At 66.7% G+C, this 66,857-nt stretch overlaps 6 protein-coding genes across 8 annotated transcripts in view; 2 read left to right on the top strand and 4 right to left on the bottom strand.

Moving 5' to 3' along the window:
* The window catches only part of TOP2A (DNA topoisomerase II alpha), a 19,525-nt gene extending 15,638 nt beyond the window's left edge, over window positions 1-3,887 (top strand). The window contains exons 29-35 of the mRNA XM_075722695.1: window positions 407-506; window positions 807-947; window positions 1,389-1,539; window positions 1,681-1,742; window positions 2,059-2,178; window positions 3,227-3,450; window positions 3,738-3,887. Of these exons, the coding sequence (XP_075578810.1) occupies window positions 407-506; window positions 807-947; window positions 1,389-1,539; window positions 1,681-1,742; window positions 2,059-2,178; window positions 3,227-3,450; window positions 3,738-3,887 (948 nt within the window). The remainder of the gene's footprint in view (window positions 1-406; window positions 507-806; window positions 948-1,388; window positions 1,540-1,680; window positions 1,743-2,058; window positions 2,179-3,226; window positions 3,451-3,737) is intronic.
* A 3,709-nt stretch (window positions 3,888-7,596) lies between these two features.
* Window positions 7,597-8,316, top strand: GJD3 (gap junction protein delta 3). The gene has a single exon (XM_075722963.1). It carries the CDS (start codon window positions 7,597-7,599, stop codon window positions 8,314-8,316), a length of 720 nt encoding a protein of 239 aa, XP_075579078.1.
* Window positions 8,317-9,746: 1,430 nt separating this feature from the next.
* Window positions 9,747-24,579, bottom strand: RARA (retinoic acid receptor alpha). 3 transcript variants are annotated; one of them, XM_075722633.1, is made up of 8 exons: window positions 24,402-24,579; window positions 12,669-12,817; window positions 12,432-12,573; window positions 11,242-11,402; window positions 10,982-11,158; window positions 10,693-10,897; window positions 10,269-10,427; window positions 9,747-9,958 (listed from the first exon to the last, which is right to left on the bottom strand). In XM_075722633.1, the coding sequence occupies exons 1-8, from the start codon at window positions 24,577-24,579 to the stop codon at window positions 9,747-9,749; spliced, it is 1,383 nt and encodes a 460-aa protein (XP_075578748.1). The 3 variants fall into 3 exon arrangements, with proteins under 3 accessions (XP_075578748.1, XP_075578749.1, XP_075578750.1); XM_075722634.1 differs by lacking the exon at window positions 24,402-24,579 and adding an exon at window positions 17,974-18,130; XM_075722635.1 differs by lacking the exons at window positions 12,432-12,573; window positions 12,669-12,817.
* Window positions 24,580-36,479: 11,900 nt separating this feature from the next.
* Window positions 36,480-39,597, bottom strand: CDC6 (cell division cycle 6). Its single transcript, XM_075722850.1, is given in 12 exon segments — window positions 36,480-36,569; window positions 36,649-36,789; window positions 36,899-37,098; window positions 37,266-37,330; window positions 37,475-37,575; window positions 37,679-37,818; window positions 37,946-38,052; window positions 38,220-38,383; window positions 38,578-38,777; window positions 38,855-39,073; window positions 39,352-39,454; window positions 39,457-39,597. Coding segments are annotated over 12 exon segments (1,671 nt in total).
* Window positions 39,598-41,487: 1,890 nt separating this feature from the next.
* Window positions 41,488-46,997, bottom strand: WIPF2 (WAS/WASL interacting protein family member 2). The gene is made up of 8 exons (XM_075722759.1): window positions 46,935-46,997; window positions 46,255-46,387; window positions 45,986-46,105; window positions 45,777-45,779; window positions 44,836-45,495; window positions 43,195-43,404; window positions 42,951-43,052; window positions 41,488-42,030 (listed from the first exon to the last, which is right to left on the bottom strand). Exons 1-8 carry the CDS (start codon window positions 46,995-46,997, stop codon window positions 41,990-41,992), a joined length of 1,332 nt encoding a protein of 443 aa, XP_075578874.1. The 3' UTR covers window positions 41,488-41,989.
* A 12,808-nt stretch (window positions 46,998-59,805) lies between these two features.
* Window positions 59,806-66,561, bottom strand: RAPGEFL1 (Rap guanine nucleotide exchange factor like 1). Its single transcript, XM_075722925.1, is given in 16 exon segments — window positions 59,806-59,930; window positions 60,216-60,270; window positions 60,591-60,655; window positions 60,757-60,844; window positions 61,121-61,171; window positions 61,270-61,360; window positions 61,427-61,527; window positions 61,530-61,607; window positions 61,711-61,833; window positions 61,969-62,066; window positions 62,152-62,319; window positions 62,463-62,575; window positions 62,874-62,971; window positions 63,045-63,198; window positions 63,716-63,794; window positions 66,147-66,561. Coding segments are annotated over 16 exon segments (1,902 nt in total).
* Between the last annotated feature and the right edge of the window lie 296 nt (window positions 66,562-66,857).

Raw genomic sequence — 66,857 nt, 5'->3', positions numbered from 1 at the left:
CAGGACATATTGCTCCTTTCCTACAGATGGTTCCAACTAACAGTTTTTCCAAATAACTTGCACTGTTGTTTTTAACCCACCCTGTTCAATTCTGCATCCTCAACACTCCCTAGAGCAGTACCATCAGCACACAAAGGCGGTACCAATGCGCTCTCAGGAATGGGGACAAAGTTCCTGTTTTTGTTAATGTTGGATTTTGCATTTTAAGTCACCTGATCTGGGGACAGATCATGTCTGATTTACTTGGCTGTAATCAATTTTACACGCAGTCTGTTTCACAAACTCAGATTTCTTGTATCACTAACTTTCATACATCTAAAATAAGCAGCCCCTTTCTACATTACTCTGTGTGCCTCTTCTAATGGTGAGAGCTGACTCACTATTTGATATCTGCTTGTATCTTCAGAGTGAAAAAAATGATGAGAGTCAAGAAGAAAACACATCAGGAGACAAAGAGTCTTCAGGTCTTAAGCAGAGATTAGCGCAGAAGTTTAATACTGAGCGAGGTAAACACTTTTACGTGTTTTTCCATCAATGGAAAGTGAGGGGAAGGGTTGTAAATTTGGTTATCTGACCTTTTCCTGAAGGTGGTGAGTAACATCTAGGATCAGTATTTTTGGAAAAACTAGGCAAGATGAGAAAGTGATCCTGGATAACAGTCAAGCGGGATAGATTACTATTTCTCTTTTCTGTTTAAGCCAGAATCCTCTGAATTTAGTGATGTGTTTCTAAGTTGAGCTTGAACTGCTGAACCTGAAGTACACATGGAAGTTTGCTGGTTCATCCTGCCTCCCAATATTTTTCAGGTGCTAAGAGACAGGCCACTCTACCATTTAAGCCATTAAAGAAAACGAAGAAACGGAACCCTTGGTCTGACACAGGGTCTGATTCAGAGTCTGATTTTGAAGCACCTCCTCAAAGAGAGAGAGTGGTTCGCCGAGCAGCAGGTGAGTGACGACACAAATGCAGAAGAGGGGCAGTCTGTGGAGGAGAAAATTGAACAGACTGTTTAGAGAGCTCCCACAGTCTGAGATCTCAGTCAGAAATAATTTTTAAGAGGCTTATTTATTTTACTGTATATAACAACTAAATATTTCTGCCATTTGAGCAGATTTTCACAATGCTTTTCAAGGAAAAGCAGAAATGGGCAACTAGAGAAATAAGGTTATTGGTCTTAATTCCACAACTGTCTTGGCAAATCAAATGTGTCATTCGTAAGCGAGCCCAGAATATACTTGTGATTTGGAGTCTTCTCACTGGCAGTCTCAGTATCTGCTTGTTTTTATTCAGATCTTTAATTTTTAATACCTGCAGCTAAAATATTGAAAAAGAAACTGAGCTGCATATTGCCAAATGTGTAAAATAATACATCTGTGTCGTTTCATCAGCCAAAGTCAAGACCGTAATCAGTTCGGACTCAGATGCAAATCTCTCCAGCTCAGATGAGGATTCTGAATTTCGGGGCAACAGTGAAGGCAACACTGAATCAGATACAAACTCAAAAGAAAAACCTGCTCCCAAGCCCAGAGCTGCTCCAAAGTGAGTATTTCTCCACCTAGTCACTGGAAATTAGTTGTGCTTCTAGTGTTAACGCTATAGAGAAATTAATAGCTCTTTTTCATCAATGCACCTGTTTAGTGCATTGTAAGTTGGAAAAAATCTTGGGGTTTTGTATTCTAGGGAAACCACTGAAAAAGCAGCTAAAGCTCCCAAGCAAAAGCCGGTGCAAAGCGCTGTCCCTGGTGAGTACAAGACCTTCTAAACCTTGATTTTCCTAAAACCCCACGAGAGTGCACCGGGCATTCTGACCAGTGCTTAACGCTGACAAAGGCAGACATTAGTCACAAGGTCTTGCAAAGAAACTTTGATGCTAGGGTACAAGCTGGTTTCAGTGCACCAGACTTTTTGTCCATTTCTAACTTGAATTTGTGATTAATCCAGTTTTAATAGTTGTTCTTTTTATAAAGTGGATGAAAATTATTTCCTTCTGCTCTAATCTTTATAGCCAGAGTAGATAATTTGACTATTTTAGACTTCCTTTCTGCTTTCTTTATTCAGTTCAAGTCCAAGATGTTGCTAATGAAAATGTGAGTCAAGCTCCTGCAGTTCCTTCTGTCTCTGCACCTCGCAGTAAGGCCGTATCTAAAAAAACAGCTAAGACGACCAGTGCCACTAAGGGTAAGGCAAAGTTTAGTAAGATCATTTTTAGATAACAATTATTATTCCCATGGGAAACAAGTCTGAGTGATTTTGCTAGACATTTAGAGGCCTGAATAACTTAGGTTTTAATTTCAGAAAAGATCTGAGGTTTGTGGCAAAGGTTGCCTCATTGTTGTCATTTTTGAAGAAGTTTGCTTCCAAACGTATCATGTTCTAGTTCATCTCAGACATGCTTGAAGGGAGTGAATTTTAGTTTGGGAACAGGAAAAGTGAATGTTTCCTACAGTGCTATGTAATACTTGGCAGAAATAATCCGAGTGGAATTTGTGTCTTGCAGTCAATGTTCTACTTCATGTCTTTTTGGGAAGAAAGCTACTTGGTAGCTTGCTTCCCAGGAAGAAGAAAAGCTTCTTTGGGGTAGCTTGATCTATTTAGCGCTAGCTTGACCTCGTAAATCTACGGCATTTGACTCGGGTTTTTTAACCGTAACTGCCCAGAGTCTTTTGCATATTCCATCACTAGCTGGTTTTGATCCCAGCAGTAAAGTAGTATGTCACTTCCCAGCAAAATAGCTGTTTCTTCCACTTCTAAATTGAGAAAGCCTCTATCGTTCAAGAACGTCCTGCTCATTTCAGCTTAACTTGGAGACATGCTTCAAGACACTGTTAAAAAATGTCAAAATATAGGTAAGAAAGAACTCCACAAGTAACTGTTGGGTATCGATGCTAAATTCATTCCTTCCCTGTGCAAAAGTTTTGAAGGTATAAGATTGGTTACACAGCCTTCAGAGTTCAGGACTTTTCAATCTAAAATAGTCTGTAAATTGCTTTGGGTACATTTTAATTTGATCCTCTAAATGTAGTGGAACTAAGCAGATAAACAACTTCATTTCTCATAATCTTAGTAAAGAGCAATCTTTCTAGAAAACCACGCTTCAAAATGAGACGACCTGTGTGCTGACCTCGCAGTATAGTGCAGAGCCGTATTTGTGTTGGAAGTAATTCACAAGCTCCGAATGAGAAGACAGACAGCAAAACAAGGGTTTAAACGCGGAGTTCTGTTTCAGATAACCAGCCGTCCATCATGGATGTTCTAGCCAAGAAAAAGGCTGCACCCAAATCCGGCAAGACAGCAGTGAAGGAGGGATCCCTGGATTCTGAGGCTGCAGCAGCGGGTGACAAGAAGTCTGAGCAGACCAAGGGCTGGAAAGTTACCAAAAGGCAGCCAAGCTCTTTGGATTCCGATTCAGATGATTTTGGCTCCAAGCCTTCCAAATCAGTTGCAGCAAAGGTTTGTACTCTGCCACCCGTTAGAGCCGAGGGGGTACCACAAGTGTGGTGTGGGTTATTCTGGCAGGAAAAGCGTGGCAGAGGTAGAAGCTCCTCCTTATTGCTGGGTGTGGGGAAGGTGGGGGAGAAGCGGGGCCCGGGCACACGTCCTTAGCCCAGATTGTTGGTTTGGTCTCATCAGTCCCAACAACCACCTTACCCGTGGCACAGTGGTGCGTTTTATGCTAATTGTGTTCCGTGTTTATGCTCAGATTCATGATTCACTTCTTGACTATGCTTTCCCTCCAGAAATCCAAGCTGGAAGACGATGATAGCTTCACTCTTGATTCAACTGCTCGTGCGCACAGCCCCGTAGCAGCCGTGCCCCGTACCAGGCCTGGACGTCTCAAAAAGCCTGTCCAGTACTTGGAGGAGTCCGATGAGGATGATCTGTTTTGAATTTTTATGAAGATTTTAAACTGCTGATCCAAATTGATCTACAAACTAGCCTTCAGCAGAGCTCTTGACGAGCTGTCACCAAAGAACTTAATCTCCGACTAGGACATCTTTTTCACTGAATTTAAGCTAGTCCAAAAATGTTTGTTACAAGTGAATACAGTTCTATTTTTTTCTTGGTTTTAAATAAGTTAGGTTTGTTTAAACAGGAACGTTCCCCCCTTTCTTGTGAACACTGGAGCCATGTGCCACGTTGTTGCACTCCCTCTTACCTATTAGCTAGCTGGAATCTTTTGACACTTTGTGGTCATTTTAATGTTCAGGTAGACTTTAGAACATATGAAATCCTTTAAAATACCCTCTCACGTAGGTACCTTCCTCTTTAGATATCTTAAAAAATAATAAAATATATAAGCTTTTAACTCCACAACCATAGAGACGTTAACAAGTGAGGTGTAGGCATTTAGAACTCCATGGTGGTGTTTTTCTTTCTGTTTTGCAGTCCTTTATGCCTGTGCAGGCCCCTGTTGCTCAACCTCTGCCGTGTTGAGTTTTAGCCTTTGGGTTTTTTTAAATTCAGATTTAGTAATGGGGGTTTGTGCAGACTTGTCTCCCCACTGTGCTCAGCGCTGGCAGTTTTATCTTCTGTCTGGCTGCCAAGAAACCCCGTGTTCAGCTAGTTCAGCCCAGAGGTCATCTTCAGGTAAGAGATGCTTGTGCCTGCCAGTGCCTTGTGCTGTGAAAGAGCTCAGCGGGCGTCTCTGCGGTGCCAGCTGAGCGAGATGGACGGAGAGGAGGACAGAGGCAGGACAGACGTTCGCCATCCAAGCATCTTTGATCCGTGCGAACTTGCAGGAAAGCCGGTCGGTTATTCCAATGCACGTGTTGGAAAGCGGCAGGTTCCCCCCGTGCTGAGCCACTCTGCCGCCATACTTGGCGCTAGAAAAGGCTTGTGCAGAGCGGCAGCTCGACGGCGTGAAACTTCTCCCGCCGGTTTGTTCCCAGGGACGAAGAACTTCCCCTCAGCTTCTACGTGCCCGACTGCACGAAGAGTGCAGCGCACTGCGAGGTGAGGCTGGTTTGTCACCTCAATGCCACTTCCAGCGCTCGGGTTCCTCAGCAGAAGCGGGGAAGCGTCATCTTCCCCTTCCCCTTCGAAGTACTTCACCGGAGTATTTATCTCGTTGCGTTTTGCTCTTCGTAGAGCCGTTTCTATAGCATTGAGGGATATTTCTTGACTGTCTGTGTAAATGTTTTCTGTGTTTTTCTTCTCGTCCTGACTTTCTGTCCTTTTTAATATTTATGTAATAAAAGTGTTTTTACTTAAGCTTTCTTCAATAAAAAGGAGCTGTCCTCATCTGCCTGTTCCCTCAGGTTTCCCTTGCGCTGACTCTCTGGAGCCACGGGGTTCTCTTTGTTCGTAGTGAGTACTTCAAGCTCAGACTTTCTCAGGAGCAAGAGGCCATCAGCTCCCACCCTCTGCTGCCAAGACTGCTCTAAATGGGTCATCTCCATTGTCTAAGCACGCTCGTTAGTTCGAGGTAATTTCCAGTGCTCATTTAGCCAATTTTGGCATTGTTATGGAAATGGCCGTCGCAGAGCTTGCGGCAAGCTCTGGTCTTGGGTGTAGGGCTGGTGGAGATGGTCACCGTGGCCTTGGAGCCATGTAAAGAAGGTCCCGGGGAAGAGCTGCACCCTATAGAAGGAGCTATAGGAGCCTCAGGCGTTGCAGAGACGGTCCTCCCAAAATGGCGGGAGGGAGCAGGGTCACGAATGAAGCCTGTCCCACGTCCCTGCGCTTGGGTGCTCAGCACCCCGGGGACCCCCAAGAACATTGCGGGCACGTGGCTGAAAGGCGCAGAGCAGGATTGGTGCAGGGCAGCTGTCGTGGCGGCAGGCGCAGGGAGCCGGCGGTGCCTTTTGGGCCGGCGCTGGGGGGACGAGCAGGACCCAGCTGCCTCCTCCCATGTCCCAGGCTGGTGCTTCACCGCACACGGGGAGCTGCATGGCTGCGGGACCGGCTGGCAAACCCCGCGCCCGTCCCCCGCCGTGGCAGTTGGGTGCAGGCACTATCAGTACCACCGAGGTGCTTTGCTGGAACCCAGTCAAGTGTGGAAAGCGCTGTCAGATTTTCCACTGCCGGGCTCTGGAGAGCGTCTCTGGCGCGTCCCCGCTGAGGGGCCGTGCTATTTACGGCTCTCCTTGCTGCAAGCGTGCCCGGAGAATCAGTTGTCACGACTCGCACAGCAAATGGCGAGGCCACAGCTGAGCCGCGCGGGCTGCTCCGGGCTGGCTGTGTAGCTGCTCCCATAACCCCATCACCCCAAATGTATATATAGAGCTGCGTGTGCGTGAACATACACAGACACACGCACACAGAGCGCGCTGCTGTCTATACCAGGATTTTCTCCATCGCAAAATCTCCCTGACCAGGGCGCTGGGGATGCTGAGCGCTGCTGGAGGGGCGGCTGAGCTGTGGGGCATCGGGCACCAACCCACCATGGGCACCGCACGTCCCATGGGGGGCGAGGAGGGTCCGAGGGTGACCTGTGTCGTCCAGGGCTCTGCTCCCGTGACCAGAAAGGGAATCTGAGGCACAGGCAAAGGCCATCGGGAGGCCATCGGGCCTTGCCCTGGCCAGGCAGAGGCTGGCGGGAGCCCTGGCCATGCCACGGAGGATTTCTTGCAGAGCATCCCAGCACTTGGAAAAGCAGCTGCCTGGCAGCACGGCCTCCCACCGGCCGGCACAGCTCTGTCTGCCAGAGCTGGAGACAGCCCGGAATGGTCCACGGGACCCTCCATGGTCCCGACAGCCCAGGCACGGCATCACGGAACAGGGAGGGTTGGTGCCAGTCCCGAGCATCCCCCAGGCACAGCACCCCAGGCACAGCACCCCAGCCCCGTGGGGAGAGCCTGGCCCCAGGCAAGACCGCGGGGCAGGAGCTGTCACGGCATGGTCAAACGTCCCCAACGCACCCGGGCTCTGTCAGGGAAGTGATGCCAGTGCCGGGGAGGCCTTTTGGGGGGGCTGAGTGCTGTGGCTTGGTACCCTGAGGCCCTGGGGGTTTGGGGAGGCCGAGGCACAGGGGCATTTCTGCATGGGGTGGGCTGCTGCTCCCTGCACCAACCTGCGCCCCGGGCAGCTGCTGGCCCCAGGGCAGGGGCAGTGTTTGTCCTTGAGGCCCCCCCGGCAGAGCCGAGCCCTTCCCTCCCCTCCGGGCGCCCCTGCGGCTGCTCTGTCTCTTTAAAAGGACTCCAGGCGTGGCTGTGGGACTGTCATCCCATCCCAGCTGGACAAGGGACCGGACAGTCCCGCACAGCCCTGGACAGCCTGCGCCAGCCGCGCTGGCACACCGTGGACCGCAGCCTCCGCAGGTACTGGGGCCAACGCTGCTGGGCTGGGGCTGTGGGGGGCTCGGGGGATTTGGGGGGGACAAAGGATGGGGAACCTGCTAGTCCTGCCCCAGCTGGTGTCCTTGGACCCATCTCTGGGGGAGCAAGACCTGGGGCACAGCAGACACCTGGGGACACTCGTCACGGGTGAGCTGGGCTGGCACTGCCTGGGCACCCTCCTGTGAGCGGGCATGCTGCGATGCATTTGGGATTGGCATGGAGGGTGGTGAGCTGGAGGGGCCGTGCTGCCCGCTGGGGTCCATCCCCACGGGCACGGCGTGTTTCCCCCCAGCGCCGCTCTCGCTCCTGCAGCACAGCCATGGGCGAGTGGGGCTTCCTGAGCTCGCTGCTGGACGCGGTGCAGGAGCACTCACCCATGGTGGGGCGGTTCTGGCTGGTGGTGATGCTCCTCTTCCGCATCCTGGTCCTGGCCACTGTGGGCAGCGACGTCTTCGAGGACGAGCAGGAGGAGTTTGTCTGCAACACGCAGCAGCCGGGCTGCAAACCGGTCTGCTACGACGACGCCTTCCCCATCTCCCACTACCGCTTCCTCGTCTTCCATGTCGTCGTGCTCTCGGCCCCCGCCGCCCTCTTCGTCATCTTCGCTGTGCACCAGGCGGCCAAGCCAGGGCGCGGGGGGGGCCCCAGCCAGCGCGCCCATCGCCTCCAGCCCTTCTACGTGGGCAGCGTGGTGGTACGCATCGCGGCCGAGCTGGGCTTCCTGCTGGGGCAGGCGCTGCTCTACGGCTTCAGGGTGCAGCCGCTCTTCGTCTGCCGCCGGAGGCCTTGCCCGCACCACGTCGACTGCTTCGTCTCCCGCCCCACCGAGAAAACCGTCTTCATCCACTTCTACTTCGTGGTGGGGCTGGTCTCAGCGCTGCTCAGCCTGGCCGAGCTCGCCCACCTCCTGCGCAAGGGCCCCCCGCCCCGGGCTGGGTGCTGCCACCGGCCGCAGGAGCGGGGCCCAGCCCCCGGGCAGCCGGCGGGGGCCGCGGAGGAGCCGTGCTGCCCCACGCCGCGGGGCGACCTGACCGTGTAGCTGGCCCTGGGCTGCCATTGCTGGCACGAGCTGTGGCCGTTCTCAGCCCGGCTGGTGTCCAGCGGGCGGCTGCGGCTCTGCCTGCCCCAGCTCTCGCCGTGCTGGGGGAGCAGGGCCGGGCCCCGATGCCCCTGGTTCCTGTTGTGGGCGGCGGATGGGCCTCACCCGGCAGCTGCTGGAAAAAAATATGGACAAAAGGAAACCAAACAGGTCCCATCCCTGCACAGCAGCAGGGAGGCCCCTGACCCCCACTGCCCCCCAGGACAGGGAGGGGGCCAGGGCTGCCCCCACCCCCTGTGTTGGGGTGTCACAACTGCATCGGGGCTCTGTGGGCCAGGGCAGGCCCCTGGCACAGGGGGACACGACCGCGGCGGCGGGGTTGGGAAGGGCAGAGCTTTGGGGTGCTGGAGGGGGAACCCCCCAAAGGGTTCTGTGCCAGCCCAGCCTTTGGGGATGGCCAGAGCCAGGGAGGGCAGATGGGGGGGGGGGGGGGGTCCTGGGGTGCCCCCCTGCAGCAAAGACCCCTCCAGGGACCCCACCATGCCCCCTTCAGCCCTCCCCAGGACCCCCCACCCCCACCCTGGTGCCCCCCACAGCAAGAACGAGCCGGGCACTAGAATAAATAAACTTTATTCTGGACCCAGCCCCCCCCCCACCCTGTCCCCCCCGATCCCCCCCCGTCCTCCCCGTGCCGGCAGGGCCAGGCCCCGCTCCCCGCGAGGCCGGGGCTGGCACCGCCGCGTGCCCCCCGCAGCCCCCAACCCGCCTGGGGGGGCCGGGGCAGGGCCCGCCCGGTGACCCCCCCCCCCCCCCCCGACTCTAAAACCACTAAAATCTCAACAACAACAAAAAAAAAAAATTTAATAATAATAAATTGTGTGCCCCACCCACCCACCCTCCCCCAGCAGCGCCCGCTGTGCCCCCCTCCACCTGCACAGGCCTAAAAACCCCTCCAAACTTTTACAAAGGTTTTAAAACGTATTTATAGATATTTATAGATATTTATATATATATACTTTGCTTTCTTTTCTCTTTTAAATGACTCTGCTTCCTCGGCGTTGCAGGGGCTGGCCGGGTCCTCCCCGCCGGACGGCCGGGACGGGGCCGGGGGGTGGCTCGGTGGTCACGATCCCGTGTGTGCTGGTGCTGGTGGGGCCGGGGCGTCCCCGGGGACGCGGCCGAGGGCCCCCGCGCCCCTGAAATGTGACTCAACCAACGCGCTTCGCCCGGGGCTGGGGGGAGCCGGGGGCTGCGGGGCTCCCCGCGGCGTCCGCTCCGGTGCGGGGAGGGGTCCCGGGGCTGCGCCGGCGGCGGGGGGGGTGCTGCTGAGGAGTCCACCCCAAGGGGCTGCAGCCAGGGCCGAGGCGCAGGGTTCCCCCCCACTGCGTGCCGGCGTGCCGGGCTCTGTCCTGGTGCGCGCCGGGCGCGGGTCACGGTGAGTGCGTGGCCGGGCTGCTGCGGTTGGAGCTGGGCGAAAGGCTGGGGCTGCAGCTGCCCGGGGGGGGCCCCAGGCTGCCTGCGCGGGGACCGCCCGGCTGCCCCCCCAGCGTGTCCATGCCCTCCGAGTTCTCCAGCATCTCCTGAATGAGGGGCGGCATCGACCCCGGGATCTCCATCTTCAGCGTGATCACCCGCTCGGCACCTGCAGGAAGGGTTGGGATCAGCGGGGCAGGGCACTGCCAGCACCCCCAAACCGGCACCCCCAAACCACCACCCCTGGCTCTGCTCCTCCCTGGGTGCCAAGGACAAGGGACACGGCCACATCCCCAGCACCCAGGAGGATGCGGTGCTGTGGGATCCCCTCCCTCGTCCCCTCCAGAAGATGCTGGGCCCTGGGGAAGGATGAGTGACCCAGACCCGCCGCCGATGCCGAGCCCAAGGGATGTTCCCCCGGGACGCTCCCCTAGGACACAGAGCCGCAGGTGGGCAGCCGCCCCCTCCCCAGTGCTCACCCTTGGCGCTGATGCTACGGAGATCCGTGATCTTCATGAGCATCTTGGGGAACATGTGGGGCTTGTTGGGCCTCCTCTTCCTCACGTAGATCTTCAGCGCCTCCAGCAGCGGTTCCTGCAGCTTGTCCACTTTGTCGGGCTGCTCCAGGTCCTGGCGGTCTGGGAGGAGGGGATGGGACAGTGGTTACGGGGGGGTCAGCACACATCCCGTTGTTCCCCGTTGCCTGCCATGGGCGCAGATACGGCCCAGCTCCCTGTACCATGCCTTGAGGGGCTCACTGGGGTGGCTGTGCCGCGGCAAAGGGCACCATTTTGGGGTTGTCTCGGTCAGCCATTTGGGGAGGACAGCCAGGCAGGCGCCGGGGGTCTGCCGGGGCGCTGGGCAGGGTGTCCATCCCTGCACCCCACCCCAGCCGGCACCCACCTCCGCAGATGAGGCAGATGGCACTGAGCAGCCCCGTCTCGGCATCGTCCATCTCCAGCGGCAGCAGCTGGTTGGCGAAGGCGAAGACCAGGTCGGTGAGGGGCCCGAAGCCAGCATTGTGCATCTGCGTGCGGTTCAGCGTCAGCCCGTCCGAGAAGGTCATGGTGTCCTGCTCCGGCGTGTAGCGTGTGCAGATCCGCAGGATCTGGGGAGGGCGAGGGTGAGGGGGGGGGGCTCAGCCTGGTGCCCCCCTCCCCGTCTCCGTCCCCATCCCAGTCCCAGCTCTCACCAGAATGTCGAGGCAGGCGGCTTTGAGGAGGGTGATCTGGTCGGCGATGGTGAGCGTGGTGAAGCCGGGGAGCTGCTTGGCAAACTCCACCGTCTTGATGATGCACTTGGTGGATAACTCGCTGAACTTGTCCCACAGGTCGATGTCCAGGGAGACCCGCTGCTCCGAGCTGTTGTTCTGCGGCAGGAGGCGGAGGGTGAGGGCACAGCGGCGGGGGGCTGCCATGCTCCCCAGTCCCCCCAGGACCCCCCGACACTCACCGTAGTGTATTTGCCGAGCTGGCAGAGGGCGGGGAAGGTCTCCTGATGGGCTTTGCGCACCTTCTCGATGAGCTCCTCCACCTCGGGTGTGATGATGTAGCTCTCCGAGCACTCCGGCTTGGGCACATCCTTCTTCTTCTTGTTCCGGTCATTGCGGACAGCTGCGGGGACAGCAGGGTCAGCGTCACCCACCCCCCGCTGACACCCAGCCCCTTCCTGGGGCGGGGGGCTCAGCCCCACGGCGCTCTGTCTCCCCAAGGCAGGATGAGGACCCCACCATGGGATCAGCCAAATGGCCAGCGGAGCCGCCAGCCCTGCACAGCTTGCCTTTAAATAAGCCCCTAAGTCATTAGGAGGCAATTCGGGGTGACACCGCACCCGTCGCGGGGTGGGGGGACGGGACACACCGCACCCCTGGCCAGGGGGACAGCGCTCAACTCTGCTCTGCAAAGCCGATACAGCGGCGAAAAACACCGGGGAGAGAAAATGGCAGCTGAGCCACCGCGCTCATCACGGGGGCGAGCGGATGCCCTGAGGCGGCAGCGGTGGGGGGAGCAGCTGGGCGCAGCCCCGCAGGGCTCAGCCTCTGTGGGGCGGGGCGGGGGGGCCAGGACCCCCCTTAGGTGCAGGGTGAGCTGCAGCCCCTGGGGTGCTGAACACCCCCCGGCAGCGCCCAGCCACTCCCCCCAGCCCCTCCCGGGGATGAGGGGCCCCACGGGGGCAGGGCGAGGGGGGCAGGCCGGCCGGGGAGGCAGCTGCGCCCCAGCAGCCATCGCCCCCGGTCACCCACCGCCGGTGATGCCGTGCCGCATGGGGGGGTACAGCCGGGCACCATGACAACTGGCACACAGACGCCAGGAGGCCTCATCAGCGTCATTTATCTCTGACATCATCAATCACGCGTTGCCCAGGCAACGGCTGGGCTGTGACACAAACCCGGGGGGGGGCCCCCCCCATCCCCCTTAGGGCCTTGCCAGGCACATGGTGGGGGCTGCCGGCATGGCCCACTGCGCCCGGACCCCCCGGAGACAGCCGGGCAGGGTGTCCCCATCCCCATCCCATCCCCGTCCCCATCCCTATCCCATCCCCATCCCCCATCCCCATCCCATCCCCATCCCTGTCCCCATCCCGTCCCCGTCCCCGTCCCCATCACCTTTCCCATCCCCATCCCCATCCCCATCTGCACTCACACTCCTTGGACATGCCGACTTCGAAGCACTTCTGGAGGCGGCAGTACTGGCACCGGTTGCGCGTCACCTTGTTGATGATGCAGTTCTTGTCCCGGTGGCACGTGTACACCATGTTCTTCTGGATGCTGCGGCGGAAGAAGCCCTGGGGACATCGCACGCCCCAGTCAGCGCCCGGCCTGGGGACCCCGGGGACCGGCGGGGACGGTGACCCCGGCGCGGGGCGCTGGCAGCTCTCACCTTGCAGCCCTCGCAGGCGCTCACCCCGTAGTGGTACCCCGAGGACTTGTCCTGGCAGACGAAGCAGGGCTTGTAGATGCGGGGCAGGGGCGGGGGCGAGGGCGGGCTGGGCACGATCTCCTCCGAGCTGGTGCTCTGCGTCTCGACGGCTGCAGGGAAGGTGGAGGCGCTCAGGGCACGGAGACCCCCGCCCTGGGCAGGGCTGGCTTCATGGGGACCCCCCGCCCCGCACCCCGCGCCAAGGCCAGGGCCAGGCCCCGGGTCCGGTGGTCCCACCGGTCCATCCTGCAGTGGCCACCCCAGCCCTCCCTGGCCACAGGGCTGGGTCGCACGGGGCCGGCGGGGAGAGGACGCGAGCTGGGAAGATGCAACTTGACATTTCCAGGCCACGGAGAGGATGTGGAATTCAGGCAGACACAAAAAAAAAAAAAAAGAAAAGAAAAAAAAAAAAAAAAAGAAAAAAGCCGGGATCCCAGGAGCCCCCGACGCTGATGGCATCGGCACGGTGCGGTCCCGGCCTGGCGCGGGGGGAGGACAGTGCCGCACACTCGCTCGCACGTGCAGGCGCACACGCGTGCACGGCCGGGGGGGCCACCCGCTGCGCCCACCACCCCAGAGCTGAAGGCACAGACCCCCCCCCCCGGGAGGGGACGGGGACAGTGGCACCCAGCCGGCACCCAGTGGGACCCCGGCGAGGGACGTCCCCGAGGGCGGCGCTGCCCTCGTCCCGAGACAGGCGGCCCCCCCCCGCCACCACGTGCTGCCACGGGGGACGCAGCCAGTGCCCCCTGCACCCCAAAACCTCGTGGGATGTGCCTGCCCCCCCTCCTGCACCCCAAAATCCCGTGGGACATGCCCGCTCCCTCCTGCACCCCAAAATCCCGTGGGACGTGCCCGCTCCCTCCTGCCCCCCAGGACCACCCCCGTCCCCCAGGACCACCCAGGAGGTGCCCAAACCCCGGTGCCCGCCCCAGCACCGCCCCAGCCGTGGGGCGGGGGGGGTTTGCAGTGCAGCCGGGGTGCCAGCCCCCGGCGTGGGGCGCAGCCAGGCAGGGGTTAAGCGCTCCCCGGCTCCTCCGGGATGTTTGCGAATGTTTTTCTGCAGCGGAGCCAAGCGAACCAGTCAAACAGGATATTAAAGGCCGGGCCCGGCCCCCCCCCTCCCCGCCCCGCTGGCCCCCGCGCCCCAAAAAGGGCCCCCGCCGCCCGCTTCGGCCCCAGGGCCGGGGCAGGAAGAGACCCCATGAGGGGCACCCACCCTGCGCCCACCCCCCCGGGGCCGAGGTCCACCCTGGGTCCCACCGGGGCGGTGGGTTTGGGGGTGGGGGGGTGATGGCCGAGGGGTGGGGGTCCCCATCCCGGCTGTGCTCGCCAAAGGTCACGGGGCCAGGGACGGGGTGGGGGACAACAGCACCCGCGATGCCGTCCCCCAGCACAACGGGGACAGGCGAGCGCGCGCCGGCAAGGAGGCGAGCGTGCAGGGCACGGAGGCGAGCATGAAGGGCGCCGAGGCCAGCGCGCCAGGCGTCGCCAGGCGAGCGCGCAGGGCAGAGAACGCGAGCGTGCGGGGTGGGAAGGGGCGCGGAGGCGAGCGCGCGGGGTTGGGGGCGAACCGCGCGGGGCGAACCGTGCGGGGCGCGGAGGCGAGCGAGCCGGGCAGCGCTTCCCGGGCGGCACTGAATAAATCACCGCTGCCACTCGAGGGAGCGGAGCCATTAAAGTGACTGAGCGAACGTCGTCTATAATTTATCGCCTCTTTTATATAATTTAAGAACTTCCTCGTGGAGAGCTGCACTCACAAAATGCAGATTTGACAAGATTTTGATGTGCTGGGTGCGGAGCAGGCGGGGGGGGGGGGGAGGGGACCCGGCTGTCCCCGCGCCGGCGCACGCCGGTGTCCCCGGGCAGGCACGGCTGCGCCAGCGCCGCAGGAATCCCCTGCCACCGCAGCCACCGGCCAAGGGACCACCGTGTCACCGAGGAGGGGACGGGGCTGCGGGCACAGCCGCCTGCTTGCTCAGCTCCCCGGGAGCCCCTCACGGTGGCATCAGGCCGGGGCGTCCCTCGTGCCCCTGCGGGACAAGGGGAGGGCACAGAGCAGCACCCAAAGGTGCTGAGCGGGTAGGATGGCTGCAAACCTCTGCTCCCGCGGGGCTGGGTGCAGGATGGGGACACAGGGGACCCAGGCACCCGGGCTCCCTCCCTTCCCCCAGCCCCATCTCCTCCTGGAACAGGAGGGACCCAGGAGTCCTGCCCCCGCCGCTCGGAGGAAGCGGGGCCCAGCTGCAGACCAGATGCTGCGGCTTCGCCAGCATCCCCGGCCGAAACGCGCCGCCCCCGCCCGCGGCCCCGCCGGCCGCTTCCTGCCCGCGCCAAGGGACCCCGGGGCGCCCCGACACCCGGCAACCCGCCCTGGCGTGGGAAAGCGCCCGCAGGGCCACACCGAGTGCCAGGGCCCGAGGCGGGGGACAGCCAGGAGTTCAGGCTGCCGCCACCCCCGCCAACAACCTGCCATCGCTCCCGGGCCAGAGCCAGGCACGGGACCCGGGCCTCCGGAGCAGGGGGACGAGGAGCAAAGCCTGGCCGGGGACGGCTGCGGAGCTCCGCCAGTGCTCGCCGCAGGGCCCGATGCGGCAGCAGCGCCGTGCCAGGCGGGACAGCCCCACGCCCGCGCCGCGGGGCCCGGCGCGCCTGGCAGGAGGGTGGGCGCCCGCCCAGGGCTTTCCTGCGGATGAAGATCCCACGTGCCCCAAATTCCTGCGCCTCTGCGGGAGCGAGGGCAGGGATGGGGGGGAAGGAGGGTGCCGGGGCCGCAATGGGGCCAGGAGCCCCAAACCACGGGATGCCCTCAGCCATGGGGTGCCCGGTGAGGCCCACGTGGCACCAGACCATGGTGCTCAGCTCGCCGGCACCGCCGCCCCACCCGGTCCCCACCGGGCACCCTGCCCAGCAGACCCAGAGGGGTCCCGTTCCCTGCCAGTGCCAGGGCCTGGGGTCCCCACCACCCCGACTCACCCATCTGCCGCACCACGCCGCAGCGCTGCGCTGGCTGCGCGCTACCGGCCGGCCCGGGGTGACGGAGCACGGCTAACGCGAGGCGACGGCAGGGCCACCCCGTGCCCGGCGGGGCTGTGCTCGTGCACAACCCAACCCCACGTAGCCCCTGAGACCCTCACAGCACCCAACAAAACCCCCGGCAGGATGCGGACCACGGCCTCAGCGGGCTCCTGCAAGCACCGCCGCCACCGTCAGGAACCGCCTCGTGCCTCAGTTTCCCCAGCCACGGCGTGGCAGCGTCCCCAGGCCCCGCTGCAGCGGCGGGCTGGCTCCCCGCACCCCGAGGAGCAGCTCTTCCCCCCCCGCGCCAGTGAGACGGCGTCCCGCCGGGCAGGGCAGCGCCAGCGCCGGGCCAGCAGCCAGCACCTTGAGGCCATCCCTGCCGGGCACAGCCCAGCCACAGCCGTCTCTGGGGAAACTGAGGCACGGCATCTCCGACACCGGCACACCACCGAGCCGTACCGTGGGCTGGCAGCCCAGGGCCGGGGAGACACGGCAACTCGGCATGACGCTGGGAGCGGGGCACTCTGCCAGGCAGTCCCGCCAGCACTCGCCGCCCACGTACCCGACGGGTCACGGTCACCGTGACCAGAGCCCGGAGGTGCCCTGGCATGGGCAGGGGCCCCGCGCAGCACCGCGGCCACCCAGAGCTGCAGCCCATGGGGAGGGGGCTCTGGCCCCTCTCCGGCAGGATTGGGGGTACAGGGTGCGACGATGGCCCCCAGCCACCCCGCTCAGGACAGGACGGCCCCAGGGGGACCTGGGGGGCCCTGTGCTAAGGGGATGGCACCGGAACCTGAGACACACGGCCCCTGCCAGGCCCTGCCTGCGCCCTGCCTGCTCCGGGGCTCCGAAGGCAGCACCCCCCGCGCAGAGGCGGCGGGAGCCCCCGCGGCAGCCCCGCGCCGTCCCCAGCTGCAGACAAAGGCCCCTCGCGCCACGCTCGCGCCCGATGCCGGCGGAAAGGTTGAGCGGCCCCGAGACAATGGGGGGAGCGAGACCGGGGCGGGGGGCCATGGCTGCACACACACCCCCCCACCCCGTGCAGTGACGGCCACGGGCGCTGCGCTGGGCATTGCCGTGGCAAGGGCAATCCGGTGGCAGGGAGAGGGGCTCACCGGCCACCTGGGGACGAGGTCACCCCCCCCCCCCCTAGGCCCGCTGCACCCCACGGAAGGGCCCCACAGCCTTTATCGGGGTGAAAGTCCTACGGAGCCCGGCAGGACTTTCCCCGGGCCGTTATCGCCGCCTGCGGCCCCCAGGCACTGGGCCAGGCCGGCCGGCCACCCGCTGCGGGGGGGTGTGGGACCCCCGCCAACCCACCCGGGCCCCACTCGCCCCCCTGCGTCTCCTTCACCCCTGCACGGTGGGCGCAAAGCACAGCGGGGCCCCGCGTCCCTCGTGGGGCGGCAGCCCCCGAGCCGGCTGGCAGCTCAGGGTGCGCTGCCTGCGCCCACCGCCTGTGCCCACCGCCTGCGCCCACCCCGGCACGGGGGAGCCCGCACGCCCTCCGCGTCTGCACAGAGCACGGGGCTGCCCGGTCCCAAGGACGGCGGGGGACCCGCGGGGGACCCACGGGGGACACCGGGCCATGACACCCCCCCCCCCCCCAAGGATGCAGGGCTGGAGCCCACCAGCGGGACCGGCCGGGCCCCACATCAGCACCCAGGACACCCCGGCCAAGGGGGACGCCCCGATCCCCGGCGGGGCCGTGGCGGGGGGCCCACGCTGGTGCTCCCCCTCCGCCCACGCAGCAGCAGGCGCAGCGGCTCTGTACTTAATTGGATTTTGTCGGAGCCCTTATGAGGAGGGAGCGAAATTCCCGGCGGAGCTGGCGCTGCCGGGGTCCCCGCTTGCGGGAAGGGGGTGCAAGAGGTGCAAGGGGGTGCCCCGCCGGGCCCCGGCCCCCGCCTCACCGGGCTCGGCCCCGGTGCCGGCCCCGTCCCAGCTCTCACCGAAATAGGACAAGGGTTGTTTATGGCCGAGCCGGCGGCATCTGCGCAGAGCTCGGCCCGGCGATGGAGCCGGCAGGGAGGGCGCTGGGCCAGGGACCGAGCCCGGTACCCCCCCAACCCAGCACCCAGCACCCTGCTCAGCACCCCCCCCAGCACCCATGCCCACCCCGCACCCCCCGCCCCAGCCCGGGTCAGAGCCGGGTTTGAGGCCGCTCCTCCCGCCCGGGCGGGCTCCAGCCCCGGCCCGAGGCGGCGGTGAGGGGCCCGGCCGCCCCCGGGGCGCAGGTACCTACAGCGGCCGGAGCTGCTCCAGGGCGGGGGGCGGCGGGGGGCCCCGCGGGGCGCGGGGGGGCCGCGCTCCGGTAGCAGGCAGCCCCGGCCCGGCCCGTAGAAATCCATCCGGAGGAAGGGGCCGGGGGGCAGCCCCGCCACCGCCGCGCCCTCGTACATGGCCCGGGGCCGCGGGGGCGGCTCCCCCCGGTCCGGCGGCGGGGGCGGCCCCGGGGCGGTCAGTGCCCCCCCCCCCGGCAGCCGGGCCCCCGGGGCGCCCCGGGCCGCGCTGCCATGGCCCCGCCGCCGCTCAGCCGGGGAGCGGGGCCCCGCCGCTCCGCTCCGCGCCCGGGCAGGCGGCGGCGGGAGGAGGGGGAGGAGGAGGAGGAGGCGGCGGGGGAGGGGAGGAAGGCGCAGCCCCGCCGGCTCTGCGGCTCCGGCAGCCCCGGTCCCTCCCGGCAGCAGCCGCCTCCCCACAGCCTTAACCCGCTCCGCGCCGCGGGGCCGCCCCCGGCCTCGGCCTCCCCCGCCGCCGCCGCTTCCCCTCCCCGGGGCGGCCGGCACCGGCCACGGGCGGGGGGGGCGGGCACACGGACGCGCAGGGCCGGGGGGGGGGCCCGGGGGCTGCCCGGGGCCGGGGGCTGCCCGCGGCCGCGGCTCATTTGCCTAATGGCTGCGGGTGAACTGCGGCTGAACCCGCGGGGAGGGCTCACCTCGCCCTGACCCCCGGCCGCCCCCCGGGGTGCGGGTGCCTCGGCACGGGGGGTGCGTGTGTGTGCGTGCCCATGTGTGTTCATGTGCGTGTGTGTTCATATGTGTGTGTGCGGGCGTATGTGCGAGTGTGTGTGCGCGTGCGTGTATGCAAGTCTGCATATGCGTGTGTGTGCATCTGCGTCTGTGTACTTGCGTGTGCGCGTGTGTGTGTTCGTGTGCACATGTGTGTGCTCGTGTGCACATGTGTGTGCGTGGTCTATGTGCGTGTGTGTGTGCATGCATGCGTATGTGTGCATTCATCTGCGCATGTGTGCGCATGCATGTGTGCGCACGCATGTGTGCGCTCATGTATGCATGTGCACGTGTGTGCGTGCATATGTGCATGCATATTGTGTGCATGCATGTATGTGTGCACGTGCACCGGTGTGCATGCATATATGCATGCGTGTGTGTATGTGGATGCATGTGTGCATTCGTGTGTATGCATGTATGTGCGTGCATGCATGTGCATACATATATGTGTGCATGCCCGCATGCGTGTGCACACATGCGAGTCCATCTGTGTTCCCACTGCATGATGGGGTATATGCATGTCTGTGTTCCCACTGCAGAGGGGTCCACGTGTGCTCCTGGTGCACCACTGCGTGGAGGGGTGTGTGCGCACACGTTCCCCATTCCCGCAGCGCACGAGGCAGCCTGTGTGCACGCACACGTCCGTGCATTCCTTCTGCACACGCATACATGTGTGTGACACCATGTCCCCACCACAGGAGCAGCTGCGTGCACACACATCCATGCGCGTGTGTGCGTGCATGTCGCCACTGTATGTGCACGTGCGCACGCCCGCACTGCACACACGTGTGTTTGCATGTAGCCCATGCGGGACAGAGTACCACACGCTCACAGGTCCCCATGGGAGGTGACACCCCAAACCCAGGGCTCCTCCTGGGGCTGCCCACGCGGTGACGGCACCGCCCGCACGCCCCGGCATCACCGCACACGGCACGGCCGGCTCAGCCCCGCCGCCTGCACCCAGAGACAGCCCCACGCCAAGGACGGCAGCCACAGCCTGGGCTGGCAGGATGGGCCCTGGCGGTGCCACTTCCCCGCGGCGCCGGTAACCTCCCCGCCACACAGTTTCACCCACCCTCACTTCCCGCAGCGCAGCACCGGGCCCCGGCGCGCTCCACGGCGGGCACGCGGCCTCTGCCACGCCAGGGGAGTCCTTACAGTGAGAGCCCCAGGATGCTGCGGGGCGCAGCCGAATCTCCGGCCAGGTCCTGCCGCGGGCAAGGGGCAGGAGGAGCACACACGTGTGCATGGCCGGACACTGACGGGAGGATGCGGGAGCCGCCGCACATGCCAGCCCTGCACGGGCAGACGCAGCAAGCGGGGAGCATGCACGAGCAGCTGTGCGCATGCACGCGTGTGCGCGCACAGGGCAGTGTGTACACACACGCAGCAGCGCACACATGTCAGTATGTGCACACATGCGGTAGTGTGCACACACACACACACACCCCCCCAATGCCTAGGGCACCCTCCCACCGGCACGGCCGCACTCTGCACACCCACGCGCCCCGACCCCAAAGTGAGCAGCCAGGGCCGCCCTGCTTTTATTGCAAGGGTTGGGGGGGCGCAAAAGGGCGAAAAACCAAAAAAAGAATAAGAAAAAGGCCGGGAGGCGTGTGTGCATGTGTGTGTGCGCATATGTGTGTGTGCGTGTGTGTCTGCGCCGAGCAGATCAGCAGCGCCTGTTTAAATAATAATAGAAAGTCAAAGGCTTTGCTTAGCCAGCAGGTTTCTGAACAAAAGCCCAGCGCTCCTCCAACTTCCTGCAGCGAACATGACAAATGTCTGCTTTGACTCATTTACCAGGGCTGGAAAGAATGTGGCTGCGACGGAGGGGACGCGGGCCGGTGGCACCGCAACGGCTCAGCCACGGCACAGCCGTGCCATGCACGCACGCTGGCGGCCGCCCTGGCAGGCAGCGCTTCCCGTCCCGCGCCGGCGGCAACAGGAAGAAACAGAGATTAAAAAAAAAAAAAAGAAAAAAAGAAAAGAAAAACCCGAAGTCTTCGTGCAGAAGCCAAAGAGGAACTGGGCGAGGGGAGCGCCCCGCACGCAGCCCCGTGGCGTGAGGGGGACAGGGACGCCCCGCCACGCGCCGTAGCCCACCGCCACGGCCCACCGCCCCGCCAGCAGCCTGGGGACACCGGAATGGGCCCCCCCCTCCTCAGCAGCACCCCCCAGGCCCGCTCACGGGGGCGGCCGATGCTCCGGGGAACGCAAGATGCCCCCACGAGCCCGATGGAAACCCGGCCACAAAGCCCGTGGGGACGCCACGGGGGACGCTGCTTGTGCCCACGGTGGGCAGCTTCGGGAGCGCGGGGTCAGAGCCCCAGCAGACAACGGGACGTGGGCAAGGGAAAGCCGGGACCCCCACGCAAACCCACCCACCCCAGCCCGGGATACGGGGTGCCTGGCCCCGGCCCCTTCCCCCCATCCCCACGCCAGCACCTCGGGGCCCCGCAGCCCCCCTCCCGCCCGCCCACTTCAAAAGACCCCATTTATCCCCTTCAGCAGCTTTTGAGCGCGGCGAATTCCCGGCCGGCGCAGGCGGCTCCCCCCGGCCCCCCGTGACAGTGATAGAAAACCTCCGCCGTAATGGGCTTTCCCAGGCGTGGGGGCCCAGCGCCCAGCCCGGCCTCATCAATCTTCCCCAGGCGGGGATCGGGGGGGGGGGCCAAGGGGGTCCCCAGCCCCTGCCGTGAGCGAGCTCCCCCCCCCGCCCCAAAGCCCCGCCGCCCCCCGCCCCCGGCCTGCAGGGAGCACGTTTTGCTCATTAATTTTTAAAAATTAATTAATTACGGGGCGCTGCGGGGGAGAGGCTGCGGCGTGGAGGAAACTGGAGCCAGCGGGTAGGGTGACAGGCCGGGCCCGGCCGCGGGGCCCCCCGTCCCGGCAGCCGAGAGTGGGGCCAGGGGGGCCCGGCTGCAGGCGGAGGGGGCCGTGCCGGGGTCCCGTTTTCCCGCAGCCTGGGAACCAGGGCGGAGGAAGGGTCTGGGGGGGGGGGCAGCAGCCCAGGGACCCCCTCGGGGTGGCGGGCAGGAATCCCTCGTGGTCCCCCGAGACCCTCCACGGGCCAGCGCTGGGCGAGGGGATCCCCGGGGACAGCCTGGCCCTGCGGCGGGAGGCCCTGGGGACGGGGACGAGGGCACAAGCGCGGCCCTGGCACCCCGACACGCACCGACACGCGTGCACACGCCCAGCACGGGGACCCGGGCGGCTCCGCACCGCATGCGGCGTGCACGCGTGGTGGCGCGGGCGCTGGCACATGCACGGTGGGCTGGGCACCGAGCGCGCGCGCACACCCGCTCCCCGCGCGGTCGCTCAGCTTCGCGCGTGCAGGCGTGCACGCACACGCGCAGCCGGCAGCGCACGCGCACGGCGCCACGGACGCGCAAACAGCTCCACGCTCGCACACGGGTGTGCGCACGCCCTTGCACGGGGGGCCGCGCATGCGTGCACACACACCCCTGCAGCGGGCACACACGTGCACGCGCGTGCACACCCACCGTGCGAGTGCCCACGCGCAGCTCTGAGCGTGGACAGGCCCCACGCCCACCCCAGCTGCCCCCGGCCGCCGTCCCCTGCCTGCACCGGGGCCCAGCATGGGGCAGGGGCTCCGGTGCCCACGCCGCAGGGGAAGCCGCAGCACTGGTACCGGGGGGGCCGTGCCGGGGGTCCCCGGGGCCACATCTGCCACCTCCGCTCACTTCCCCTTTGCCCAGCGCTCTCGACTCACGGCACGAAGGGCCCTGGCACGCGGGTCTGGCCCCAGCCGGGACGGTGGCTTACAGGGCACCCACGGACACCCGCCTCGAGCTGGGGGGTGCAACGGGCCCCCCCTCTGCACCCACGCCTGGGGCAAGCGGGACAGCCCGCAGCATAGGATACAGCCGATCCCATCTCCCCACGCCGGGGGCAAAGCACGCAGCACCCCGGGGGGGCCGGATCCGGCACCGGCAGCTCCCCCGCAGCCCCAGCGCCACCGGATCCCCATCCCAACACCCATGGCCCTGGCGAGGCGCCTGGCCGAACCCCGGGGAGGGGGGCATCTGCACCCCCAGGAGGGCCCAGCCGGATCGGCCCCAAGGCCGCGCAGCTGCAGCACATCTGGCGAGGGCGGGCCGGCGGCGGGGCCAGCGGCAGGGCCGGACACGCGTGAGGAGGGGGTGGCTGCACCGAGCCCCTCCACGCCCTCCCCCCCCCCAGCCCTGGGTGCCCCCCAGCCGGGATACGGACCCCAGCATTTCCCTGCCGGCCCCACCACCAGGACGGAGAGCGGGGGCATCCCACCCGGGCACACACCAAATACTGCAGGACCTACACAAACAGGGCACCCACCAGGCTGTACGGGTGCTGGGGGGGGGGGGGGCAGACACAGTACCCCCACCCCCTGCGTCCCCCCAGGACCCCTGGGCACCCCAAGAGGGAAAGCCAAGGGGAAACTGAGGCACGCTCCACCCGGCCGCCATCAGTCCCTGCCCGACCCCCTGCCCGTGGCCCCCATCCCCAGTGTCAGGGAAGGGGGGGGACACAACAGGCACCCCCCCCCCAGCCCGTTCCCACAACACCGTGCGGGAACAGCCCCAGAGCCAGCGCGGAGGAGGGGCCCCACCCGCCGCCACCCAGTCGCTGAACTGGTCCCACTGGGTCCCACCGCCGCCGGGGCGGCTCCGGCGGGGGACAGCGCCTGGGGCCGGCCCTGCCCGGGCCTGCACCGTCCCCCGGGGCCAGGGATGGGCTGGGGGGGCACCACCACACCCCAACCCACGGGGGCCTCCCCGACGGCGGGCGCCGCGGGGCACCCATGCCAGCACGGCACGGGAACGGGCAAGGGCGCCCGTCCGCAGCGATGCTGGGGATACGAAGGGGCCCGGCAGCTGCCGCATGGCACCCAGCGAAGGTCTGGGGAAACTGAGGCACGCCGTGAGCCCGGGGCTGAGGTGACGGCGCGGGGAGGACCCCGGCCGAGAGCCCACCTCCCGCGGCTCCCAGCTGCCGGCGCAGCGGGGCGGTGATTACCGGGGCCGTGATGGACGACCCTGTCAGGGGGAAATTGAATCAGGAGCAGACGCGATGATTGCCTTCATCGCCTCCCCCACGGGCGGCCCCCGCGCCGCCGGCAAACAAAGAGCCGCCGCGGGGACGCAGCGCGGGCACCGGCCTCCCCGGCTCCCCACCACCGCCAAGCCCCCCGTCTCCCAGCCCGGCCATGGTGGGTGCCGGGGTCGGTGACAGCCAACAGCCCCTAACCAGGGCCAGCTGGGCCGTTAACAGCCGGGGTATAAACACAGCCATTAACGAAGGCGGCCGTGCAGCACCAATTAGCTCACGCACACCCCGCTGGGTGCCACTGCCCGCTCCGTGCCTCAGTTTCCCCAACGGCAGAGCTAAGAGGGGGAGCGCCCGGCGCTTGCCTCCCACCAGGCAAGGAGCCAGTGCCCCCCCCCAACGCAGCACCCCACAGGCGGGCAATGCGGTGGCGGGGAGCAGGGACACCCGCTCCCTGCTGCGGGTTACGGACCGGTGCCGGAGCAGCTGCCTGGGGTCAGCACTTGCGTGCCACGCTGGGGACAGACCCCGGCACAGAGAGGGGTCCCTGCACACCCCCACCAACCCCAGCACCGGGGGTCCCACCCCCCCCGCCCCGCGGGGCCGCGGTACTCACTGGCAGGCGACGGGGTGCTGTATCCGCTGACGGGCAGCTGGTGCTGGATGCCGGCCAGGGTGCTGGGCGGCGAGAGCCCCCCCAGCATGTGGGGGAAGAAGAAGGCATAGGGGGGCACGGGGTAGCTGTTGAGGTGCCCCCCTCCGGGCGTGGGGCAGGAGCTGCTGTTGCTGGCCATGGTGGGGGTCTTCGGCACGGGGGGGGGCTCTCAGGTGTGGGGCGCGGGGGCCGAGCAGATCATGGGGCCCACGGGCGACCCGCTCCCCGGCGGCTGTCCTCGCTGGCGGCGCTGGCTCCTGCGACACTGTGGGGGGGAGCAGAGAGGGGGGGTTAGCGGAGGGGGTGGGCCACCCACCAGCCGTGCCTCAGTTTCCCCAGACACCCCCCCACCCCCCAAAAGGAGCCGCATCCCCTCCCGGCCCCAGGAGGGCGCAGCCGGCCGGGCCCGGCGCTCCCCGCGAGATTAACGACAATCCCCCCGATTAACAACACCGCGACCGGCGGGGCCCGGCAGGCGCAGGTCGCTAATCCCGGCTTAACGGGCAACAGGGGAAGGGGACAGGGGGGACGGTGTGGGGACACTGCGGCCCCACAGGGCACCCCCTCGGGCCGGGGGCCACGCGACGGCCCCAAACCTGCTCCCCCAGGCCTGGCCCGGGAGCAGGGGTGCAGCGGGGGTCCCGGGGGGGCAGCACCCCTTGGCCCCAGCCTGGGGGGCTGCGAGGCAGCGGCGGGGGGGATGGGCACACCGGGGTCCCCTGAGGACAGCGGCTCCGCTCCAGCCCGGCTCTGCCGTCACGGCCACGCGTCCCCACCGGCTCCGCTCCCCCCGAACACGCGTGCACCGAGCGTGAGCGGGCTCAGCCACCCAGCCCCGGGGCCGGACGGGGCTCAAACCCCTGGGACCGGCACCCAGGGGCTCAGCCTGGGCGCCCGCCGCAGGGCTGGGCTCTGCCCGTCGGGACGCAGCCCCCGCCCGATGCCATGTGCCGGGCCGTGCCGTGTGCCGGGCCGTGCTGGCAGCTCCCACGCCAGCCTGGCGGGGCACAGACCCCAAGGCCCAGGCCAGGCCGGGGGGCGGCAGTGGGAAGGGGGGCACGGGGCTTTCACAATCCCGGGCTGGCTGTTTATTTAAGCGCTGGCGTGGGGCCCGGCGGGGGCTGTTTATTTGCCGAGAGTGCTGGCTCCGGGCCCCGCGGAGGCGGAAAAGGATCCAGAGGAACAAGGCTGGGCCGCCCGGCGAGGCACTGGGGAGGGGCTGGGACGGGCACGGCCCTGCCCGCCCCCCCCCCAGCACCAGCACCCAGCTGGGTGCACCCACCGGAGGCAGGATCCCCCGTCCTGCACCAGCACCCACCGCCCCGGTGCTGCCCCCCACCCGTGGGGACCCACTGGAGCACCCAGGGGGAGACCCACGGTCCAGCTGCCCCCGGGGTGGGCACCCAGGGGCAGCTGGGGTGGGGGTCACACACACACACACCCCCCACCCTGGCACAGGGCACCCCGCCGGGCGCTGCCACGCATGCCGAATTCCCACGGGCACCGCCGGGGCACGGTGCCAGACGCCGGGTCAGCATCCACCACCCCGGCACTGGGGCCACGGCTCAGCCCCGGGGCGGGGACGGCCCTCGCGTGGGGTCCCCGCATGGCACCGCAGGGACCCCGGTGTGGGGGGCTGCCCGTGGGTGTCCCCCCTGCCCCCCAGCCAGGCCGTGGCCCCCAAGCCGTGCCGGCCACGGGGAGCAGGGGGGAGGGAAGGCGCGGGAAGAACTGTTTATGTTTGCCAGTGCCAAGTGCTCGCCGGGCACCACGCCAGCCACGCCGGGGCCCAATTACTCAACCCGCTCCTGTCCCCCCCCTACACCCCCCCTGCACACTGCCGGCCTGGGACCGAGCGAGGCCAGCATCGTCGGCCGGGCCACCGCACGCCCCAAACCCAGTGGGCAGCTGCCAGCCCCCCCCCGGCCCCTTCCCAATGCCCCCACGGGACCAGCAGCGGCCAGGAGGGTCCGGGTGGGGAGCCCGGCCAGCCCCACTCCCGTGGGTGCCCGTGGGCAGAAGGAACTGCAGCCCGGAGGAGCCCCCACGGGCCCCTGCGCCGGCAGAGACCCCGGCACGCAGCTGCTCCCCGACCGGGAGGGTCCTGGGCATCCCAAATGGGGGTCCTGGGCACCCTGGCCAGGCCCCGCTCCCGGCACGCCCCAGGCCAGCAGCATGGGGCTGGGGACCGTGCAGCCCCTCGGCGGGGGCCCGCGTTCACCCTCCCCGGCGCCTTTTCCTCCAGTCCCCGGCAGGAGCTGGACGGGGCCCGGAGCTTCCTGGAATCCAGCGCCTCGTTCCAGCCCCGCGGAAAACACAGCCGTGGGGCCCAGGCCAAATCCCAGCCACGAGGAACCTCCTGCCCAGGGCCGGGGGCGGCCCCCGGGAGCGGACGGACGCACAGACGCGCAGTCCAGAGCCGTTCCCAGGGCCGGCAGCGGTGTGGCTGTGGGGACCGTGACTGCCCAAGCCACCCATGACCCCAAACCGGGGCACCAAACCCCCCACACACACCCAGAGAGGCCGGGCAGCGCCGGCACAAGCCCCCCCCCAAGAAACCCTTTCTGAAAATGCAGCCCCCAGCTGTGACCCCAGGATGGATTCACCGCCCACACCCAGGCAGGGCCGCATCCTGCACCCCTGCGCCTGCCACGGCCAACACTAAACGTAGAGCAACAGGGGTGGCACCGGGACGGCAGCACCACGACACCCACCTCCCCAGCAGCCACCCCCAGCCCTGCCTGCCGAGGGGGCCAGGCAGCATCCCCCGTCCCACCCCATGGGCACCCTGAACCACCCCCCCGCCCCCCGGTGCAGGCAGCACCCCCAGCCCTGGTGCCCACGTCGCACCACCAAACCCAGCCGCGCTTCCTGCCAGGGCACACGGCGATGGCAACGCCAGCACCCGGATGTGACACGCCGGTGAGCGGGGGCACCGCCCTGTCCCCCCCCGCCCCCCCCCAAACACTGTGGGGACAAGCGGGGCCGGGGCTGCTCTGGGTGCCTGGCAGGGTGGCGGGCAGCGACCGAGCCCTTCCTGTCATGCCTGCGGGCACCGCGCTCCCGGCCGCAGCTTCCCCTCGCTTCTCTCGATTCCCCGGCCGCCCAGGTTTCAGTTCAACCCTGGCTCCGCTGCCGCAGCCCCCCTGCCACCCCAGAGCCCGTCACCTTGCTCCCCTGCCACCCCGGTCCCCTGCCCTGCCCCTCTGCCACCCCAGAGCCCACCGCCCCCGGCCCCTGCCAGCCTGCTCAGCTCCCCAAATCTGGCAGGGGGGACCGCTGCCCTCGTCCCCCATCCTGCGGGTGGGCCAGGACAGGTCACAGGGACACCCCGGTGCCCGGCCGCGGCGCAGGCAGAGGGAGGGGGTGCCATGCCCTCCCATCGCGGGGGGAGCCGGGTGGCCCCGCTCTGCTGGCAGCCTCCCGGGCAGGGCAGGAAGCACCCGCGGAGCCGCTGTGCGGTCGCAGCCTGCGGTTTCCTCGCTGCTGTCAGCTCCCAGCCCGGGGCAGCCTCACACGCGAGGCCGAGAGCCCAGCCGTCCCCCGCCGCCACCGGCTCCCCTGGCTCCCCCCGGGCCGGCCAGAGCCGTGCGGGGTGTGTGAGGTGCCCCCCGACAAGGCTGCCGAGCGAGACCTCCTCCCCGAATCCCCGAAGCATCGCAGCCGTGAGTCACCGTCACGTTTCTCACGTCCCCGGGCAGGCGTGAATCATGCCCCAGCCCGGCGGCAGGGCCGGAGCCGGCAGCACACGCTCGGCAAAGGCGGCGTGCACCGGAGCCAGGGCTGCCTGCAGCCCCCCGTTCAAGGGGATCTGGGAGTGCTGGGGCTGGTGCGGACCCCAGGACTCGGACGCTGCTCCCAAGGAGTAGCGGCGCACCCAGGGGCTCGCTCAGCCCCACCGTGGGTCCCTGGGCAGCGCCGGTGCCCCCGTGCCCTGGCACCGTGCAGGCCAGCAGCAACTCATGCCCGGCCGCCCCGGCTTGCACCAGCACGGACACGGGGCCAGGGACCCCACCCTGGCCAGGGGGGACGGCGTCCGTACCGGCCTCCCCACCCCGTGGGGGCAGGCAGGCACCCCAGGGAGCGGCCGCCAGCCCCGTGGCGTGGGTCCTTGCCCCGACACCCCCACATCCCGCTGCCGGGTGGGAGCCACAAACTGAAATTCCACCTGTCACGGCCAGGCCGGCTCCGGTTACGTGGGGAACGCGCCGCTCCGGTTACACCTCCCGCACCCGCCGCCAGACGTGCCATTCTTCTGCGGGAACAGGTGCCCCGGCCCCCGTCACGGCCCCCTGGACGGGCACGGCTGTGCCACGCCACCACCGGCACCAGCACTGCCCCGGCCCAGCCGCTCCATGGGTGCCAGCCAGCTCGACGGATCCTGGAAGGAGCGAGCCAGCCTGGCTCAGCCCCAAAGGCCCAGCGGTGCCCGGGCCAGCCCCTCGCACCGCAGGATGACCCCACGGCACCCCGGGGACCCCCACCCACACCCCAGCGCTGCCTGCCCACAGCGGGGGCACCCCAGTCCCAGCCCGGCCCCCATCCCGCGGCGCAGCCCCGACCCTCGGGACGAGCCCAGGGAACCGCAGGTCCCGCAGCCCTGCCCGCTGCCGGGGAGGGATCGCGGTCCTGGGGTGCCCCATCCCGGGTCCCCGCGGGCTCCCGGGAAGCAGCGGGATTGCGCCACGGCAGCTGCTTGCAGCAGCCCCCGGTTGTTTTTAGCCCTAGATGCGGCACGCAGCCGGCGCCCTGGGAACGGCGTGCCGGGAACAGCGCGGCCCCAGACAGCCCTTTCTGGCTCGGCGACAGCCGGCAGACAAGTGCAGCTGGCTGCGCCGCCGGCCCGCGGCACGGGGCCGCTCGGGACACGGCGCCCGGGGCTGGCGTGGGTGGACCCACTGGGGAAGTGGCTGCGCGACACCCCCGGATACTGGGATTTGGTGGCACCGTGCCCCCAGCCCCGGGCAGGCTCGCCAGGATCAGGCCAGGTCGGGCTGGGAGCTGGCAGACCCGGGGGGGTCAAACCGCCCTGGGCTGCAGTCACCGCAACCCACCACGCCACGAGCGGGCCAGCTGCGGGAGGGCGTGCAGGTGTGCGGCAGCGCCGTGTCCCCTGTCATGGCCTGGCAGCCGTGGCTCAGCCGGGGATGGCAGAGGCCAGGGCGGGCGCACGCGGCCCCTCGCCGGGCCCTGCCACGAGCTACCCCCCGCTAAGCCGCTTCCAGCCGCAGGGAGATTAACCCATTTTCCGTAATCAGCACATGTGTCACCGCAGATATGATCGCAGCCCCCCCTCGCGCCTGCCGGCACCGGGGCCCTTCCCCCCCTGGCACCGGGGCTGGCACTGCCATGGGGGGCCCTGCGGCACAGCGGTGCCCCACGGCGGGGGGTGCCTGTGGGTGCCGGGGGTCCCTGGGCAGGCGCTGCGAGAGCCCCACAGCTCCGCCGGCCGAGGCTCCCCCCCACCCCCGCCCCGAAGCGGCACAGCAGCACCCCAAAAAGGGCCCAGAGACCTCAGAGCCCAGCCACCCCCCAGGCTGGCAGCGCTGGCATCGGCACAGGCCCTTGCCGGGGCGGGTGTCCCAGGGCACGCTCTGCCCGCAGCCGACGCAGCCGAGTGTGGCACGTCGACACGCCAGAGCCTCCCGGTTATAAATAGAGCCGGAGCCGCGGAGCTGGTGAATCCCAGCGCCGCAGGGCAGGCGGCAGCACGGGCCCTCCCCGGGCTCAGCAGCCGCGACGCCGCTCCCGGCACGGGGACCGAGCGCCGGGAACGCGGCGGGTGTGCAAGGCCGGCCGGGCGAAGCCGGGCATCCCGGCTGGGACACGGCACCCACGGGCAGCGGGCAGTGCGGGATGGGGCACGGGGCCCTGCCCTCCTCCCCGCCGTCCCGGTGCCCGCTGGTGGCGGCCGTGTCACCCGGGGGGGCCGCCAGCGGAGCGGTGGATGAAGGCGCCGGGCACCCACCGGCACCCCTGGTGCGAGCACCCGTGACCCCGTGCCGCAACAAGGTCACCCCCAAGGGCAGGGCGCGGGGCCCACGGGTGACATACGGCCCCGGGAGCGGCGGCCGCGGGGCCGCTAAGCCACCGAGCCGTCACCCGCTAATCCCGGCACGGAGGCCGGCGGTCGGGACACCGCACCCAGAGCCGCCGGCCGGCGTTTGCCGGGCACCCCTGAGCGGGACGGGCGTCCCTGCGGCGGGGGACCGGGGGAGCACCCGTGTGTGTGTCCCCCCCAGCACCCACCGTGCTGCGGGACGCCCCTGCCGGCCAACGAGGTCAAAGGTCAGAGGCACAGATTTGGGGGACACCCCAGCTGCGGCGAGCAGGGGGGCTCTGCCCCGGTGCCGTGTGCCCCCCCCCCCCGACCTGGGGTGCTGCTGCCCGGTCCCGGGGGGCTCCCCCCCCCCCGCCCCGCGGGTGCTGCACCCATGGGGGCAGCCCCCACCACCACCACCCCCCCCCGGGGCCGACGCTGCCAGGAGCCCCCGGGGGCTTCACCGCCGCCGGGCATCGGGGGGAGGCGGCGGCCGGCGCCCCCCGCCCGGCCCCCCCCGGGCCCCGCCGCCGCGCCAGCGCCCTGTCAGCCGCGGAGAGCGATGGCTTCCTCCGCCCGCCGGCCAGGAAACGGCGCAGACGCCGCTCCCGCCCCCCCGGACCCCGGCCCCGGCCCCCGCCGCCCCCCGCGCTCCCGGCCCCGCTCACCCGCCGGGCCTCCCCCCCCCCGCCCGCCTGCGCCCCGGCCTCCCCCCCCCCCCCCCGCGCACCCCGAAAAGGGGAAGCGGTCCCGGCCCCCCCCCGCCCGCCCGGGGTGTTGTGGGGGGGGGGGACGTGTCTGCGCGCACCGGCGGCCCCGGGGGGACCCCGGTTCTCCCGGGGGGGCACCCCCAGCCCCGCGCTCCGTGGCCGTGCCCCGGTCCTCCCCCCCCCCCCCCCTTCCCCGGGGCGGTGGGGAACGGCAGCCCCCCGCGCCCGGGGTACCCCGAGCCCTCAGCGGGGGCAGCGCTGCCGCTCGGGAGCGTCCAGGCAGCCGGTACCGGGAGGCGGGGGGCGGACCCCAGCGCCGGTAACCGGGGGGGGGTGCACCGCCAAAGCCACAGAATGGGGGCGGGGGGCAACGCTGCCCGTGAGGGGCTCACGGCAGCCTCAACCGGGCGGGGGCCCTCGCCTCCCCGCGGGGACCCCGCCACCGAGACGGAGCGGGGGGGATCCCCAGGATCCCCCCCACCCCACCCCGGTTACCGGAGGGGGATCCCCAGCGCCGCCTCCCGGGGGGACCCCCCCCCACGCCTTGGGACCCCCCCCCCCCCCCGAGACACCACTCCCGGGGCAGGACCTCCGGCAGCCCCTCCCGGGGAGGGGACACCCCAGCACCCCCCGACCCACCGGGGGGGGTTGTGGGGTGGGGGTGTCCCCGGTGGGACGGCACCCACCACCCTCCCCCGGTCCTTGCACCCCCGCGAAGGCGGCGACCCCTCCCCACCGGCACGACGCGCTGTGGGGTCCCACCGCAGCAGATTTCCCACCCCTAATCCCGGTTTACCGGGACGGACTCTCCCTCCCCACCACGGAGGGCCCACTCGTTACCTGATCACGGAGACTTCACCCGATCCTTAAAACCGGGAAGCTCCCGGTGGTGGCTGCATGGCGGCGGAGGGGGGGGCGGGGGGGAGACCCGGCCTGAGGGGGGAAAAAAGAGGGGGGGGGGGGGGAAGGAACCGGGGATGGGGGGGGCTTAAACGAGCGGCGGCCGCGGCCATTGCGAGTCATGTGCTCGCGGGGAAACTTTACCCGGGGCTGGGCCGGGCGGGGCGGCGGCGGCGGCGGCGGCGGCGGCGGCGGAGGGCGGGGGGGAGCGAGGGAGGACGCCCCGCCCCTCTCCGCCGGCCACGCCCACGCCCCGCCCCGGCAGCCAATGGGGCGCCGCCTCCGGCGGCGCCCCATTGGCTGCCGGGGCGGGGCGTGGGCGTGGCCGGCGCTACATTGGGACTCTTTGAAGTCTCCAGAAGGCGGAAGGGGAGAAAGTGGGTGCGCGCGCCGCGCGCAGGGCGGCGGGAGGGAGGGGGACCTCTTAAAGGGGCCGCGCCACCGCAGCTTCGTTGCCCCTCTTTCCTCTCCCACGCCCGCCGAGGAGCTGCCCTGCAGAGCTGGGGACCGCCCCCCAGGGCGGGGAGTGTGTGTGGGGGGGTGTCTCTGACTGCTCCCACTGACCCCCACGGACACGGGCATCTGCAGCCCCCCCCCCCCCCAGCCTGCTCCCCCCCACCCTGGGTGCCGGTGAGGGCCCCAGCACCCCCATATCCCCCCCCACTACACCAGGCCGCCCACCCAGAGCCCGCTGAGGGCGTGTGAGGGGTTAAAGCAACTTTGCTATGAAAAAGGGAAGAAAAAGGAGAAACTCCAGCGCTGGGGCAACACTGGCACAGCCCAACGCAAGGACAGGGCCCTGCAGGAGCCCCAGGCTGGGTCAGGGAGGGGGAGCGGCCCCCCCAGGACCACCCAGAGCCGGGGGGGGGCACGGGGCCGAGCAGACACCCAGCTCTGCTGCTCCTCGCCTGCACCCAGGGGAAACTGAGGCAGGAGGGGAGCCAGGCCCTGCCATCCCCTGCGGGGGGGGAAGCCAAAAGCAGCACCCAGGAGCCCCGCACCCACCGGCACAGCCCTGTCCCACGGCACGAGGGCTGGGGGGGCAGCGGGGCTGGAGCTGCCATGGGAAGACACATGTGTGAGGAGCCTGGGCAGCCTCAGCACGTGCCCCATCCCCATGGGGGTCCCGCTGCTCCCCCGCGCTGCCCAGGCCCCTGGGCACCCACGCCAAGAGGGCTGGGTGCCCACCAGGCCGCTCTGAGCAGCGCTCCCGTGCCTCAGTTTCCCCTGTGTGCTCAGCAGAGCGAGATGGGACACCGCGGGCCAGGCATGGGCAGCAAGGCCTGGGCACCCACAGCCTGGCACGGCCTGTGGCCCCCTCCCCAGCACGCCGGGGCTGCCGGCCGCGGCGAGGCCCAGCCGCCGGCATGTGCTCAGCCCAGAGGAATGTGCCAAATCACTCCCAGATGTGCGCGGCGGCCAGCCCACCACCCCCCCCGCGGCCCACCGGGGCAGCCGCCGGGCACCGGGGACCCCGCGCTGCCCCACCGTGGGGCTGCCCGTGGGGCCAAACCCGCTGCTGGCCGGATCCTGCCCGGCTGCAGGGCCCGGCTTGTCCCGCGGCATCGGGGTGCCGAGGTCTGGCAGGGCACGGGCAGCGGAGCGGGCAGGAGAGCGGGGTGCCAGGGCGTGGATGGGAGGTGCGGGCAGGGCAGGGCTGCGTCCCCAGTGTCCCCATCCCACCGAGGCCCCCGGCCCTCACCCCGCATGGGGCCCAGCGCTGGCACGGAGGGGTCGTGCGGGGTCCTGCCCTGCACCCCTGGCCCCGGTGCCCGGCAGGAGCGCAGCCGAGCGGAAAGGGGCTGTCAGATGGAATCTGGGTGCTGGCGGTGACGGCGCGGCAGGAGGGGGCCATGCCCGCCACGTGGCCACTTATGTAAGGAGAGTGCAAGGGAGGACAGGGAGGCAGCCGGGGCACTGGGGACACCGCCGAGGGGACACCGGGCCCCTGCCGCGCACATGCGGATGGGTGCGCAGCCGGGCACGCACGCCGGGAGCTGCCCGCGGCACAGCCGGGCGCTGCCCAGCCCCATGGGCACGGCACGTGTGTGCGGGAGCAAGGGGACGTGGGCACGCGTGTGCCAGAGCAGGGGACGGGCCCTTCGGCCTCTCTGTGCTGGTGCTGTCCCGGCTGTCGGCCACGGCGCACGGTCTGGGTGTCCTGGGGTGTCCCGGAGCCAGCGGAGATGTCCCCGAGCCACTGTGCTCCCGCCGCGGCGCTGCCGGCCCCTCGCTGAGTGGTGATGAACGGCTCCGGCGGGAGCTCCGGCACCCGCGCGGCTGAATCTGTCTGCGCTATCGATTTTTCATCCACTGCGGCAGAGAGCGGAGCCAAGGCCAGCATGGCCGCGGGCACCCCTGCAGGCTGGCACGGCGAGGGGACCCACGTCCCCCACACCGCGGGGCCACGTCCCCCATGCCACCCCCGCTGTCCCCATCCCCACCCGCACAACCGGGCCACCATGGGGACAAGTGCCAGGGCCGGGGACCCTCCAGCCTCGCCGTGGGATGCCCAGCACGGCCGGTCTGGTGCAGGGGTAGGGGTGCCCCCCGTGCCCTGCCCGCGCAGCCGCCATCTCACCCAGCACCACGGTGGGCACAGGGGTGGTGGCCGGGGATGGAGCAGCCATGGGGGGGGGACGATGTGGGGAACAGGGGCACCGTGGTGCCCACCTGCATCACCGCTGGCGTCACTGCGGTCACACACGCTGCCAGCCACTTCCTTCCGGCCACCGTCACCGTGTGCCGTGGTTCCGTGCCGTGGGGCTGCGTCACGACCACGGGGCTGGCACAGGGCGGGATGCAGCCGCCATGGCCCGTGGGGAGCAGGGAGGCCCCAGCCAGCCCGTGCCCGGCCCGGCTCTGCCCACGGGCACGGGGATGCCGGTACCCGCTCAGCCCTGCGGCCTGGTGATGGGTGGCAGGGCCACGGTCCCAGCTCAGCCCCGGGGTGTGGCGAGGGGACAGGGGTTCCCCTCAGCCCCCCGGCACAGCGAGGGGACAGGGACGTGGAGCAGAGCGGGCACAGCCTGGCCTGAACCCGCCGCCCCCCCCCCCCCCGTGCTGCCACACACGTCCGACACATGGCAGCCCCAGCTATAAATAGCCCCGCGGCAGCAATCGTTTGAGCTGCACTCGGGGCCCGGCTGGGGCTGCCGGCTGCCCCCGGCCCTGCCGCGCTGCCCCTGCCTCAGTTTCCCCACTGCAAACCGCGGCTGGGGCCTGCCCTGTCCCCAGGCACAGCAGGGATGGGCAGTGCCACAGCGTGCCAAAATGGGGGCTGCACCAGGACGCCCGGTTCAACGGTGGCAGCCAGGGGCCTCGCCAGGCTCCGCTTTGGCACTTGGGTGCCCAGGGCAAGGCCGCAGCCGACGTCCCCCCATCCTGCACCCTGTGGGGACCCTGCAAGCCACGGGGCCAGGACAGGGCTGGCGCACACCGGGGCCACACCATGGGGTCAGGAGAAACCGAGGCATGGCGGTGAGCCGGGCACCCCGTCCTGGCCCCGCACCCAGCACCCCAGTCCTGGCCAGGAGCTGCCGAGGGGCCTGGGGGTCAGGGTGGGATGGCCAGAGGGGGGGTACTGACAGCCACAGCCCCTCCCCGCTCCCCCGGGCCCCCACACCCCCCCCCAGCCAGGGAAGCTGCAAAATGAGGTCAAAGCGTCCATTATTTAACACAAGCGGAGGAGCTGAGGCCGGGAGCTGGGGGGAAGCACCGGGGGAGCGCCAGGGGGCTGCAGCCCAGGAGGAGAGGGGCTGGAGGGGGGACAGAGCCAGGCCCCCACAGCCATGGGGCAGGGAGGGAACGGGGGGGGGGGTGGGTGGGCAGAGGCAGGAGCCAGCGCTGAACCAGAACGACTTTATTAATGCCAGGAGAAAGAGGGGGCCCCGATATCCCCCCACCCTCCAGCCGGGCGCAGCCTGGAGCCGAGCACGCCGTGTACCCCCCTCTGCCGCTACCGGGACTGGCACCAGGACCAACAGCGGGACCATCCTTCCTGCAGCCGGGGCCTTGGGGTGGCCCTGGAAGGTTCCAAATGTGCCGGGAGCAAACGTGGCCGTGGCTCAGAGCAACACCGGGCCCTGGGATGGCACACGCTGGGGTGGGAGCCGGGCCAGGAGCACCCACCATCCACGGCCGTTGCTGCAAAGGGGCTGGGGCGGGTGCCAGCCTCCCGCCTTGGCTCCAGCCACACAAAAATAATAATAATAATATTAATAATATTAAGAAACCCCACCCCAGAGCGAGGGCCCCCAAGGCACGACTCAACAAACAAGAGGTAAGGCCTGCAGGAGCCATTTCCCTGCTCCTGCCACCGCCCAGCCAAACCACGCATGCACCAAAATCCCACCCGCGCCGAGGGGCCACGGGCTGCTGGGGAGGGGGCTAACGCAGCCCCTGGGCCAGGATGCTGCCCACCAGCGCCGTGTCCTGCAGCGCGTGCTCCACCGCCGCCTCCTCCATCTTCAAGGAGACCTGGGGGAGAGACGAGAGCCGCTCAGCGCCGCGCTGCCGGACCCCACCGCGCCCCGCCAGACCCCTGCCATGCCGGTACCTTGGCCAGCCGGGCCTCCTTGGCCCTCTTCAGCTCCAGGACACCGCGGGACTCCAGGAGGGTGACGAGGGACAGACACTCTGCCTGGTCAACGGCAGGGAGCTGCTGCCGCCGGCAGACCTGGCTGTAGGCATCGTGGAGCTGGGGAAGGCAGGGCAGGTGTTACGCCGCGACACTGCACCCAAGGGAGATCCTGGGGACACCCGCCCGCTCCCCAAATCCAGCCCCCAAGGGTCCCACCATCACTCACCTTCCCCAGCGTCACCTCCCGGGCGCGCAGGTGCCGGGCGAGCAGGAGCAGGGAGCAGAGCAGCACCTTCTGCTGCAGCGGGAAGGCGTCCCAGGACCCCCGGCCGCCCGCCGCCAGCCGGTCCCCAAACACCTCCGAGATCACACGGGAGACGTGCAGGAGCCCCACGCGCTTGGGGACGGGGGACGTTGGGGAGTCGCCTGTGGGACAGACAGGGCCGCAGGGGACCTCAGGGGGATGCGAATGGGGGGGGCAGCGCAGAGCAGGTGCCCCAGAAAAGGGCCCTGGACCCTGCATTGAGGCCGGCCCAGAGGTGCCCACCCGCAGGGTTTTGGCTCTGGTGCGGCGGCCGGCAGCAGCTACTCACCGCCAGGCAGTGGCTTGAGCAGGGTCTGGCTCTGCACCTCCAGCTCCACCACCTCCACGGCGCGCCTGGGGAGAGACAGCCCTAAGCGCCGGGCAGAGCGGCCGCCCTGGCACGGGCACCCCCGGCACGGGCACCCCCAGCGTAGGGGAGCCGTGCGGGGCTTGCAGGGGCCACGCTGGCCCTGGCATCACCGGACTTTTGGCGCTGACCTGCAGACATCCAAGGCCTTGCGAGCATCACCAGAGACCGCGGAGACCTTGCGGGCGCAAAACTGGAGCGCGGTGGCGTCCAGGACGGGGTCACCAGCCACCTGCCGAGGCACCGCGCGCCGTCAGCGCTGCCGCCTGCGTGGGCGGAAAGCCCCCACCGCGTCCCGTCCTGTGTTCTCCCCCCACATCCCCCCGCGTCCCCACCTGCCGCAGCCGCTCCTGCAGGATGGCGGCGAGCTGCTCCCTGGTGTAGGGTGGGAAGTGCAGCAGCCGGGGGCTGCCGGCCGGCCGGGCAGCAAGCCTGGCCAGGCTGCGGTCCATCAGGTCCAGCGCGTTGGCCAACCCTGCGGGCACAGCGAGGTGAGGAAGAAGGCTGTGCCCCGAGGAAGGAGCAAAAGCAAACCCCCACCAGCCCTCCCCAAAATAGGGAGGGTCCCTGGGGCGGGCAGTGCCACGTTGCGGTGCACTCACCTACGAGGACGAGCCTGGAGCCGGGCAGCCGGGGCCACTCGAAGAGGGTGTAGAGCACGTCCTGCCCCTTGCTCTCCAGCTGGTCCAGCTCATCCAGCACCAGCAAGCTGCAGGGGGGGAGCCGGGGTCAGCTCCTGCTCTGCCCACCGCCCCCACAGCCCGTTCACAGCACCCTGAGCTGGGAGAGCCGCTACCGGGGCCTCCTCTCCCGTCTGACCACGCTCGGGGCGTCAAAGGGGGGAACCCCCCGCCACCCCCTGCGCAGGGAACTCACACCATGGGGCCCTGGGCCATCAGCTGCTTCTCCAGCCTCCGCACACCCTCCCGGCCGGCAGCCGCGGGCAGGCCCAGCTGCTGCGCCACGGCGGGGAAGACGCCCTGTGGGCTGCTCAGCGACATGCAGTTCAGGATGATGGTTTTGCTCCCGGCGAGCTCGTCCTGCCAGGAACAGGAGCGTTACGCCAGCCACAACCCGCTGCCCTTTCCCCTGCACTGGCGCTGCAGCGGGGCTGCACTCCCCCCGTCTCCCCACCAATCTGTTCCACCAGCACCCCCAAAACAGGCACCCCCGCCCCCCCAGAGGGGCCAGTCCCACTCCTCAGCTGCTGCTGGGACCCCCGGCCATGGCACACCTTGCAGTCGAGCAGGATGCGGCTCAGACAAGCCGTTTTCCCTGTTCCGGGGGCTCCGGAGATGTAGAGGCTGCCGGGTTGGCGCCCGCAGACGTGCTCCCGCAGGAACTGCCGGATGACGCCCGTCTCCCTCTCCCTGGCGTGGAGGCGGTCGGGCACGGCCGCGTGCAGCACCCGCTTCGCCTGCTGGTAGCAGGTGCCTGCCCCAGGGAGGGAGAGGGCTCAGGGGGGGCCGCGGTGCCACCGGGACCCCGTCCCCCTCCCCGACTGCGCTCACCTTCCTGCCTGAAGAGCCGCGTGCAGGCACGCTGCCCGCCGAGCCCCGAGTTCCTGGGGGTCTCCTGCCCCCCGCGCCGTGGGGACGGCCCTGGGCTGCTGGGCTTCTCGGGGGAGGCTGAGGGGTCCCCAAAGAGCAAGCGGCGGCCCTGGTTCTCTTTACTGCGCTTGGCCGGGGAGCAGGGCACGGCGCGGGGGACGTTGCAGAGGTTGTCGTCACCTGTGGGGACACGGGTCAGCAGAGCAGGCAAGCTGTTCGTAACACGGTGTCGCTCTCCCCGGGGGGAGGCTTCGTGTTTTCAGCCCCGCGGGAGGAGCAGCTTTTCCTCCCGAAACCAGGGGAAGCCGCAAACGCAGCTGTGTGAGGGACGGGACGGAGCTGGGTCCCTCTGCCTGCCCCAGCCTCACAGCAGCTTTTGGGAAAGGGGTGACCCCCCCCACTTTTCCCGGGGGGTCCCAGGGGAGGGAGCAGCGCGGGGGGGCGGGGGGGGGGCTCACCCAGGCGTTTGCGGGGGCTCAGGGGCAGCGCTTTGGTCCGGGCTGAGCATGTGCCGGGGGCCGCCCGGCCGGGCTCCGCAGCCCCGGGGCAGGGCGAGAGGCGGAGGGCGGCGGGGGTCGAGGGCGGCGCGGTCGGGGGCGGCGGGGTCGGGGCCGCCCTTGGCCGGGGGGGGCGGCGAGGCGGCGGGCGCTCCTCCGGCGGGGGAAGCCGATAGTGGGCTGGCGCTGCGGGCTGCTGCTGGCCATGGCGGGGGGCGTCTGGTCTGCGAACAGAGCGAGGACACCGGTCAGGCGGGGAGACCCCCGGCCCCGCGGCTCCCGGCCACCCCCTGCCCCTCCCCCCCGCCCCCACCCCAACCCCCAAAACCCGCGTTCCCCCACTCCACATCGACCTGCCCCCGCAGCCCCATCCCACGTCTCAGCTCCCGGTACCCCCCAGCAGAGCCCTAGTCCCTCCATGTCCCCGTCCCCCCGCCCCGGAGCCCCCCCGCCGCCGCCGCCGCTGCCGACCTTCTCCCGCCAACTCAGCCCCAGCTCCGCACTTCCCGCCACCAGGCCGAGCCGGCTCCGCCCCCTCCGCCCCATTGGCTGCGCCGCCCGCCGCCGCCGCCAATCGTTAAGCCCCGCGCCAAGCGCGGCGGCCGGAGGAGGGGGCCGCCGCCGAGCAGCCAATGGGCGACGGCGCGCGGGGCCTGCCGGGAGGTGTAGTGCTGCGCGCGCGAGGCATGCTGGGAATTGTAGTCTGCTCCCAGGGACCCCTCCTGCCTCCCCGGTGTTTCCAGTAACCCCAATCCCGCCTCCCAGTGCTCCCATCCTGCCTCCCAATGCCCCCAATCCTGCCTTCCCAGTGCTCCCAGTAACCTCACCCCCCCAATCCTGCCTCCCCACTGCTCCCAGTAACAGGCCCCACACCCCCACCCCGCCTCCCCAGTGCTCCCAGTAACCCCATCCCCCCCGATCCTGCCCCCCCCAGTGCTCCCACTGCCACCAGCCCTGCCCCCTAGCACCCCCCATCCTGCCTCCCAGTGCTGGCCTTGCTGCAGGCCGAGGGGCAGGGCCTGACCCCATCCCTGGGGCTGTAACGCACCCCCAAAAGAGGGGAGGGGGCCCTGGGGACACCCCCCCTTCCCCAGCCACCCCCCCAGCCAGCACCCTTGAAGAGTCACGTATCTTTATTACTTTTATTTAAATGCAATTTCAAGCTCCTTGGTTTTTACTCTGTTCCCTCTTAAAACAGCCCCTCACTGCCTGGGGAGGGGCTGCCAGCGCTCGGGGGGAACCTTTTTTTTTTTTTTTTTGCCTTTATTTAAACCAAAGAGCAGCGCTGCGGGGTGGGGGTGGGGGGGGTCATCCTCCAGAGAAACCCACCCCAAGCGTCCCTCACGCCGAGCGCTGCCTCGCTCCAGCCTGAACAGGGCAAGTTTCCATCTTCGTAGAAAAAAAAAAAAAAACCAAAACGAAACAAAAAAAACCCCAAACAAACCCCAAAACAGTTAGAGGGGAGGGTTTAGTACACCCGCAGCGAGCCCGCCTTCCTCCTATAGTACAAGCTTTTTACAACGTACAAAAGAGATCAGTAACTACGGTTAATGTCCAGCCCACCCCGGTACTGCGAGTAAATACAGAGAAACCAGCCCGGTACCAACAGTCGGACAGGGTAGTGTGTAAGGCAAAATGTCAGCCAGAGCCGCCCCGGCACAGGGGCTGTGGCCGCAGGTCCCTCCCCACGCTCCCACCCCCCCGCCACGGAAACAGAACGACCCCCCCTCCACGATAACGGCAACCCCGGCTTCCTCCACGGATAACTAGTGTCCTCCGGTTAAAATGCTCTCGTTTGGTAATTTAGCGTTAAAACCCGGGCTGCCACCACCGGGCGCTTCCTCGCCCCGGGTCAAAACGCAGCGGTTGCGAAAAGCCACAGGCTGTGGGGATTTTTGGGGTGCGACGCTGCCGAGTGGCAGCAGGGACGGCCCCCCCGTGGGAGCGGAGGGGGGGGCTCTCTCCCCAGCCACCCCGCAGTCCCCAGCCCCGCGCCATCGGGGTCTCCCTAAATGGTCCCTGCTCGCCCCCCTCGCTCCTCCGCTGGCTCCTGTGCAAAAAAGCAATCAGCTGCACCGGGGTAACGAGGCTCTGCCGGCCCATCCCGGCTCCCCCTCGCTCCGTGGCCGGCACAGCCGGCGATCACGCGGCGTGTCCATCTCCTGATCTACCCCAGCTCCTCTCCAAGCCCTTGCTCTGCCCCGGCCCCAAGGAATTGGGCACCGAGCCATCTCTGGTCCAACAGCCGGCCGCAGACGGCTCGGCATCCGCCCCAAGTCCCCGTGCCCGGCTCCCGGGCTGCGGCTGGATGTGTGGTCCCGGCCCGGCCTGGGATCTGCGATGAGCAAGGAGGAAAGGACCCATCCGGGCTTGCCAGCAAGGTCACCGAGTCCCAGGGGAGATGCATAGATGAGGGTGGGCTGGCAGAGAGAGCTGGGCTGGGGGTATCTGCTCGTCCTGGCGCAGGTGGGAAAACCAAAGACGCTGGGAGTTTCTCATGCAGGATCCTGGGGGGCAGGGAGGTGGGGAGGGTCCGTCTGAGGAAGGGGAAGGAGGTCCGCCTCTCTGCTCAGGAACACTCTGCCCGTGCAGCCCGCTTTCACCTGGGGATGGGGGGCAGAGGGGGAGCCCCACGTGTAGCTGCAAGACAAGAAAGCCTGTTCAAACCAGAACTCGCACAGAGATGGCCGGCATGGCGTGCCCCGCGCTGCTGGCCGGGCTGGACCGGCTACTCCCTGGCCGCCTGCACCAGTTCAGCGGATTGCTGCTCCGGAGAGCGGGATCCGACACGTCTGCTTTCCCTCCTCCACACCCCTGCGCCAGCTGCACCCCCCCCCCGTGCTCCCCACAGAGATCTGGAGCCTGGGATTTGCGACTCGAAGCAGCCGCTGCAGCACGCATGGAAAGCTCAGGGCTTTTCAAATCCACATTAAACATTCATCACTCTAAAAATAAACGAGCATCCCATTCTCCCCGGAGTCTCCTCCGGGATCCGCAGGGCTGACGCGCAGCAGCGGCGCAGCAAGGGCACTTTGTGCTGTGCCAGGTCCGAGCACCGCTGCTTAGAGCCCCGCGGTCGGGCTCGTCCTGGGATGCGCAGGGGCTCCTTACCCCCCTCAGCCCCTGCCCAACAACGTGGCTTCAGCCATGGAGCCGGCTCCTGGGGTCCTTTCGTAACCACTCCAGTGCCAAAAGGCCCTTAGCACAGGCAGGAACAAGCCCTGCGGTGTTTCTCTGCACAGGCTCACAGGCAAAAGAAGGGGCAGGCGGGATGGGACCTCCGCACAGCCCAAATCCTCGGGGTCTCCCCCCAAGTACAGAAGGCTGCCTTCGGGGCTCAGCACCCTGGGGAGCGTGTGCAGGCCCCCAGACACCGCTGCTGCACAGAAGGACGTGGATCAGGAGCCCAGGGTGGCTCACGCCAGCCCCTGCACAATCCCCTCTGAGCGGGGACAAACAGGACAGCAGGCAGCCATGGTGCTGTCACCTCCTGCCACCCTTGAGAGCGCAGGAGGGCAGCCAGGCCACGCAGGACAGCGGGACACCTCCTCCTCCCTTACCTCTGTTTGTTTTGCTAGGGTAGATTCTCTGGAAGTATTTATATTCTTCCGGAGCTGGGAAGTCTTCGACAGGATGAAAGGAGTATTTGGATTCAAAGTCATCTGCAGAGAAAGGGGAAAACGGGCAGGTCAGGGAGGGCGGCTCTGGATGAGCACAGCAAAAACCGAAGGGGCTCCAGCTCCAGTCCCCCAGGGAGAGCAGCGGCTGCTGCGAGCACAGACCCACACCCGGGGCCCCACTCACCCAGGAACGCTCTGACAGTGGAGATGGAGTCCCGGTGCCCGTTCCGCACTGGTGGGGGTGGCGGTGGCGGCCCAGCCGGTGTCCTCGTGGGCGGCGGTGGCGGCTTCCCTCGGCTTGGGTGCTCGGCAGAGCCATGCAGTCTGTAGGGGGGCGGAGGCGGGGGGGCGTCGCGGCCCCCGTTTCGCAGCATCGGTGGAGGGGGCGGTGGGGCTGCAAGGAGAGCTGGGTCAGCACCGGCACAGCCCACCGCAGCCTGCCAAGGCACGGCATCCCCAGGGCAAACCCTCCCTCCAGCAGCAGGGCCAAGGACATCCTCCGAGGTAGCTTTCCAGGACAGCTGCTGAGCCAGACTGCACCAGCGGCCAGCTACTGAGCCAGACCACGCCAGCGGCCAGCGTGGCCGGCCCAGGGACGCTCCTACGTGCACCCAGCAGAGATTTCCTGCTCGTTCCTGACATCTGCACTCCTCCTTGTCAGCTGCAGTGGAGGGGACCAGCCTGCCCGCTCCCCACCCCGGCTCACCGCCCACCCCCAGCGGGGCTGCTCTGGCCCCTGTACTCTCCCAGTGCACGGCCGGACCCAGGTCACCCTCTGCATGAGAGGGGATCCGAGGAGCAGCTACGAGCCCGCCCGTGCGAGGGTTTGAGGGCAGCGGCTCCATGTGGAGGCAAGATGCTGCCTGCCAGGGCTGGGAAACCACATCCACACTGCCACCGAGGCAGCAACAGGACCCACAGCCCCTCCGACCCACCTCTCGCCCCTACCCAGCCTCCCCACGGCTGCACAGTGGCAGTTCATGCTCCTCATTAGGCTAATTACACACAGACTAACAGAGCAGATCCCCAGCCGTAACTCAAAGGAGGGATTCTGGCAAGGCCGGAAGGACAGAGCGGCTTGGCAAGGGACCAGGCGGGAGCTGCGGTCTGGACGCGGAGCCCAGGAGCGCACAGGGCGGCGGGGGGGCACCAGGGCAAAGCCATCGCTGCTCCCGGCAGCTGGGACACGCTGATGCCCGGCTCTGGGTGCATGGGGGGAATGGCGAGCGGTTTTCACCGAGCCACCCCTTCGAAGCGTGCCTGATGCCAAAACCCCTGTGCCAGCAGCGACAGAGCCTTCATTGCCAGCTGCACTCTGAACCATGCAGCGCCAGAATCAGCCCAGAGAAGGGCAGGACGGTTCCCGAGGGCCGAGCAAGGGTGCCCGGCTGCACCGCTGAAGGAAAGACCTCTCCCTGCTCTGCTGCAGCTTTTTGTCACCGTCCTGGTGACATTTAAGGAAGCTCAGGGGAGCAGCCGCAGTGTACAGGGCTCTGGCTCCACCACGTCCTCACCTCCCATCCCAGGAGGACACACCAACCTCACGGGCAAGAGCTGCCCAGCCGCAACCCACCACCAACATCAGGCATGAAAGGAGCTGGATAAACGGAGAACAGGATGAGGGACATGTACCGAAGGCGACGGTCCAGCTACTGCCCCTGGCTCAACCCCTACAGCGACTGCCACATGCAGGAGAAGCCTTGCTGCGCTCCAGTGCCGACTCTTCCCCTAGCATCTCCTACCAGCCACCAAACACCCCACGGGCGGCCGGCCGCAGCCTGACCCACCACGGCTGCTCCCGGGTGCGAAGGAGCCGGGTTCTTACCTGCTCCCCGGCTGGGGGGGTCTCTGGCTGGCGGAGGGGGACGACTGCTCTGGAGAGACGGGGAGGCTGAAGCAGGCGGTGGCGGTGCAAGACCCCGCAAAGGGCCCGGCGTCTTCCTGTGCAAGGAGTTGTGTCTCTGCGGCAGCTCCGGGGCGGACTCGTTGATGGGGCTGGAAGGGCCATTGGGGACACCGGGGGGTTGCCGATAAGGGGGCGGCGGCGGGGCGAGAGACTGGCCCTGAGTCCCCGACCCTGTTCGGATACTGACTGGGGAGGGAGGGGGCTTGATGGGTGGCGGGGCGGGGGGTCCGTCCCTGCTCACGGGCAGTCGCTGTCCCGGGGTGGGCGGCAGGGGCTTCTCCCGGTTGTAGGAAGAGACCTTGGCGCCGTGCGCTGGAGGTGGGGCGGGAGGTGCGGTGGCACGGCGTCCCGGTGGGGGAGGCGGCGGGGCGGACGAGCTGTGCTTCATGCCGGTGCTGCTGGCGGTGTTGGGCCGGGAGAGGTCCGGCAGGGAGGGCCTCTGCGTGCGCGGCAGCTCGGGGGGAGAGGCCCGGCTGTTGTCAGCGTCATCCTGAGGTCGGCTGTTGCTGGCCAGCACTGGGGGCCTGGGAGCAGCTGCTCTGGAGCCGGGGACTTGCAGGGTTTGCTTACTGGAGCTGTCTGCGGTGAAGGAAAGCAGAGTGACCGGCAAGGCACGGCATGGGCCGGGAGTCAGCGAGAGCGACGTGCGGCGCTTTGTCCCCGAGCCTGCGCGGGGCAGCCTGCCCGCTCGGCCAAGGAGGGCCAGACCGCGGGGAACACTGTCTGGCACAGGCAGGGAGCTGGCACTGCGCTCAGCCACACACGGCTCCTCTCTCACCACTGCTATTCGCTCTCTGGCTTGCTGGAAGGCAGGTTGCCACAGAAAATAGCAGAGAGAAACATTCAGCAACACACACGACTCTCTGGCCCCCCAAGGTTTGTGTTGTGTGACACGGTGGCATGGAGAGAAGGCAGCTTGCCTGCGGCCACACATGGGGTGTTGATTTGGGGTCCCTGCCTCTAACCAGCTGAAATCCCCAGGCAAAACACGGCAAGATCCTCGACCCCCTCCAGCTCAGGGACCTCCCCAGGGAACCCCCACGCTAAACCACCGTCAGACGGCCATTACCTGAGCTGTCCTTTCCTCCCACGGGTCTGAGCTTGGGCACACCGCCTTGGAAGAGGCCGCCCTTCGGCTGGATCGCAGCTGAGCTAGAGCCGTAGCTGCCGCCGCCACTGCCCTTGGGCTCTGAAAGGAGGCAGAGGTTAAGCCTGGTATTATCAGCTCCTCCAACGAGGAAACAAGAAAGGTGAGAGCCCAGAAGCCGTTCTGAAGGGCACAGCAGGACCCAGCATGGGGCTGAGCACCTCCTGGGGACAGGCCAGGCAGGTACTCACTCTCTAGGATCGGTGCACTCCGGTCATTGATTTGTGTCACTTTCTTTAGCTTGGTCCCTTTACAGATGTCCTGCAGCAGGGCCCCACGGCCCCGCTGCTCCTCTCGGCTCAGTTTCGGTGGCTCTGTGTTCGCCTGGAGACAAGAAGCAGCTCAGCAGGAGCTCACCTGTGCAGACGGATACCCCGACACACAGAGCAGGCGCAGCCCGACTCCACCTTCCTGATTCTCCTCCGCTGAGCCCAGAGGCACCCCCACCCCCTGCCAGCAAAGAGCTTTCTCCAGAGGCTTTCTTCCAGATGGAGTGACGGGGCTGCCCCAGGTTATCCTGCCATCCCACAGGGTAAGGCTGAGACCCCGTCCTACCCAGACCCAAGGCGCAGCTCAGTTACAGCCACGTGCAAGATCCCCTGCTCTCCCCCCGAGCCATGGTGGAGCAGAAGACACTAATGCAAAAACAAACAAACAAACAAACAAACCCCACATGCAGCCCCTTCCATGAGCAGACTCTGCTGCAAGGGAAACTGAGGCACGGCCCATGGGTCACCCGAAGCTCTCGTAGGCTGCACTCAAGGAGGTCCAGAGACAACAGGGGGGTCCCTGGCAAGTAGCAGCACATAGATACAGGCCACATCCCCGCCCTACAACCAGCCTGGCCACCGGGCAGCGAGAAGACCCCTACCTGACTGAAGGTGGGAGGCGGCGGGGGGCCCGGCGGCGGCGGCGGGGGAGGAGGGATCGGCATCCTGGCCCGGCTCCCGGTGGCTCCAGCTGCTCAGTGCTGGGGGCAAGCCTGGTCACTCATGCCTGCGGGAAGGGAGGAAGCGGTCAGGGACTGGAGGGGAAAGCTGGCGAGCCAGCCACAGAGAAACATGGCCCCGGGGTTAGTGTGCTAGGGCCCTGTGCCTGGAGCTCCCCACGCGGCGCAGAGGCTGGAGCTGCCCTCTCCCGGCTGGCTCAAAAGGGCCGCCACGTTCTCCCAACGCGCTGGAGCAGCAGGTCCCAGTGGTGGGAGCCAGCGTGACCCCCCACCCCGCCCCAAATCGCCACAGCCCCCATGCCAGCGCAGAGCCCGCAGCTGAAACCCAGGACATATTTCACGCGACTGCCTCACTCAGCAGAGAAAACCCGGCCAAGCTAATCCTGTGCCATCAATCCAGCTCCTTTATCTGCAGCCGGAGGCTGCTCACGTGGAAGTGCGACAGGAGCCCAAAGCCTTCAGCTTGTCAGCAGGCACCGCGGCCAGCCCTGGCACATGTCCCCAGCAGGCCCCTCCAGCCACGAACGCCGTTAAATCTGCCAGACAGATCACCGAGCAGAAGGCAGACGAAGCGGCACGGTGCTGTCCTGTAGCTCGCACAAGGAGAGACGCTCCCGTCCCCAAACAGCCCTGACAGATAAGGCAAATTTTCCAAACCACTCGGATCCTACTTCGATAACCTCCCAACACTCTGAAGGCTGTCTGCGCCGCGCTCTGTTTCCACAACTCCAAAGCCCCCCCCCGGAAGCTGTCCAAGCAGGCAGCGGAACAAACTTTCCCAACATCGATCCGATTACATTTCAATCCATCCCATCACAAGCCCAAAATGAATTCATCCCGCACTGTGGCTTACCCAGAACAGCTCCCAGCCTGCGCAGCGCTTTGCCGGTGGGGCTCCGCAGAGCCCGGCAGCTCTGGTTGCCACCAGAGAATGAGCACGGAGGAAGCGAGGACAGGAAAAGGAGCCTGAATCACTGGGAGATCACAGGACGAGCCCCTGGCAAGCTCGTGCCTCTGACAGCAGCACGCAGGTAGGGCCGTCCCAGCAGCACCGGCTCAGGGAATAGGAATGTGATGACTGGAGGCCTCACTCACCACCCCAGGAGTTTCGGGCGCTCAAGGCAGACCGAGAGTCAGGGGATAAATGCCCCTCTGTGGACTGCAGATGTCTTTCCCCCAGGAAAACCTGTTCCTTAACCATCAAAGGGGACCACAATGCCAATGGCAGGTAAGAACAGGACAGTTTCACACCTGAAGCTTCCGACTTCTGATCCCTGACCTCCAGGGCAAGCAACTAGAGAGGTCAGATATATCCACGACAGTGAAAGTTTCTTTATGACCCAGGCACTGAAACCCAGGTGCCCACAACCCTTGAAACGGTTTGTATCAGGTATTAAAATCCAGATCCCTTCTGAGACTCACCTTCAACCAGATAAACTACAACTTACTGATGCCACAGTACACGGAGGCCAGGATAAGGACCAGGTCCATCCTCACGTGTCAGACATTACCACTCCCTGCCACAGCAGAGGTCTGAGAACAGGAAAAACAGACCAGCAGCATCGCTGCGATGCCAGAGGCTCCCCTGCCCTCAAGCAAACCACCAGCTCTCTGCGGTTCAGGAAAAGAAATAAATAAATCACCTTGTAATTAAAAGCAGCTCTTCTACCGAGTGAGAAACTTCCCAACTACAGACGCCCTCATTGGGAAGATGTTCCTCCCTCTATCTTCTGGTGTTTTCTAAGTCACTCGAGAGCTCAAGTTCTCCGGTGGCACCTGCCACACCTCTGTGGAGCCGGGGAACAGCGCAGGCTCAAACCCATCGTGACTCAGTGGGTCCTCATCCACCTCACCCCTGCCTCTCGGAAATGCACCTTCCCGACACGCACGGTGCTGCTTTGCTCCGGACCGAGCTGGAAGCCTTGCAGAGAAGAGCCAACATTCGGCGATTTCTCCTTCAGCCCTTTGTGTCACCAACTCCACCATGCCGGCATGCTCCGCAGACTGGAACGAAGCCTGGCAAGCCCATTCAGCCTGTACCTTTCCCACCGAAGCAAGATCAGAGACGGCTCATAACGTGCTCGTCTGGGATCTGCCGGCGCTGCCAGGACGTGTTGCAACAGGAGCACTTTTCCCCATGCTCCTTCCCACCTTGCAGGGCCGGGACGGCACAAGCTGCTGCCAGGGCAGAGTGTGACGTCGGGGGGATGGCGTGACGGCGTTGTGGCACGAGCAGCGGGAGGGGACAGGCAGGAGAGCCCCGGCCTTGTTTGAACACCAGCAGCTGGAGGTAATTAGCAGAGATACAGCTGAGAAACGTGCCAGGTAATGAGACTCCTGACTCGGTCTCATGTGTCACAGGCCTGAGCCAGCACAGGAGCGGTGCCAGCGCTGCGGGCTGTCACCTCCGCTCCCAACCCACGGGAACAGAAACACCCACATCACCCCCCTGTTACGCTCCTGTTCCAGCCGGTTACTCACGGGGTGACATTTCCCACCCAGCTCTGCACCCTCAGAGGCAACTAGGGTCACAGAAGCCCCTTCAGATACTCCTGCGATAGGGACGCACCGCCTCGCCATACACGGATGAACGGACAGGGGGTTCTCAGCTGTCAGAAAACAAGTCAGTGTGACATCTGCAAGGGAAGCACGCTGCTCGGGTCCCCCCATTTGCCCTGCCACCCCCCACGTAAGCCCTACGTCAGGCGGAGCAGTTAGGGACAATCCCACAGCAATATTACCTCCTATAAGCACAGCCAGGAAGGAGAGGGGTATTTCTACAAAGAAAACCATGAGTCATTATCTCCCCATATCTAACATGCCCTTAAAACTAGTGCTGCACCGAAACCTGCATTCAGATAAAAGCTCTGACCTAGAAGAGCGAGAGAGGAGGGGAGAGAAGAGTTTAAGCTAAAGCAGCTTGAGGATAAACTGGAACTGAATTCCCGAGAAACAGGTCATTTTGTTTCAGCACACGGCCCCGTTCAGGTTGTGGATTAGCAGCAAAGGTCACATTGAAAAACCAAAATCAAGAGGCACCGAACTCAGCACATGGCGGCTGCTGATTATTTCATACCACGAGAAAAGCTGAGACTTCTGGGTGGGAACACTGGAGTGATCTGTGTCTGTCTTTAAAATAAAGCCTAGATCTTTAATGTTCGTGAAGACAGACACAGCTGATAAAGATTAGGGAGACACAAGCTAAATGCTCCAGGGGAAAAAAAAAAAGGGGGGGGGTTCTCCCAGCACTGCTTACCACCCCTTAATGTCTGGCATATGCCTTACAGAAAGCATGCCCTTTGAAACAATGCCGCTCCGACAGCCGCCTTCTCTGCGTTTCTTCTCCTTTGTTCTTCGTTACCAGGGATCCTTTCACCAAGCCAGATCTGAGCCTTTGAGAGCTCCATATGCTGCGGTGGCAGCTCACAGCGCTTGCAGGGAAAGTGGTTTGAAAGACCTGAATCGGGGCAGCAAGAGAGACACCCGCTAGATCAAAGCGCAGAGGAGAGCTCATCTTCGGTTAAGCCAGGAGGGGCAGGTTTGCACGTTAGCTTTCCTTTTAAAATAAAAAAAAACCAAAAACCAAGAAAGCCGTGAGAAAACTGGGAGGAAGACAATGTGTGAAAAGCTATCACTTTGGAGGAGAGAGAGAAGAGAGTTCACTGAAATCGAGGTGACCCTGCAGAAAGCTGCTTCCAGCAGCCGCGCTGGACCCCACCATCACCGCCGCACCCCTCACCCCATGGCAGCACTGACTTCGGGGCAGTCCTGCAGCGTTCCGAATCAGCACTCTCCTGCCAACCCTGCGTTCAAAACACTATTAAAACCCAGAACGTTACATTCAGCAGCCCCCCCTTTCCCATAAAACCGCTGAATTAGCCAGATCTGGCCTGGACAGGACTACACGCCACGTTTGTCAGGCATTTTTCAAGTCCCCATTTGCCATGAAGGGAAATTAAATGCCTTCTTCAGCAAGCGGCCCTGGATTCTGCTCATCCCTTGGGGGGGTTTGCTTTTTTAGCAGGACAGGCAGCAGTGACCTTCAGACGCCATAAGCGCGTTTCCTCGCTTTTCAGGGGGATTTGGGCGCCACGGTGGATTTGTATTTCACAGCTACGCTCGCTGCGGCGGCGAGCCTGCATTTGCAAACCCGAGATGAAGCACTTCATCCTCAGGGAGGCAGCGGCTTTGAACTGCAGATCAAGAGGAATTTCCAGCCCTCTGATGTCGGCTGCAGAATGCGGCTGCACCGGTTTGGGGACGACTTCCAAGGCTGGACCTCTCAAACACCTCCCTCCCGCCCCCGCCTCGCAGGGCGCCTTTATCTTCCGCCTCTTCCCATCCAAACCCTCAGTTCCTCGTTACCCTGAGCGCAGCCCTTCCAAATTCAGAGCCTGTCCTCCGAAGCCTGACATTTCTGCCCATTCCTGAGGAGCGAGGGCTTCGGCAGCACTGAGGATGTGACATAAATAATTTATCCTGAAAGACAGCCATCCCAGGATTTAAGGTCATCCAGGCTTTTAAAATCGTATCAGCATGCTTTAAGAGAGCGAGCTGCCATCTCGATTTGGAGCGTCTCAAAGAGCCGGTGCATCTCTGCGTGCAGACAGACAGACACACTCCAGCCCCGCGGGACTCAGATGTTCACTGTGAATTATTAACAACCCACGGTCACTGACAATGCATTTTTAACAAAACCCTGAACACAAAAGTTTCTAACGCCTCGGGGCCGAATTCCACAGCCCTCCGTGGAGCCACAGCTTCCCCATCCCCGACCACTTGGTTCGCTTGGCAGAGGAAACCTTTAATCAGGAGCAAGGAATCGTGTCCTGACATTAGGGGCTGCAGCAAAGCGAAGAGCAGGAAAAGCCCGTCCCGGGAGGGCCCGCAGACTTCCCTGCCTCTCCCCGTACCATGTGCCAGGCGAGAAGGGAAAGGAAGCCAGGGAGGAAGAGGTGGCACACGAGGGGACGGGGCAGGAACCGCTCTGAACCACCGCTCTCTCCGACGGACATCTCCGATTGTTCCAGCGGGAGGAAGCAGCGGGAGACGCAGGGACTTCCCGACTGCTTCGACGGTGACCCACAGCTGGGAATAACGTGCTGCACTGCCCACGCCTCACAGAGAACAATACGCCACTGAATGGAAAGCAGCTCCAGAGCCTGGTGGTGTTAGTGTTCCGATAAAAACACCTTTTTATCAGCTGCCAACAAGGCACCGTCCCCTTTACCGCGTGCTCCAACACTGTCCGCGCATTTAGAGCGAACGAAGCCTGCATGCTGGAGCCGACAGAGCTGGGAGCTCCTCAAGGTGCAAGGGGAGCAAAGAACATTTTGGTGGCCTCAGGCTGCTCCAAGCAGGACCAGGAGCAGAGAAGGGCTCTGGCCACCGCCGAGAGCCTTTTAAAGCCCCCCAGCAGTGCCGGGGCCCGCTCACGCTGGGCTGGTTGAGAGGCAGGCGCTAACGAGCCACGTCTAAGGCTCTCAGCACAGCAAACCCAGTGCAGCGTCAGTTTTTGGTCTCTGCCAGGCTGCGGCTGACACGCTACCAGCAAGGAACACCGAACAAACCCGCGGCTCTTCCGAACCGTCACTCAAAACCGACAGGATGCAAAGTTATCTGTAAAACAGCACCAGATGCTCCACAGCACAGAGCTTACAGCGCTGGCGGCCTTACAAGGGAGCAGGCAACCAGTCTCCAGCTCCAGCCTGCCACCCTGAGTTGACGCCGTCAGCTGCCGCAGCGTCTGCCGACGCAGGTCTGCGTCACGAGGCAGGGACAGCAAAACGCCCAGGTGAAACCCTCTGCCAAAAAAAGCACATTCATTGGAGGGGGCCCTCACCGAAGGCCACGCTTTCAAACCAAACCCCTGCGCCGAGCTCTTCTCCCAGGCTCACCCCAGTAACCGAGCGGCTGGCAACGAGCCAACCCACCCTCTCGGCAGAAGCGATGCCAGGTCAGCGCTGAAGGTCTGACATTTCTGGGTCTTCCTCCTTTACCCTTCAGGAGCGGCAGCCCTGCCCCGGCACGTGGGCCCAACAGGCAGCGTCTCCGTAAGAGGTCACTGCGCCAGGAGAGCAAACGGGCTGTGCTGGTGTTTTAGAGAAAAGCCAGTGGTCTGCCCAATCCCCCGGCCCCCACCCAGAGAGTTTGGTTACAACCATGAAAAAAAAAAAAAAAAAAGTTCTACTGAAAACCCATGAGCTACACACACACTGCCTGAAGGTCTGCTGTTCTCAGGAGCCTGGATGGAGAATAACTGTGCCTTTAAAATACCGCAGGACCGGCTCCAGCTTAAACCCCTGTACCAGTCTCCTCCTGTGTTTAAGCAGAGTGCTTAAACACACCGGAGACCCCACAGTGCCCCTACAGCGGCTGCCCTCCTGCTCCGCCTGCAGCCCTCCGGCCCCTTCGCTCAGCAAGGCAGCACCCAGGGCTGGGTTGGCCTCCGCTGCTCTGGCCAGAAGCCTCCAGGACAGACAGCCGCCCCGTGCCCCCTGCCGGGGTCTCTCCCACCTCCTGCCAGGCATCCGTGACTCTCCCTCCCTCTTCCTCTGCTGACGGGGCTTTCGGGGAGGCTGAGGACAGAGACCTCCAGCTCTGGTCCCTTTTGCCACCCCTCTCCTGTAGGCCAGAGGCGCTGGGGCTCTGCCTCTCACCAGCCTCCCATGTCGACTCTTTTGCAAGAGCTGTTCTGAGCCCAGCTGTGGGAAGCAACCCTGAAGGAGACAAGCAGAGCTGGGCTGGAGCACAAGCTCTCCTGCTGTTCCACAAAACCCAGCCAAGTATTCTCAGGGTTTTCCTAGGCAAAGGCCAAGCAGAGATGCACCAATTCGCAATCCAGAATACACAGGGCAAGTAACCGAGGCAGAGTGCAAGTCACTGGGCGCTGTTGGGAGGTGCCTGCTGGAAGGGCACAGTCCCTGCCGCAGAATAGTCACCCTGAACCACCCCAAAGCCACAACGGCCTCGCAGAAAGGAAGGAGATGCTCGGAAAACCATCGCTGACTGCTCCTAAAAAAGAAATACATCTTTCCTCTAACCAGGTTTGCATTCAGAGTCATTAGGAGAAAGCTACCACAGAGTACCCAGCACTTAAGTGTTATTTTATGACACACATACACACTTGATGTTTGTGCAAGACCCTAAAGCTACAGAAACCTTAGAAACGGGGCTGATCCATGCCACAGGATCAATAGGACAGCTTACGGTGAGCGGAGCCCTTGCTGGGGCAGGAGGCTGAAGGTGGCAAGGGCCTGGCCCCACCAGCCGTCGCTGCGACAGCCGCAGCTGTGGGAGGTGTAAGCGCGAAGGAAGCGCCTGTGTCAATGCCAAGGAGAAACCAAGCCAAGCCCCGTCAGAGCAAGTTCTCCGCACAGCCAGATCCACACTCGGCTGCTTTTCAGGTTGGTAGGTGCCAAGAACACGCTGCAAATTTACAGCCAGCGCAGAGGGAGAGGAGGGCTTGCTTCGAGACATGGTCTAGTAACGAACGGGGTGTGACAGACAGAGAGACTCAGCGATGGGGTCAGACGGTCCTTGCAGATGCAGCCCCGTCACTCCCAGCTCCTCGGTAAGGTCACGAGCACCCCCGGGTCACCAACCTAGACTCCAGCCGAGGTGAGGGAAGATTTAAGCCCCACACCTCCAGGAGGAAACACTGCTGGCCACACAGGGAAGGTGCCTGGCTGCTTTGGCGAAAGCAGAGACAGGCCCTGGGTGCAAGCGAGCGCAGCGTGCGTCGCTGCGGGAGCACCACGGCAGCAGGTCAGACCTGACAAGGACACTTGAGCGCAGCAGCACCAAATCCCAGCATGCAGCATCCCAGGGCACGGGGCCCAGCACGACGCCCACGTCTCCCCACGGCCCAGACTGCCCGGGGCCCACGCTGCGAGCGAGCCCTGCCAAACAGCAACTCACCTCACCTGCTCCCGCTGGAAAGGGGAAAGCGGAGCTCCTTCCAAACCCACCCGGCAGCTTCACAGCTTCTCCCCTTTCCCCCCCTGAAGCATCCCTCCGGAGCTGCCTCCGCCCCGGGGCTGCAGGAGGGAACGCCGGCTCCCAGGGCACAGGGCTGCCACGGCTCCGGCTGGTGCAGCCAGTCCTGCCGAGCAGCAGGAATTTCTACAGCTGTGGTATATTGCATGTGGGAGACACCAGAGGAAGGAAGGGGAATGGGGATGGGCCAAAGGAAACAGAGACATCCGAGCCCCAGCACCACGCTGGTGCATGGAGCTCCACGGCCTTTGTGCTGCAAGAGACCCCGCAGCAGGTTTCGGCTCCCAGTACCGCAGCCCCCCCCCCCCCCCCCCCCCCCCCCCCCGAGGCCGGTGCTGAAGAAGCTGGCTCAGATCTGGAAAAGACTATTTAATTTTTGAACCAACCTCATAACATCAGGGCAAGGAACAAGCCCTGGGAGCTGTGCTCATTCCAGAGCTGCCCTGGCAAAGCCAGCAGGAGAAACCCAACACGCTCAGCCCCTCGTTACGAGGGCACTTTCCCCCCACTCCCTCCTCCCACCTTTGCTTCCAAGCAGAAAGCTACTTCTTTGGCAGAGCAAATCTGCCTTCCTTCCAAGCAGCCAGATGTAAGTAAGTAGGTCAGACAAGGACCAGAGCACCTCGACAACAGCACTTTAAAGCAAAGCAAAGCGGGATGCGAGCCCTGACCTGGAACATGCCCCGTCACCTTGGCGCTGACAGAGGGGGGGGGCCGGCATGCGTCACGTCGGAGGTAACGTGTTCAGCAGGAGCAGAAAATCCAACAGCAGCAGAGTGACACCCTGCGCGGTGACTTTCACATCAGGGTCTAATGCCCTGCGGCTGCAGCAGCCAAAAGCTTTGCAGCCTCGCACGTCTGCGGCACCAGCCGGCCTGACACGGTGCGGAACCGCAGACCTACTTTTAGTGGCAAATGCTAGCTCAAACAGACCTAATTCACTGGGAAGGGAGGCAGAGGGGCGGGCAGCAGCAGTAAAGGTGGCACCGGTCAGCCATACTCCCCTCTGTGCCATGCTCAGGTCTCAGCACCGGGCATGACACACGCTTTAGATAGCACCGGCCTGGCAGGCCGTGGCCAACAGCTCCCGTTTGTTCATGGTGGGATGAAGCCAAGCCCTCCCTCACCCCCCACGGCACAAAGAGGGGTCTGTGCTCCCGGCCCCGGAGCAGCCATGGGAAAACAGGCTCTGCCTTTGCATTCCAGCAACACAGCACGGCTGCAAGCGGCAAAGCCGCCGTGCCGCTGCCTGGCAGCCCCCACCGGTGGGGAGCATGGCTGCTGTCACATGAGGTGCAAAGAGGGGACGTCTCCCCGGGGGTCTTGACTGAAGCAGCGGTGCCAAAACACCTTGGGGACACAACACACTCAATAAGCAGAGACAGGTAGGAATGAAGGCAGGCAGCCAAGCTGTGAAAAGCAGAGGATGTGCTCGCCAGGTAGCTTTGCCCCGGCGAGCACGTCCGAGCCGCAGCCGGGTGGATTCACACCTCATCTGCAAACCGAGCCGACTCCTTCGGCAGTGGAGACGGGAGTCAGGTCAGATTAGATCCTCTCTGCCAGCCGTCAGCAGGGCAGCGACACTCCAGACCAGAGATCAGGCCAGGCCAGAGCAACCCAGGCGTACACCCATCTGCAGCCAAGTCTGCCAAAGGTAAAACGAGGCCGATTTGGGATCGCGGCACCTCTCCAAGGGCTCCTGCTCAGCCCAGCGCACAGGCTGCGGTTCATTGAAACGACTTTCATGCAAAACCTCTGCCTCCACCTGGCCTGAGGACGCTGCCGCACCGGCTCCTCACTGCTGCCTTCCCACCGGCCAGGGGGGAGGCAGTGGCTTCCAGCCCACATTTCGCCTGGACAGCGGGACTGGGAAACCCGGAGCAGGGCAGTCACGAGGCGTTCAGTACCCCACAACATCCATCAGCTGAGGGTCAGGAGGCAGCCGGCATCTCCTTCCTCTGCATCCCACCCCATGGGCCCCGGAAACGCTGCCCAAGTCCAAGCAGGACACAGCCCGGGCCCCCATCCCGCTCACTGCAGGGAGGTAGCTGGAGCAGAGCTGTGGTTGACAGCAACAGGGACTCGAGGTAAACCCCAAAAAAACAAGCGGCTCTGAGCATTGCCTGGAAAATAAGCTGTTTCAGAGCACGCTGGGCTCACTGGGGCTCTGGCCTGCATTGCCCCGAACCCACCCTGGCTGCTGCCTGCCCCAGCTCTGGGCTCGCCATGGCTTCCCCATGACAGAGCAAACACCAAAATAAGCAACACCTCAACGGGAGCAGAGCCTTGAGGAGGGACAGCTCAGTGTCCAGGCACACCGGCTCACGGGTGCAGCCCGCCTGCTGGGCTCATCCCTGTGCAGCACACGTACCCCACAGCCTGAACCCATCTGTGTCCCTCCCGTGTCGCAGCTGAGGATGTCAAGGCACACGGGGAACCCTGTGAACAGAGAGCCGGGGTGGGCGAGAGCCGCTCACCAGGCCAGCCGCACACTCAAGGGCAGGCGCAAGCCACGTCAATTCTGCTGAGTCTTTGCGGAGGGAAAGGCTGCGGCTGCTCATGCCACAGCCCTGCCGCTCTCCCTCTGTCCCAAAGGACACACGCAAAACAGTCAGCTACTTATTTCATTTGCTTACAACCAGGACTCTAGAGGGGTCCGGAGTGTAAACCCACAGCAGGAATTCAGTCCTCAAGGCCAGGGCGCTGCCTGGGCAGTGTCTGGCAGAGGCAGGCACCATTGAACGGCTACGTGGGCGGGGAGGGCCAGCAGACCGGGAGCACGCAGCCGCGGCGGTGTTTACCCCCGAGCAGAAGGGAGAGCTCAGCCTCCACCGTAGCACTTGCAGCACTTTGCTGCCCAACCATATGCTGCCCCGTGCTCAGGTTTTCGTAGGCAGAGGCTGCTCAGGCCGCAGTTTGCCAGCACCGGGCCCAGAGGAGCGACCGGACAGCGACGCTGCTTGGGGACCCTGGGCCTGGCCTGCCCCTGGGAGTATCGTCCCCCACAGGACAGCACAACCGGTCACCCAAATCTCCCATGGCAGCTACCTGCACACAAACCCCTCCCTGCTCCCCCCAGGGAACACCGTTGGAGGGGGATGAAGGGAAGAACATGATGGGCACCCTCCCATGACACAGGGAGAAGCAGAGGGGGGAGAAGCTCTCCCCGGGATCCCCGCAAAGACCCCCCGCCGCCACCAGCACCCTCTGCCAACACCCCTCCAGCACAGACACTCCGAGCGGCACCGGTGCCTCCCCTGGGAAACGCCCCCACACCCTCCCTGCCTCCCGCTACAACCGTCCCCGCAGACCCCGCTGCGCCCCACGCAGCGCCCAGCGCGCCCAGCGCACCCACGGCCACCCCCGTCCCACCGCGAGCCCCAAAACGCCCACAGCCACCCCCACCCTCCCGCACCCCGAAAGAGCCCAACGCGCGTCCCCTCCCCAAAACAGGCCCCATACAGACCCCAGCGCACCCTCATCCCCCTCTCCCCGCCGCACCCCGCCGGCCCCCGGGTACCCCACAACCGGCCCCGGGCTCCTCACAGGCCCCGCGCAGCCTCTCTGCGTCCCACACGCCCACCCCGAACCACCGCGCTCCCCACAGAGCCCCGCGGGCCGCGGCCGCAGCCCCGGCCCTCGCAGGCCCCGCGGCCCCCGGCCCGGTGCCCCCCGCGCTCACCCGCCGCCCGCGGCCTCCTCCCGCCGCACCCGGAAACGCCGCGGCGCCGTCCGGCCTCCAGCCGCCGCCAAACAAAATGGCGGCCGTGCCCCTTCCTGCGCCTGCGCTGCGTAGACCGGATGTGGGCGGGGCACGGCGGAGCGGCGGCGCCATGCTGGGGAGGTCGGGCGGCCACAGTGGGAAGGGCGCTGGGCAGCCAGGCCGCCATCTTGGGAAGGTCACCGCCGCGGCGGGAGCGCCTGCCTCCGCGGGCGCCCAGAGAAGCGCGGCGACGCCGGGAGTAATTCTCCGTTCCGGGCCGAGCCGCCGCTGCGGGCCGGAGGTGCCGCGGCCGACCCGGCTACCGGTACCAGCTCCGTCCGCCCGCCATGTTGGGAAGGTCGGGCGGAACACTCGCGGCTGCCATGTTGGGAGGGTCACGCCCAGTGGCTCCGTGCCGCCGCCACCTTGAGAAGGTCGAGGCTCCCCCCCCACCCCCACCCCCCCGGTCGGTAACGGGAGGCCCGGGGAGGGGCTGCGCCCGTGACCCTCCGCCCCGCGCTGCTCCCGGCGTGACGTCACCCAGCAGCACGGCTATGACCTCACCCCCCAGCATGACATCAGCAGACGGGCACCGGGACAGCCTTTTATTGGGGCTCCGCACCCCCTGCCTCCCCCGGTTTTTTTTTTTTTGTTTTGGTTGTTATTTTTTTTTTCCCCTTTTTCCTCCTTTTTTTTTAAAAAATAAATGTACAATTCCGGACAGCGGTTCGGTACAAAATATACACGTCTGGTGGCGGGGGGGGGGGGGGCGGGCAGGGGGGCACGTAGAAAAATAAAGGGGGGCCAGTAGGGCACCCCGGGGGGGGGCCAGGCAGACACGGGTCCCCCGGGGGTCCCTGCACCCCAGCCAGGGGAAGGGGGGGGGGCAGTGGGGTGCCAGGGGGAATGGGGGGGATGCGCCCGGGGTCCCCAAACCCACCACCACCCCGGTGCCACGGGTGGGGGGGGCAGCACCCAGCTGCACCCCCCCCCCGCCCCGCGTGAGGCCGGGGTCCCTGGCCAAAGTGCGTCAGTGCTGGGGGGGAGAGGGGGGTGTCCCCCCCCGGGATGGGGGGGCCCCCCCCCCGGTCCTCACTGGCTGCCGGGCTCCAGTTTGTAGGAGAGCTCGAAGAGCAGGTTCTGGTTGTCGATGACCCGCAGCTGCCGCACGTAGGCCTTGGTCTGCAGCTGGCTGGGGGAGGCCTCCAGCTCCAGGCCTGGGGAGGGGGGGGGCAGTGCCGGGGGCATGCCAGGACCACAAGCCCCCCCCCGGGATGGGGATGGGGATACGGGAATGGGGATACGGGAATGGGGATGCGGGAATGGGGATGCGGGAATGGGGATGTGGGTGCAGACACGTCCCCAGCCCGCAGGGTCAGCAGCGGGTGGGTGTGCGGGGCCGTATGCGCTTCCCCACGGGGTCAGCCCCCTCCCACAGCGCTGGCCCCTCGCCCCCTGCCCGGCCGGGGCTGCGGGGGTCCCGGCCCCCCCACCGTACTCACAGAGCGGGCGGCTCCGGTACTTTCGGATGGTCCTCACTTTCTCGGCGATGCAGTGCTGGTGCAGAGAGCAACCCCCCCACTGTCAGCCCCCAGTCCCACGGGACCCTGCCTGCCCACCCCAAAAATCCCTGGAGATTTGTCCCCTCTCCAGGACCCTGCTGCACGCCCTGGGGCTTCCCCACCACCATGGACCCCCCCCAGGGATCCTATTCTGCACCCTGGGGACCCCGCACCCCCCCCAGGGACCCCCACCCCGCTGCAGGGACAGGAGAGCTCCAGCCCCTCGGTGGGCCCCCCCTTCCCTGGCCTCCCCCCAGGGGGTCCCTCAGCCACGTCCCCCCCATCCCGGCAGCCCCCGCAGCGAGGGGCACCCACCAGCTTCTCCACATTGACCAGCCCGTCCAGGAGGGTCTTGCTGCCTTCATGCAGGAAGGTCAGATCTGGGGGGGGGGGGGGGAGCAGGAGATTAGGGGGGCCCCATGGGGCAGCAGCAGGACCCCAGCCCACCATGGGGTGCGGGCAGCCCCCGTGCCCCCCTCACCTTTGAGGATGAGCGGCACAAAGGGGATGAGGGGGGGTTTCATCTTGGCCAGCACCTCCCGGTAGGTCTTGTGGTTCCTGCAAGGGTCCTGGGGGGGGGGGGGGGGGGGGGGGGGGTCGGGAGGTCAGGGCTGGGGGGGTGGCTCCCCATGGGTGCCAGCACCCTGCCCAGCCTGCCCTGGACGCCCCTACCCAAGCTGGCCACCATGGGCACAGGGTTGTGGCCATTGCTGGTGGCCTGCGGCGGGGGGACAAGGACACCCCAGGATGGCGTGGGAACGTCCCCTGCCCACCAGCTCCCCAAATACCCCGTGGGGTACCTGGGTGCTCCCCCAACACCCGCGGGGCACCCGGGCACCTCTCACCGTCAGGTTCTCAAACTTCCGAAACAGGTTCTTAAATTTTCCCGGGAGCTTCTGTAAGACAAGACCAGGGTGGGGGGGCCATGAGCACCCAGGGCTGGGGTCCCGGGAGCACCCCAGGCTGGGGTCCGGGGCACCCCACGGCCCCTTACCTCCCAGGTGAGGCGCAGGCGGCTGATGGCAGCATTGTTGAGCCCGATGATGATGGCGTAGAAGGAGAGCATGTCCTGGTTCTGCTTGCATCTGGTGGGGGGGGAAGGGTGAGGGGTGGGCAGGGACCACCCCCCACGCCCCCGGCCCCGCACTCACATGGCGGCGATCTTGATGAGCTTCTTGAGGAGGTGGGCACGCTTGCCCAGTGACTCGCAGAGCAGCAGCTCCGTGCCCACCCAGTGCTGCACCTCGCTGCAACCCGCTGCAGCAGCAGCTCCAGGTTGGCCGTCTCCCGCCGGCCCCGCTCCCCATGGAAAACGTAGTCCACGAATTCCAGCTGCCGGAGGTGTTGGGGGGGGGGGGGGGAACATGCACATTGATTGCCAGGGTCCCCCCCCGCCACAGCGCAGCCCCCCTCAGCCCCCCAGCCTCCCCCCAACCTCGTGGATGCAGCGGAAGAGCTCCCAGTGGAAGGCGGTGAGGTGGTTGGCGATCTCCTCCGGCTCCGCTCGGTGAATCTCCGTGTCCCCCGGGACCACCTGGATCTCCTCGGGCAGTGGCACCTGCGAGGGGACGCGGGGACGATCAGAGAGTGCTGGACCGTAGGGGTCCCGCTGGAGGGCCCCCCCTCTTCTGCCCAGGGGGGTCACCGCAGCCCCGGGGCTGGGTTGGGTGGGGGTCCCCGGCGCGGCGCTCACCAGGGAGTCAAAAGTGTCCCTGGTGCAGGCGAAGAGGTGGCTGTTGATGCCTAGGGTGGTGAAGACGCACTCCTCGCTGGGCTGCAGCACCGCTTTCTCTGCGGGCAGAGTGCGGGCAAGGGGGTCAGCGCCAGCCGGACCCCCACCCCTGCCCACAACCCCCCACGCCGGCCCCACGGGCACCTCCGGATGAGGCCATGGTGACGAGGATGAGGGCGTCCTCGCGGGCGCTCTGCTCCTCCGAGTACTGCAGCTTCTCGGTGACCGAGGCCAGGATGTCCTGCACCGAGGCCGAGAGGCGGCTGCGGATGGTGACGTACGAGTGGTCGGGCATGTACACGCGGCAGAAGACTGGGGGAGACGGGAGGGCGTCAGGGCCGCGCCGGACCCCGCGCACCTCCCCGGGGCACTCCGGAGCCCCGACAGGGGAAACTGAGGCACGGAGCAGGCACGGGCCAGGGAGGGGAGCCCAGCACCCAGACGCAGTCACTCACTCTCATCGGAGCCCCGGAAAGCCACCCGCGTCTGCAGGCACGAATCAATGCGGCGAAAGTGCCTGAACAGCGGCTTCACCTGCTTGTTCGGGGGGGGCGTCTCGTCGGCCACCCTGCGGCACCGGTGTGGGGTCAGGCCATGGCCAGCACCCTTGGGTGCTGCACCCCGAGCCCTGCCAGGGTGCTCTGCCAGAGCAGGGGGCCAGAGCCCCCCGCACCCAGCTCCTTGCTCGTTACCGAAGCGCTGCTCATGACCACCCCAGCTCCTGGGCATCCCCAAGGACCACAACCCCTTGTCCCTCCTGGGGATCCGCTGACCCCCAGGATGCCCCATCCCCTCTGGGGACCTCCTGCCCTGCCCCCGGGCCCCCTGCCCTCCCCGGGGACCCCCTGTGCCCCCTCCCTGCTCACTTGAGCTCCACGGTCTCCACGAGCTGGTGCAGCTTGAGGATCTCGTCCTCCAGGTCATGGTAGAGGGACATGTCCTTCATGATGAGCAGGTAGAGCTCCTGGGGGGGCGAGAGGGGCTCAGGACGGGGGGCTGCAGGGGGCAGGAGGGGTCATGGGGGGGGGGGCACCCACCTTGATCACCTTCCCGGCGCTCTCCTCCTCCTGCAGCAGCCCCTTGTAGGTCTCAAGGAAATGCAGCAGCACGGCCAGCACTGCCCGCTTGCGCCGCAGCCCGGCCCCCGCCTCATCCCAGCGTGGCGGGGGGCTGCCCGCCGCCAGCACGAAGGTGGCACCGTCAAGGAGGTGCCACGGCAAGGAGGGACCCCGGCCACCCACGGGCACCCCCTGTGCCCCGGGCACCCCTTGTTGAGGGTGTTCGTGCCCATCCTGGTGGCACCCTGCTGCCCACCTCGCGCCCAAACCCTTCACAGCACCCACATGCCCACCCTCACAGCACCCCAGTTCCCTCCTTGCTGTTCCCCTGTGCCCCCCCCAAGGCACCCTGCTGCCCTCCCCATGCCCTCCTCCTTGCAACCCCACGCCCACCCTCATGCCACCCTCACGCCCACCCTAATGCCCTCCTGGCTGCACCCTCACGTTCACCCTCGTGCCACCCCATGCCCTCCCCGTGCCCATCCCCACACCCCTCCCCATTGCAACCTTGTGCCCACCCCACTGCCACCTTCACGGCACCCTTGTCCCCACCGTTATTGCGCCCCGGTGCCCTCATACCCAACCTCAGACCCCTCCTCATTGCACCCTCACGCCCACCCTTGTGCCCAACGCCCGCCTGCCAAGGATATTGCTGGTGCAGCTGCTGCAGAAAGCGCTCAGTGGGCAGGAAGAGCGAGTGCGTGAGCACGATGTCGTCCAGCAGCGACTCTGGGGAAGATGGGGGACAGGCATGGGCACCCCACCCCGCACAGACCCCCGACCTCACCGCCAACACCCCCCAGAGGCCCCGTGCCCAGTGGAGCGGGCGGCCGAGGGGAGCGCTGCTAATTCCCGGGGTGACACCGGGAGACGCTGAACCCCACGCCAAACCCCACGCCGAACCCGGTGCTGACTCACAGACCCGCTCCCAGCCCCGCGGGGCAGCCGGGTCCCGGGAGGAGGCACGCAGGGCAGGACCCGAGCCGTGACGCCCTGGCACGCCCGCCAGCCCCAGTGACAGCCCGGCTGCCGCCAAACCGGGACACGGCTCAGGGCAATGGGGACACTGAGGCAGGCAGCGAGGGCAGGTGGCAGCAGCCACTATTCGGGCAACCGCGCTCAGGGCACACCGCGCCGGTGCCGGGGAAGCTGGTGCCTGCGGTCGGGCTCTCTGGGCCAGCCCAGGCAGCACCGGCCCCGGGGCGGGGGTTGTTTTGGCACGGCCGGGTGAGCCGAGCGGCCAACACCGGCGTCGGTGCCCATCAGCGCCAGCACCCAGCCGCCGCCGCGACCTTTGGACAAGGCACCGCTCCCTCTCCCAGCCCCGCAGCAACCCTCGACCTCGGCCCTGAGCAGGTCCCCGGCCACAGCGGTGCCCGGGGGGCTGTGCCCATGTGCCCCAGGGATGCCACGGCTGCACCAGGGATGCCGGTGCCCCCGAAGAAGCCCACAGGACCTGTCCCCGCAGGAGGGGCCATGCTGAGGATCCCCCCGGCCACCCCCCGGGCCCCGGCCCGTTAACTCGGCCACAGATCTGTGCCAAGCCACGGCTGAGGCTCCCCTGGCACCACCGCGCCGGGGCACAGCGCCTGCGGGGGACGAGCTGCCGCCGAAAGCGGGACACGGCAGTCTGGGGCACAGGCTGGACTCGCAGCCTCCCCCCACCCCAGGCCCGGCCCTCCAGCACTGCAGGGCCGCTGCCCCACATCCAGCATCCTGCACCAGTGTCGGGGCGGGCAGGGGCACCGGCAGCATTGGGGGTGCCCCCAGGGCAGGTACACAGCCCCCGGGCCCCGGGTGCAGCCCCCTCCCAGGCTCTGCAGAAGGAGTCGAACACCACCACCCTCCCCATCCCCACGGGCTGCAGTCCCCTCCAGCCCTGCCTCAGTTTCCCCATCGCTCTGCAGCACCCACACCATCCCCCAGAGCACAGGGACGGCTTTCCCGCCCCGGGAGAGCGTGGCTGGTGGGAGCCCTCGGACCCCCGTGCCGGCTCCTGCCTCTCCCGCTCCCTGCCAGCCCGGGCACCGCGGGGCTGGGCCTGGCAGCGTGTTGGTGCAGGCAGGGCCTGGTGCTGCCAGTTCCATCTCGCTCCTACCCGAAAGGCTCCCTCGCGTCGGTGAGCCCCACCCCGCCCCGGGCATCCCTGGAGCATGGGGCTGGCGGGGGGCTGGGGTGCCCCACTGCCCCCCCCGGGTGCCCCCCAGCCCCACACCCCAGCAGCTGAGCAGGGTCGGCCGGAGCAGGGATCCCTGTGGCATGGGAGCGCTCCCAGCCCACCCAGCCTGGCTCCCACCCAGCTCCGCGCACCCAAAAGCACCCCGGCACCGGGAGCTGTGGTGGGCCGGTATCGCGGGCACCGGGGAGCCTGTGCTGGAGGGAAGGGGCATCCGCCCGCCCCCCCCCACCACGCTGCAGTTCCCGTCGGGGCTAATTTTAGCACCGGGAACACGTTAAAGATTAAACGGGAGGCTGATGGCTCTGCACAGCGCGGCAGCACTCGGTGCCCGGCCAACCTTGGCCTCTGCCAGGCCTGGTGCCACCGCCAAGCTCGCCGCCACGCCAAGCCCCCCGTCCCCGCCGTCCCCTTGCCCAGCGCCTCTGCCGCAGCGCGGGGCCAGGCAGCGATGCCCCGCGGGACCCCTGCCCACCCCGCAACGCCTCTGCCCTCCCCGCTGCCACCGGCACCCCAGGCCGGTGGGGACCCAGCCTGACCTTGTCACCCCAACCGGGCACCCGCCTGCACCCTGCGCGGTGCCACCTGCCTCGCCGGGCACCCGGCGTCTCCCACCCTGGCATCGTCTCCAACCCCGGCGTCTCCCACCCTGGCGTCGTCTCCCACCCCGGTGTCTCCCACCCCGGCGGCCCCAGCACAGCGACCGGGCGAGCACCCATCAGACACCCCCGGCCCCCCCCCGCTGCCGCATCACCCCCCCAGCATCCCCCAGAGCGGCCCCCGCCGCTCCCCGCCCCGGCCACCCCCGCAGCCTCTCCCGCCGCTGCCCGCAGCCCCCCCCCCCGCCCCGGCCACGCTCCCGGGGGTCCCGCAGCGGCCGCCCCGCCAGCCCCGCTCCCCGGTACCTGCTCCGCAGCCCCGGCCATGCGCGCCGCCCGCCGGCAGCCGCTCCAGGAGCGCGGCCAGGAGCCGCTCGGGGGGCGCGGGCGCGGCGGGGGCGCAGCCGCAGCAGCAGCGGGCGGCGGGCGGCGGCTCCGGGCTCGGCGGCTCCCGGTCCCGGTCGCGATCGCCGCCCGGGGACGGTTCCTCCGGGGAGCGGAGCGGCGCCTCGGGCGGCCGCAGCTCCAGCCAGCGGCCCTCGCCCCCCGGCTGCGGCCCCGCCGGCCCCGCCGGCTCCTCGGGGGAGGCGGGCGGGCGCGACAGGCTCTGCCGCCGCGGCCCCGGTCCCGATCCTTGCCCCGGTGCCGGTCCCGGTGCGGCGGTGGGGCGGGCGGGCAGGTGCGAGCCCGGCTTCTTCAGCAACTTCTCCAGCGGCTTCATGGCCGCCCGGGCGCGGCGGCGGCGGCTCAGGGGGCCATGGGCGGCGGCGGCGGCGGCGGCTCCGCTCGGTTCGGGTCGGGCTCGGGCCCCGGCGCCGCTCCCCGCCCGCCCCGCGCCTGCTGCGCGCTGCGCCCCGCCGCGGCCCCGCCGCCAGCGCCCGCCCCGCCGCCCCGCCCCGCCGCCGCCCCCGGCACCTGCCCGCCCCCGCCCGCCGCCGCCGCACCGGCAACGGCACCGGGAGCGGCGCCGGGAGCGCGGGGGCCGGGAGCGGACCCGTCCCGGGGGGTGCGGTGACA

Source organism: Pelecanus crispus, chromosome 18 (assembly GCF_030463565.1).
Source record: "Pelecanus crispus isolate bPelCri1 chromosome 18, bPelCri1.pri, whole genome shotgun sequence".
Classification (NCBI taxonomy): domain Eukaryota; kingdom Metazoa; phylum Chordata; class Aves; order Pelecaniformes; family Pelecanidae; genus Pelecanus; species Pelecanus crispus.
This window is presented reverse-complemented; position numbering and strand designations above follow the sequence as displayed.

Coding starts and splice junctions, on each gene's coding strand:
- GJD3 (XM_075722963.1), top strand. CDS start 7,597: ATGGGCGAGTGGGGCTTCCTGAGCTCGCTGCTGGACGCGGTGCAGGAG.
- RARA (XM_075722633.1), bottom strand. CDS start 24,579: ATGGCCAGCAACAGCAGCTCCTGCCCCACGCCCGGAGGGGGGCACCTC. Junction 12,818..24,401: donor CAGCACCCCGTCGCCTGCCA/GTGAGTACCGCG, acceptor CCTTCCCTGCAG/CCGTCGAGACGCAGAGCACC. Junction 10,428..10,692: donor CATCTGCCTCATCTGCGGAG/GTGGGTGCCGGC, acceptor CCCTCCTCCCAG/ACCGCCAGGACCTGGAGCAG.
- WIPF2 (XM_075722759.1), bottom strand. CDS start 46,997: ATGCCGATCCCTCCTCCCCCGCCGCCGCCGCCGGGCCCCCCGCCGCCT. Junction 46,388..46,934: donor CGCCTCCCACCTTCAGTCAG/GTAGGGGTCTTC, acceptor TCTTGTCTCCAG/GCGAACACAGAGCCACCGAA. Junction 46,106..46,254: donor GAGTGCACCGATCCTAGAGA/GTGAGTACCTGC, acceptor GCCTCCTTTCAG/AGCCCAAGGGCAGTGGCGGC.